This window comes from Diabrotica virgifera, chromosome 4 (assembly GCF_917563875.1).
Source record: "Diabrotica virgifera virgifera chromosome 4, PGI_DIABVI_V3a".
Taxonomy (NCBI): Eukaryota; Metazoa; Arthropoda; class Insecta; order Coleoptera; family Chrysomelidae; genus Diabrotica; species Diabrotica virgifera.
This window is the reverse complement of record NC_065446.1, coordinates 223,197,267-223,269,355: the sequence shown is the minus strand read 5'-3', so window position 1 is coordinate 223,269,355 and position 72,089 is coordinate 223,197,267. Positions and strand designations below refer to the sequence as shown.

Sequence of the window (72,089 nt, the reverse complement as noted above, 5' to 3'; positions counted from 1 at the left end):
TAAGATCTAAAAAAAATTTTTTTTTTGTTTAACATTTATTATTGTTGAAGCTTATTATTAAATGTATTTTAGGTAAGTTTTACAGAAAGAAGTTTTGTTCACCCTGTATATACATTTTTTCAGCTGGTAATTTTCCGTTTTTGTATTACATTTTTGTTATCTTTCTTAGTTTTCTCAAAAAGAAATTGTTTATTTCATTTTTAAACTAAAATAATTCAGTGATTTTTAAAGATTACATTCAAAGTTTAAAAAAATAGCAAAAAAATTGTATTAGATTTATTCAAACGTGAGTAATACCGTCTTAAAGTGGTGGGAATTCTGTAAAACTACGAAGTTTTCAAAAATTACATTTTTTGAGACATTGTATTATTTGAATTAAATTTTTGAGATTTTTTTTGAATGAAACATCGTTTAGTAAGATGATTGAGAGGTAAGCTCTGCAAATTTGAGAGTTTTATAAGTAAAATTGTATTAGTTACACATTTTTAAATCATTTTTAAACAAAATTCATGTAAGGCTCACATTCCGCCCACACCGTACTTATGTCCATATATTTTATTTCTTTATATTACAACCATAAGATAGCTTATTTCATCCTCTTTCATGTCCAATTTGTAAAATTTCTTTTGATACATTAGTTAAAGAATTACATTAAAAAAACTCAACCGTGCAATTCTTCCAAGGCTAGTTTACAGTGCGCCAATGTGTGTGAGAAGGGTGACTTCAGCGTTATAAATAAAAAATTACAGAAGCTAGAGATTTAATTTTAGAAAAATCTTTATATGACGTTTTTTTTTTGTAAAATTTTCTGAACTTTTTAATGGTCAAGTCAGTTTTTTTCTAAAAGTTATATTTTCGGAGTTATTTAAAAAAACATCTAACTTCGCTGTTCATTTGTTTAATAAAAAATGAAGCACCCACTTCTCGAGTAGAACTTTTTGATATGTTGTTTATTAAACATTTCTTAATGAAATTACAAAAAGTTTTATCTTGTTTGATTTTTTCCGAAGTGAAAATCTAAATGCACTCCCCTATAATATGTTTATCCTATTTGAAGAAAAGGGTTATTTTTAAATGGCTGCATACAGGTGCTTTATCAATACTTTTGATAAAACATTTAAGTTTTTTGTCTCATTCTCTTCGTAAGCTCTCAAATTAAAATATTTATTTATTTTAATTCGGATTTTCATGATTTTAAAAAATTATTATTCATTTTAAATGATTTTGCCAATGTAGCCCAACTTAAAGTCACTCTTTATTTACTTTTTGACATTTACTTTCCTGGTTGCCCCGCCTTAATCTTATCCTCTGGCTCAATATAATGTAAAAAACATCCGTAGAGAACAAAACAAAGCACATGGTGTTATCTTAAAAATATACACAAAAAGTAGTTTTATATACGATAATTTAGTAGTTTAGTCCAGGGCGCATCTGTTTTGAGATGGACGTTGAGAGGTGACTCATATTTTTTTGCAGAAATTGCTTAAAATTAACTCATATAACAGTAATTCAGTTATCCTTCCACTCAAAAAGGTCAGGAACATTGTTTAAATAATCAAAATCTCAAAAAATAAAGGAAAAATTCGATTTTCTTCTTCGTTTTTTTGATTATAACTTTAAAAGTATTTACTTTTGAGAAAAGTTTCACTGACATAAAAGTTTTAGAAAGACAAAAAAATTTTCAAAATTGTCGCCTTGTTGAAAAATAGCAATAATTGCGAAAAAACCATAATAAAACAAGTATTTGCATTTTACGTTTTTCAGCCATTTATGCTACACTTAGTACGTTCATATTTTACTCAGAAAACGTTATGATATAAAAAAACAATACGGTGGATTCCATTAAGTTCTGTTTAATAGATTTTGCAAAATAAATTTTGCAATCCAGCTTTCGCAAAAAAATCATTTTTTTAAAATGCAGCAGGACTGAAAATCAAGCAGATAGCAAGTTGATTTTTTTTACATATAGAAGAGTACTGCACTTTTCATTTGCAATTTTCCAAAATCGGTTAACCTTCGGATGACCAAGCGGGGGAAATTGTGACCCCAGCGTATGTTTTTCTTTAATAAATTCAAAAGTATTTTCAATTTATAACTCATTGTTTTTTTATTTGACTTTAATATCATTCTAGATATCCTCATATTTTGAAATAAAAAAAATCTCTATATTTTACGAATAAAAAATATATTCTGAAGTTGATTAAAATTTTTGACTCTTTGGTATCTTTCTTGTCGGATAGTAAAATATTATTGTAGTTAGTTATAGGTATCTGTAAAAAAATATGTTTAAAAAAAATTGAATAAAAAAATAATGAAAAAATTAAACAAAAAATATATATATAAAAAAATTAAAGAAAAAAAATCACTAAAAGGATTTAAACCTCCGAGGGGTTGAACCGGGTTGACATCTTATCGTAGTGACAAAAAAAAACAAAAAAAAAACAAAACAATAAAAATAGCAAAAAAAAAACAAAACAAAAAAAAACAAAGCAAAAAAACAAAACAAAAAAATTCATTTATTTTAAATATTAAGATTAATAATTTTATTTGTAAAATGTATACACTATGCGTTCTTGATAAACATTATATTTATAATATTTATTAACATAGTATGTACCGGATGTCCCAATAAGAATGGCTCTCGGCCATATCTCAGGAGCCGTTTATAGTAGAGCTTTGAAATAAAAAATTTAACTTAATTATAATTAATTTATATTGTTTCTCTTTATATTGTTGTTTTAATTAATTATATTTTTATACGTTGACATCTGGAAATTGTTATTTTGTTTTTTCCACAGCACACTACTTTTCATTAACTTAGGTTACCGGTGATAGTAACAGTTATGTATAAAATTTACACGTTTCTCGAGATATCTTGAGATAGAAAAAAGGTATCGACATGCGGTTTTCGCTATTCTATTGCGAATTTAATCTAATTTTATAAAGTATGATTAAAAATGCATACTTGTATTTAATATTTTCCAAAGAAGACTAGATTTCTGAAAAAAATTAAATAACGCCTCCCAGCTGGCTTATTACTTATTAGGATGGTTCAAAATTATCACGCTTACATTGAAGAAAAAGATCTGTCTTCAACAAGACCCAGTTTTCAAAATTTGATTTAGCAGAACCGGACTTATAGCCATTTTTCCATAACAAGGTTCCCACTCACCCCACCTCTTATTTGCAAAGGTAGAGATAAACTTGTTAAATTAAATATGCGCAGAATTTGATGAAGAATACAATAATCGGATTTCCAGTGTCCCTTCCTTAGGAAAATTTTGTAAAATTTAGATTTTTTCATTTTTGATATTCAATTACGCCCTCTAGCGGTGGACCCACAATTATGAAAATAATTTCCAGGCTTTTCCTGAGGCAACTTTTGTTATAAAAATTTTTATTTCAAAGCTCTACTGTAAACGTTTCCTGAGATATGGCCGAGAGCCATTCTTATTGGGACACCCGGTATGATACATTAGCTGTAATAAGTCGGTAAGATAAGACGTAAAAAATTGTAATATTATTATAATAACCATGTTTCACTAATTGGCAATATCTTTAATACATTTACTTTTGATTGAGACTGGCTGAATGACTATAGTCCAAGCCAAAAAAAAAATAAATGATGACCTGGCCCTCTTAGCAAAGACAAAGATGATATTTCTAATATTAAAAAGTAGATAAAGAGGCAAACGGAATAGAGCTACAAAATGAACCCACACAAAACAAAGTACATGAAAATACGAAAATATCAATTTGCTCAAGAATACAATCCGCAAGGCTTTGATGATTTTACAAATATGTTTGTGGTCCGATAAGTACTTAGAATCTTCGTTCGATGGCACCAGTATCGTAAGAGAAATCTACTATCGTGTAATATATTTGTGCAGACGGCCTATGTCAACAGCGGCCTCGAAGTTATACCTTTTTTTGACCGTATGTGTAAGCAGACGTATCTTGAAATTTTAGAAAAATGAAAAAGAAGAACATCGGTCGTTGATTCGACTCTTGCTTTGGAAGGGAAGTTCCGAAATGAAGTCAAAGAGCGCTTGGATGCTGTGATCGGTGACGGTTCTTCTTTGATTGCTCTCTCTCTCTCTCTCTCTCTCTCTCTATCTCTCTCTCTCTCTCTCTCTCTCTCTCTCTCTCTCTCTCTCTCTCTCTCTCTCTCTCTCTTGTCGTTTCCCCATTACTGAGGATCGTGATTTCTTCCAATATTCCTAACAATGTTTCTCCATTGGTCTCTATCTTCAGTTGCTCTAAGAGCTTCGCCGAATGAATACTTTATTTGGTCAGACTATCTAGTAAGTGATCGTCCTCTTGATCTTCTCCCGGGAACGTTTCCAGAAACAATTAATCTCTCCAAACTGTCGTCACCTCTGCGAACCACGTGACCAAAGATTTGCAGAATTCGTTACAGACAAATTGTGGACAACCTTTTTTTAATATTGAGTTGGTTTACAATGGAAACGTTTGTCCTATGAATTGTCCAAGGTAGGCGCAGCATTCTTCTCCAGCACCACATCTCAAAGGCATCAATTTTTTGGCGCTCGCATGCGCGAAGAGTCTCTGCTCCCTATAGAAATATTGAGAATACAAGGACATTCACCAGTCTCATCTTGATATTGTGAGAGATAGATCTGTCTTTCCCAACTTTAGTTAGGCGACTCATCGCATTTTTTGCCATACCAATACGTCTCCGAACTTCTGCTTCACATTTACCATCGTTAGTTATACTAGAAAAGAGGTAGATAAAGGTGTTTACTATCTGGTATTCCTGTAACGTGTTAGTCAGTTGAATAGTGTCGAATCTGTCGACCACCATTATTTTTGCCTTAGCTTTATTGATTTTCAGACCAACTTTTTTGCTTTTGTACTCAACTCTTCGCAGAAGATTAAACATTTCTTGCTCATTTGCTGCTATAAGTGTAGTGAAAAGTAGAGCTAAATAAATGTAGAGTTAAATTGGGGATTTTCCTACCAACTACTGTTACTCCACCGGCCCATTCTTCTAAAACCATCCTCATGACATGTTCACCATAAATGTTAAATAAGTCAGGTGACAACACGCATCCTTGTCTAACACCTCTCTCGGTCTTGAGTTGGTTTGAGAACTTCTGATCTAGTCGTACTGTCGCTATATTAGACTGGTACATATTTTTAATAAGTGTCACCAGGTGCATTGGTGCGCCCATTGCTATTAAAATTGACCACAGATTTATCCAGCTTACACTATCAAATGCCTTTTGGTAGTCAACGAAGCATATAATCATAGGCACTTAAAATTCTCTAGACTTTTCAATGAGTTGTCTCAGGTTCAGGATTTGTTCCCTTGTACCTTTACACTTTACAAACCCCGCTTGTTCCCAAGGTATTTGGTAATGTAGATAGGTTTTCATCTGTTTTAAAGTGTGTATATAAGTGTTTTTAGTGTGTTTAAATTCATATAAAAAAAATAAATAAAAATAAATAACGATTTTTAGTGCGACAGTGGTTCTAACTGATATCTTCAATTATATTGGTAATGTTTAATTATATAGTTATATAATATTATCGGTCAGATTTTAAGTTTCAAAATCTTTATCAATTTTCTTAACTATTTTAGTACTTACGTTTCCTTTTGTTGTTTAAAAATATAAAATTATCGTTAAAACTAACGCAAAATCTAGATAAGAGAAAACCAGATTAACGCCCTAGTGCGTACAATTTTTGAAATATTGTTTAATACACACAATACCTACAAGGATTTTGTTATATGGAATAGATGAATATGGGTAAGAAATTCCATTTCACACCACTAAATTTTGGATCCAAAAAACTCTAGGTACCCAGATTAATCTGAAATTGGTATAGCTTCTGCGTAACATAAAAAATAAGACATTTAACGAACAGTCGTTTTTTTCTTTCTCTTCTTCTTTTTCCTATTTTATTGCTTTTCTTAAGTATTTTAAATATCATTTTCAGGAATTTTACAGTAATTTGGTATTTATTTAAATAAATTTGTATATTATATCATAAAGGATAAATTGAAAAAAATAATGTTTCAATAGAAGATAGAAGTTTTTTACATGTCCCTCAATTCCTAAAATTATTTTTTTTCAATTTTGCTGAAAATTTGCCCACACATATCCAAAATACAGAATTTTAAGTATTTAAAAGAATTATTTTATTTTTACAATAAAAAAGTTACTCATGCAATAATATCAGACTAAAAATATACAGGGTGAGGCAAATAAAGGGCCTATTAGAAATATCTCGAGAACTAAAGGCAACAGAATCATGAAAATTGGAACAAAGGGGTTTTGAAGGATGATCTATTAAAAGAAAATATTTTCATCTCTTTGCAACTTCCGGTTATACCGGAAGTTGCTTATAACTTCGTTTTTTTAAATGGGACTCCCTGTATATTTTTACATTTTTGGATTCTCTTCGATATCTTCTTTCTTAAAATATGAGGTTTTGTAATATTACACAGGGTATTTTAAAAAATAATTACGTTTTTTTATTAATTTCGTAGCAAAATTAACACCCTGTACAATTGTAGTAATTTGACATCTAAAACTCTACTTACGTTCAAATTATTTTTAATATACTCTACTATTGTTAAGAATCATTAGTATAGCTAAATTTTTAATTTTAGTATACAGGGTTGGTCGAAACTCGGAATGAGTATTTTCTGAGTTTTCTTAAATGGAACACCCTGTATTTTAGTATTGTAATGAAATGATATTTTATGGTACTTTTTTATTTCTTAAGCATTCCCTATAGCTAACTGCTTTAATTTGTGCTTAATTCTTAATCGCACCAACAATCTTAACTAAGTAGGTATTTCGATAGCTAAACCATTATTGGTAATTTTAAGGACCAGTCTGGATTAATATGTATTTATTTCTGAAAAATTATTTGGGATTGAGTATTTTTACGGCCAACCTAATAAAATTTTACGTACTTTTTGTTGCAATTAATGTTTAGCTTGAATCACCAATAACTCACAAATTAAAGCAGTTAGGTATAGGGAATGCTTAAGAAATAAAAAAGTACTATAAAATATCATTTCACTACAATACAAAAATACAGGATGTTCCATTTAAGAAAACTCAGAAAACACTCATTCCGAGTTTCGACTAACCCTGTATGCTAAAATTAAAAATTTAGCTATACTAATGATTCTTAACAATAGTAGAGTATATTAAAAATCATTTGAACGTAAGTAGAGTTTTAGATGTCAAACTACTACAATTCTACAGGGTGTGAATGTTGCTACGAAATTAATAAAAAAAACGTAATTATCTTTTAAAATACCCTGTATAATATTACAAAACCTTATATTTTAAGAAAGAAGACATCGAAGAGAATCCAAATATGTAAAAATATACAGGGTGTCCCATTTAAAAAAACGAAGTTATAAGCAACTTCCGGTATAACCGGAAGTTGCAAAGAGATGAAAATATTTTCATTTAATAGATCATCCTTCAAAACCCCTTTATTCCAATTTTCATGATTCTGATGCCTTTAGTTCCCGAGATATTTCTAATAGGCCAGTTATCTGCCTCACCCTATATAGTCCAATCGAAATAGCATTTAAACTTGCATGCCGGGCTGCCCAAAATCGATAGTTTCGATATCCACGAAAAGACAGCGTCCAGTAATTTTTTGATATCTCAAATGCTTTCCCGGATTCGTTTTCAGGGGTACCTACGTATTATCATAGTTGGCCGTCCCTGTTTTTTATTTTTCTTCTTCTTCGTCTATTCATTCACGTCACATCTGAATGTAAGCCTCTTCAACTCTTCCTTTCCATTGTTTTTGTTGTACGCTACTTGTAGCCAATTTTTCCCGGCAGTCCCTTTCAGATCATCTGTCCATCTCATAGGAGGTCTGCCTCTGGGTCTTTTGTGTTGGTATGGTCTCCAGGTTAGAATTTTTCTGAGCCATATGTTTAGATCGCTCTTAGCTACATGTCCAGCGTATTCCCATTTCAATTTTAATGATTTTTGTACCACATCTATGACTTTGGTTTTCTGTCTTATCCATGTGTTTGTTTTCCTGTCTTTAAGTCGGCGCACACAGTGGAGGCGGTTTCCGCTAGCGGGCAACGCTAGCGGGCAACGCTAGCGGGACCCGCTTTTAAACGTTTTCAAAAAGAATGCACGTCTTTAAATGTACACGAACATAGTCAAAGCAGATCCGCGCGGTCCAACCGCCTCAACCCGCCTGACCGCTTTTGCTAGAATGAGAATTTAGTTTTTTCCGCGCGGTTTTAATGTTTACTGCAATGATAATTTAGTTTATTCGCTCTTTTATAATAAGAATTAATAGTTCTCCATGGATTAATTTTATAAATAATTGTACATTATAATAAACAAAAGTAATAAAGTCAATCTTATTGAAACCGTAATTTTGTGTGACTTAGGTATTTCTAAAACCATTCCAGTATTAACTATTAACTAAATCAGTACTTGAAAAATAAATTTACAACAAAACTACTTATAGAAGGATAGCCTGCTTATGTAAATTACACCAGTTTTTAATTAAACGATACTCCGTCTTCTTCTTAAAGTGCCTATCCGTTCCGGATGTTGGCGATCATCATGGCTATCTTGACTTTGTCTACCGCAGCGCGGAACAGTTCAGTGGTATACCACTTTTGTAAATTTTGAAGCCAGGAGTTGCGTCTTCTTCCCTGTCCTCTTTTACCATTTACATACCTTCCCTTGGAGAATCAGTTGGAGAAGGCCGTAACGTTCTTGATTTCTCATTACATGTCCTAGATATTCTATTTTTGTTTTGTTTTGATGGTTATGAGAAATTCACACTCTTTCCCCATTCTACGTAGGAATTCCATGTTAGTAATTCGGTCAACGCAGGATATACGTAAGATGCTCCTATAACACCACATTTCGAAAGCTTCGAGCCGATTCATAGATGTAACAGTTAGTGTCCAAGCTTCCATTCCATAGAGCAGAACTGTGAATATATAGCATTTCAACACACGGTATTTTGTTTTTAATGATATGTCTCGACTGTTGAAAATGGGTCTCATTCTAAAGTATGCTCCTTTCGCTTTTATTATTCGCTGTTTAATTTCTGAGTAGTCCCATTCGCTATTTAAATTCGTACCCAGATATGTATATTCTCAACTCTTTCGATATTCTGTTGGTTGACTGTAAGTTGAGCGTTTAATATTGTTTTTAAGTCTCTTGAGAGTCATTCTCATATACTGGAAGAATCGTTCATTATCTTTTAATTTTTGAAATAGATGATGATATTCTCCATAAATTAATCTTTCTCGATTAATAGGATGTACATCAACTCTCTTTTAAGTTTAGTCAAAACAGAATCTAAAGCAATTATATCATCATCGGAAGACGACATTTTGCTACAAGTAGTAGACGCAACTGCCAGATTTGAACGATCTCTCTCGCTTTTACCCGTCGTCACTGTGTTACCATACCCGCGCGCGAGAACCGCGCGGTTTGCCCGCTAGCGGAAACCGTTTTCACTATGTGTGCCGCCTAAGTGAAATACTAAGCTGTTTTTTTTTACTGAAGGTAAATTACTATAATTATTAGTAAATGTGAAGTTAAAGAATCTGCAAAGTTTTTCTAAGGAAAATAAGGAATGAATCATTTTACTCAAATTTTGCCAAATTTTTTTAAACCCTGGCTACACTTTGGCATACGATTTTTTGTTATTTTATTATCGATCAAGATAGCGCAGCTTCCGGTATTTTGCTGATTATTTCTTAATATTTTATTTTATTTTTGGTCAAAATTGTTAAAACTTCTGGTGTTTCCGGCAAATTACAGAAAGAATATTGTCTTATTTTTCCTCCAATTAATATAATACAGTGGAACCCGCTTATTAGAATACCAGTTAAAGGAATATCCCTGTTTAAGGAATAGAAATTTGAGGTCCCAACACGTTTTTACGAGGCTTATATGATGGGTTATTAGAATATCCTTGTTATAGGAATACTTTTTCTTGGCACGACGGCTATTCCAATAAGCGGGTTCGACTGTAGTATAGTAAACAGAGGCTGAACCTCGCAAACTGGACACAAGTCAGGTTTTATTTTTTTTGGTGTATCAAGGATGCGCTCATTATGAACCTAACTTTTTCTTAAAAAATTTCGCCCCGAAACCCTTATTTTCATCCCTATAAAGGGGTAATTTGTGTAATTTGCTTAATAGAAATATGAAGTGGACTATATTTCCTACAATTTATTTCCCGACAGCATATGTCTATCACCCACCCTTTAGCGGGGGTGGCGCCCCAAATTTGACAAGTTTTTAAAAGTAGTCTAAAGTCAAGTTTTTAAAAGTAGTCTAAAGTAGATGTTTAAAAAAAAATATTTCTCCCTACAGAGTACAGGGACCCAGGTACAGAGATATTTGGAGGCATATACTGGGGCTGGCCAGTATCTGCCTCCTCTGAGAGAGAGAGAGAGTGAGAGAGAAAATACATTGGTGAATTGAGCTTAAAGGTTTTTAGTATCGAACTTCTCACTCACATGAATGTACATTTCCTATAACAAAATCCTTGTACGCATTTTATTTTTTTGAAACAAAATGTTTTAATTTCACGCACTGAGGGGTGTACCTTGTTTCCTCTTATCTGGATTCCGTGGTAATTTTAATGATATTTTATATACCAAAAGAACTAAAATAGATAACAAAATCGATAAAGATTTTGCAACTTAGAATCTGGCCGATAGTACCTATATAATAATTATACAGTGCTAGTCAAAAGTCCGTACCCCCCCTCTAATCTTTTGAACAGTTATACCTATAATAGTGAAATTTGGAGAGAGGAAATAAACAGACGTAAGCTTCTTAACTAGTCATGACAGGTGACGTAATAGTGACAGATGACGTTACAGAGCCACTGGAACCGATAAATTTAAATGGGACCTTATAGCAAGTGATACCTCGTTTGAAAGGTACTCAAAATACCTATTCAGGCAAGCTAATTTTTTTGGGTTTAAGTTGATTTTGATTTTGGTGAATAAATTAAATAAATATAATATTGTAGTTTCGAATTTAATTAATAAAAATGCAAAGGTCCGCCTATGGTTTTTTTTTGTCAAAAAAGTTCACTTTTTCAATTTTCTAGTAGTATTTACGTCAAAGTCAACCTTTTTGACAAGTTATCATAGGCGGAATTTTGAATACTTATTAATTAAATGCGAAACTATAATTTTATATTTATTTCACTTATTCATCAAAATTAGCTTAAACTCAAACAAAATTAGTATGACTGAATAGGTACTTTCAATACCTTTCAAACAAGGTATCACTTGCCATAAGCTCCCATTTAAAATTATCTGTCACTGTGGCGCTGTAAAGTCATCTGTCACTATTACGTCACCTGTCATGACTAGTTAAGAAGCTTACGTCCGTTTATTTCCTTCCTCCAAATTTCACTATTATAGGTCTGTCCCTCCTGTCGTTTCCCCATTACTGAGGATCGTGATTTCTTCCAATATTCCTAACAATGTTTCTCCATTGGTCTCTATCTTCAGCTACTCTAAGAGCTTCGCAGAATGAGTTTCCAGCTGAATGCTTTATTTGGTCAGACCATCTAGTTGGTGATCGTCCTCTTGATCTTCTCCCCTGTACGTTTCCAGAAACAATTAATCTCTCCAAACTGTCGTCACCTCTGCGAACCACGTGACCAAAGAATTGCAGAATTCGTTGCACACATATTGTGGACAGCCTTTTTTTAATATTGAGTTGGTTTAGAATGGAAACGTTTGTCCTATGAGCTGTCCAAAGTATGCGCAGCATTCTTCTCCAGCACCACATCTCAAAGGTATCAATTTTTTGGCGCTCGCATGCGCGAAGAGTCCAAGTCTCTGCTCCGTATAGAAAGATTGAGAATACAAGGGCATTCACCAGTCTCATCTTGATATTTTGAGAGATCTGTCTTTCCAAAGTTTAGTTAGGCGACTCATCGCATTTTTTGCCATACCAATACGTCTCCGAACTTCTGCTTCACAGTTACCATCGTTAGTTATACTAGACCCGAGATAGACAAAGGTGTGTTTAATATCTGGTATTCCTGTAATATGTTAGTCAGTTGAATAGTGTCAAATCTGTCGACCACCATTATTTTTGTCTTAGCTTTATTGATTTTCAGACCAACTTTATTGATTTCGTACTCAACTCTTCGCAGAAGATCAAACATTTCTTGCTCATTTGCTGCTATAAGTGTAGTGTCATCAGCAAATCTTAAATTGGAGATTTTTCTACCAGCTACTGTTACTCCATCGGCCCATACTTCTAAAACAATCCTCATGACATGTTCACCATAAATGTTAAATAAGTCAGGTGACAACACGCATCCTTGTCTAATACCTCTCTCCGTCTTGAATTGGTTTGATAACTTCTGAGCTAGTCGTACTCTCGCTATATTAGACTGGTACAGATTTACAGAAGTGTCACCAGGTGCATTGGTGCGCCCATTGCTATTAAAATTGACCACAGATTTATCCAGCTTACACAATCAAATGCATTTGGTAGTCAACGAAGCATATATCCATAGGTACTTGAAATTGTCTAGACTTTTCAATGAGTTGTCTCAGGTTCAGGATTTGTTCCCTTGTACCTTTATCCTTTACAAATCCCGCTTGTTCCTGAGGTATTTGGTAATGAAGATATGTTTTTAATCTGTTTTTGATGATATGCAACAATATTTTACTAGCATGTGTTATTAGTGACAGTGTGCGGTGGTTTTCACATCTGGTAGTAGTTCCTTTTTTGTGTAGTGGGATATAAATTGAGGTACACCAATCAGATGGCCACTTTCCTGAATTCCAAACAGCGACACAGATAGAATGGATGATCTGTAATCCTTTGTCACCTAGTAACTGTAGTATTTCACATGGTATTGAATTAATGCCTGAGGATTTATTTCTCTTTAGTGATTTAATTGCATCTTTGAATTCAGCGAGTAAGGCAGTAGGTTCTCTAGGGTAGTCAGAAGGCCACTGATTTTCTGCTGATACCTCGTTATTTTTATATAGCTGACCACAGTAGTTTCGCCATGTTTCCAATATTTCATCAGTATCGGTATTTAAATTACCTTCCTTATCTATTACAGACCACGTTTGAGGTTTAAATTCTCTGGTAAGAAGTTTGATTTTCTGGAATAAGTCCCTCGGTTCATTTCGACAGCCATGTTCCTCTATCTCTCTGCATATTTGAGAGATGTAATCAGATTTATCTTTGCGGCACTGTTTTCTGATTTCTCTCGATAACGCTCTGTATTCATCGTTTGTTCCGTATCTAGTTTTATGTTCTTTTCTGCGTTGAATCACAGTCCACGTATTATCAGATATGCATGGCTTACGGCCAGTGGAAACCGCTGCCTCACAGCCTTTTGCAGCCTCGATTACCTTATCTTTGAGATAGATCAAGTTCTCTCAGGGTCACTATCTACTTGGTCTAAAGAAAGAGCATCTTCAAGGTTTTGTTGGAAGTCATTGATTTTTGATGGACTTAGAGACATGACTTTTTTCTGGGGTGTTCTTTTGGGGACTTTGAAACGAAGTCGAACGTTCAATACCAGGAGTTGATGATCGCTTCCACAGTCTGCGCCAGGATAAGTTTTACAGTTAATGGACGACGACTTCCATCTTGATCTTATTAGGATGTAGTTTATTTGATTCCTTGTTCGTCCATCTGGGCAGGGCCATGTGTATAATCTCCGTGGATGATGTTGATATAACGTGTTTGTAATTGTAAGATGTTGTTCTACACAGAACTCCACTAGACGGTCGCCATTCTCATTTCTCTGTCCCAGTCCATTTTTGCCCAGCACTCCTTCAATATTTTCATTAGATGACTCCACCTTGGCGTTAAAATCTCCTAAAATTATGACGAGTTCACGATTCGGAATAGCGCGAGCAGTTTCTTCTAGACGACCATAGAAACTGTTGATGTCTTCTTCTTGTGCAGCTGTTGTAGGAGCGTATACCTGGACAAGGTGTAGGGTATTGGTGGATATTCTCATTTTAAGGGATATTATCCTGTCATCAATATAATATCCAATTACGCAGTCGTTAAGTTTAGAGGGTACAATTATTGCGACTCCATTTGTACTTTTGTTATCTGGGCCTGAAAAATAGACGACGTTGCCAGCAGTTGTTTTAAAATGCCCTTTTCCTCTCCAGTGAGTTTCTGAGAGTCCCAGTACCGAAAGATTGTGGTATGCCATTTCTTTTTCAATGATGTGTAACTTTCCAGGGTTTTGGATCAGTCCCTGGACGTTCCATGTACCAATTCGCTGACATTTTCTTAAATTAAATTAAAATTTGGATTCAGTCGCACAATTTCTGCCAGATGCCTGGTCCCTCACACCTTGGCAACCAGTAGCAAATTTCACACCATCCGACCCGGAACCAAGATGGCGTCGAGCGTGAGTCGGGTCGCTACACATTCCATCTTCTCTTGGAAGAAATTCTCTTGGGAAAATAGTGCAGTGGTTTCTCTGTGCCTGCCGCACCGCTGTATAAAATATGTGCCGTTTCTGTGGCTATCATTCTCGCCGCATGGTCAGTTTTGTAACAGCCAGCTGCCACTGTCCAACCTATCACCATGTCTGGCTACTCTCACTTAGTTTAGCCTGCAGACCAATGCAGTTGCCCGGGATGTGGCGCGTGGAGCCATAAGTGAGAGTTGAGTGCCTTATGAGGACCAGTTATCAAAATCAATCTCCTGTCTATGACGTTTGATGTGGTCGTTCCAATAAAAGGTGCTACCTCTATAACACACTCGTACACCCCACCCCACACTATTATAGGTATAACCGTTCAAAAGATACGAGGGGGGGTACGGACTTTTGACTAGCACTGTATAATTAAAAATTAACAATATAATTAAGATAACCACTAAAAAACCACGTACTAAAAATTCTTAATTATTATTTTATTTTTTTTTCTTAAAGAAATTTATATGCTTACACTAGAATTTATTCGAAATAACACCACAGTATGGACAAGTTTCAGTGAAAAATCTTTTTCCACCTACCTCTACCGAAAGTATACTTTTCCGGACCTGATTGTGGGGAGCAAAGTTGTACTTTTCCTCCCTAGGGAGGAAAATATTTTTCCTCCCTAGGGAGGAAAAGTAAAAGTGACGTCATGGTATTTCATTCATGAAATATAACTTATTGACGCCCTGTACAATATCGATTTTCTATTACGTAAGTATCTATACATTTTAACGTTTATTTAAAAACACTCTGTATTTTGCAGAATGGTAAAAAACAGTAAATTGTTATTCTGATTTAACAATGTTTACATTAATAATTTGACTTATATTTGACAGTTGACAGTTATATTGTACCTACTTGCTAGTTTTAGTTCTAATAAATTTTGTTGGTTAGTTACATAAATCAATTAAGTAAAAATTATAAAATGACTTGTTATTTGAGGAAGGTGGAAAAACCATATGTATAACATGGGAGTAAAGTGCCTTTTCCTCCCTTGAATGATTACTGCCCTCCGCTACGCGTCGGGCAGTAAACTTCATTCTCGGGAGGAAAAGAAGCACTTTCCTCCCTTGTTATACAAATAGCTATTTCTACGCGCGTACAAAAATGTCTACTTTCGCGCACGCGTTTTAGTTTAGAAAGTTTTACTTTTCCCCACGCGTTTTACTTTTTCGTACGCGTTTAACTTTTCCGCGCGCGTTTTACTTTTCCGCACGCTTTTAGATATTTTAATATGGCCTTAAAGTAATTATAGTACATGCAATAAACTAATATTTAGATATTATTTACTATTTATTTCAAATGTATCTTATTGTGTTCCTGTTTTAATGAAATTAACGCGACAAATCGATGAAACAAAATTATTTTGACATAATTTTTGAAAGTTAAATCGGTAGACAATAACAGTCGTTTTGAATCATCGTCATGGAAACCAAAATCGTCGTCATGCTAACTAATTATATTGAAAATTCCACACCTGTAATTTTGAAACAATCAAAATACGTTATTTTGACAGATCACCATGGCAACGGAGGTATTTTATCGGAAATTTTTTGCTCGTGGGGTACCCAACAGCGAATTATAGTGGAAATTTTTTGACGTTTACAATAACAGAACATTTTTGACAGACTGGATTTTATTTGTTTACATAATTTAGTTTTGATTCATTTTCTATCACTTGTAGTTACTCAAAACTTATGTAAAATTGAAGAATATACTATTTTCTATCTTGAAATGGTATTCCCATGCAACTACAATGAGTAGAAATTACGAATTTGAAAGCCTAAATAATTGCTGACAAAGCTATGGCGCGCTATTAATCTGTTCATGCAGCTTTGGATTTTCAAATGCAAATTTGGTGTGGAATTTTCTTACCGAATACCACGCGAAGTCAAATTAATATCCGGAAATTTTTTTTGATCATGAATATTTTTAGAAAATTTCCCTCGTCTGCGACTCGGGAAATTTTCAAAATATTCATGATCTCAAAAAAATTTCCGGAAATAATTTGACCTCTAGTGGTATTACTAGCGAAAATTTGGTTTTAATTTGACCTTGTCAAAGAATTAATTTGTGTATGTATTTTCGTATTAATTAAATTAATTGATTAAGATTTGGTCATTTTTTAAAGACTCGTAGAAAAAATATTGTTCCTATCTCTTGCAGAAAATCTCTTTTCCGCACTCGATTGCTTGCCAAACTCCCGCTTCGTGTTGTTCGGCAAACTGCAGTCGCGTGCGGAAAAGTATGACTTTCTGCACTTGCTAGGAAATAGTATATTGTGCAACAAGTGCAGAAAGGTACTAATTTCTCACGAGTTTGAAAAGTTGTGGTACGAGCGCAAGCGAGTGCCGCAATTCAAACGAGTGAGAAATTACCTTTCTGCACGTGTTTCACACTATACTTTTTCTACAAGCACAGTTTTTCCTAAAAATAAAAATCACAATTTCCAAACGACGATTAATTATAATAGGTACCTATGTGATAAATTTTAAACTGTATTTAATTAATACTTACTAATCAATTTAAATTCCTTATACCTAAATAAATTACACAGAAATCAGTTAAAAAATTAATGCACTGCCTTAATTTGTTTAAATTTAAACAATTATTACACATTATTGACATTATATTTATACAGTCACGGATTTACACAAAACCTACTTCATTCGACGTCTCTTGCACAGGTTGCTAAATCCTTATTGGTTATTTGATAATTATAAAATGTTTAATAAGAATAAAATTGTAAAATAAAACAGTTGTAACATCCATAATTTAGTTTCTATGCTATAGTTAAATATAATAATTGTCTTATAGGTTATATATTTGTCTAAAGTTTAACCACGGATGTAAACAGAATATAACGTTACTCAGAATGCGGTAGTCCACGGATGTAAACAGAATATAACGTTACTCAGAATGAGGTAGTCAACTGTGCAGAAAAGAACTTTGCGGCACAGAAACGTCACTTTGCGGCACAGAAACGTCACTTTTCTGCACACTAATGTCAAATATCTTATACTGTGAGAAAATATCAAGTTTGCTAACATTAAACCGTGCAGAAAAGTGCACTTTGAATAGTGGTTGTAGAAAAATAACTATTACAGAAATTAATGTAAAATAATACGCGAAAAAAGGAGCACCATCTCTCGGACCCTATTTTTGAAGAATGCTATATTTTTTATAAATTAATAATTTTTGCCATAAAATGTATATTTCTTTTTTAGATTATTTGATGTACCTACTTAATATCTACGCCGAATGTATAAATTATCCCTAAATAAAAATTTGCGTTTTGTGTATAAAATAAGTTTGGATCAAATTTTTTGCACCTGAATGTATTTTAGGATTCAATTAAACGAGATGGCTCGAAAATGAAATCTGTCAAGAAGAAGACACAATGTTCTAATCTCCGAAAGTTTGAGAGTTTACAACTTTGTTCGGTCTGAGCTTTATTGTATAATGTAGCAAATACTTAGCGGAACATCAAATTAAGTAAACATGGACATGTAGGTACCGAATGTACACTAACATAATATTATACAAGTAAATGGTTAAAAATACAATAAGTAAACCTAACCCGCAGTGGCGGCTTTTGGGGGTAGGCAGGATAGGCCGGGCCTACCCAATAATTTTAAGAGCTTTAAAATTGAAAAAGATATATTCAAAAATTCTGTTAAAGCATGTAAATAACTTTTAAATGTACTAAATCACTCAATACATCAGCGTCCGTTAAGACAACTTTGTTATGATATTATCACAGAAAGCATCGAATCGTATTCAGGCACTTTAAATATCATTAATAGGCCCGCTCCCACCAGGCCGACCTAGCTCACATAAGATCTCCGTACAAAAAGCATTTGAAGTTAAGCAGCTTGCCGGACAATGATTTTATTTGTCGTGTTATGCTTGGTGTATAGGCCCGAATCGAACTGGCCTTCGCCCAGCCTCGTTGCCACTTAAAACATAATTATCGAATTCTAATATAAATTTTCTTTTAAATTTTGATAAAAAAATATGTAACATAATCTATAATTGTAACATATTTTTAGACAAACCCCACAATTGTTAACAAGTGCACGTTTGCGCAAATGAGTTCAAAAAAATTCCTAAAATGCGAAAAAAAATTTGTTCGATTTTCACTGTTATTACTAGTTGTTTGGCCGATCTCGGTTAATTGTTTAAAATTTTTCTTGGAATAGTGCGATAGTTTTATAATTGATACATAAAAATGAGTTTTTCTGAGGCTTTACTAAATCTGTTAAAGTTACCTTCTAAGTATTTTTATACATAAAAATAAATTTATATTTGCATATTATGTATTACACATACTTGCTGGCTTGGCCTACCCAAAATTTTACCCCACCAGCCGCCACTGCTAACCCGTCAGGTAATAGTCCGATCAAAGAACAATCTGACCCCAAAAAATATAAAGGAATGATGAAAATTTGAGAATAGGTAGCTGAAGTTGTCTATTATTATATAAGAAAAAGTTTACAATTCTACATCCCCCAATACACAATTCTACAATATACAAAAGAGAGGGGTATACCCCCTCTCGAAAGTAAAAAATATAAATTCAAAATTAGTCAGGAATTGGATGAAATGACTTACTATCTCTAAGCAACTTTTGTTCTATAGAGATTTTTCGCTAAGTCGATACTTTTCGAGTTATTTACAAGTGAATATGCTCATTTTTAACAGAAAAAACATGTTTTTGGACGGTTTTTCGGAGATCAAAAAGTAAGTATTTCAGCGAAAAAATATTCTTAGCAAAAATATAGCTGATAAGAAACTGAAAAAAATGATGCACGCTTGAGGTCTGTAGACCCAGTAGAAGCAGAGTTGTAGCTAATGGAAAGTAGGTTCTTCTTCATAAAATTCCAAATCGAATATTTCAATGTGAAATAACCCAAAAACAGAGCACTTTTCAGGGAAACTCATTTCATCTTTTTTAAAGTGTTTAACAAGTGTTTTATAAAATATTGAAAAAATGGTGTATACATTAGGTCTGTAGACTCAGCAGAAGCATAGTTGTAGCTAATGAAAAGTATGTTCTTCGTCAAATTCCAAATCGAATATTTCAATGTAAAATAACCCAAAAACTGAGCCCTTTTAGGGGAAAATTCATTCTAACTTTTTTAAAGTCTTTAAAAAAAGGTTTGTTTTTGCGTTTTATAAAAACTTGTAACATTAAAAGTACGTGAGTTACGCTCAAAATATTGTTGGTCCCTTTTATTTTTTGGTAAAAAAATCGCGAAAATCACCGCCTAATTAGCACCACAAATAAATTTTATCATTGCCACTTCACAAGTTACTTTGCTTATGTATTATTTATGATTTGTAAGTTTCATCGGTTAAAAGTGCTTATTTTTGAAAAAGCTGTAGTTAAAATGGCTTGAACGAGTAACTATTCACCAGTTTAGGCAAATTTTAAACATTTATAGCATAATCAATTTTAGTATAATAAGAAAATAAAAAAGGAAAAAAATTCAGAAAAGCAAAACGTACATTCTATTCCTCTTTAAGATTTTTGGTATTACTAATAATTTTTAAGTTAATTCCATGAACAATTCCATTTTTCTTCAAAATTAAAAAAATGTTTTATTTTAAACCCAATTTTTTAAAAACTGAGCACTTTGAACCAATGGAACTTATAGATAATATAAACAAAACATAAGGAAAGTAACTTCTGAAGCGGTTACGATTAATTTTATTTGGGAAGCTAATTAGGGGGTGATTTTCGCGATTTTTATACCAAAAAATTAAAGGGACCAACAATATTTTGAGAGTAACTTATTTATTTTTATTGTTAGATTTTTTTTTAAACAAAAATAAAACTTTTTTAAACACTTTAAAAAAGTTCTAATGAATATTCCCCGAAAAATTCCCCGACTAAATAATACATGTGGTATAAAACTTACAGTTTAAAATTAGTTTGATCACTTCGCGTTTACAGCTCATTAACTTTCCGGTTTAAAGATTTATTTATTGTATGTACATGTTATTTGGCAACCTATGCAACTGCCAATAAATGATATAAAAGAGACGTATAAAAACCTTCATTTTAATATTAACCATTTTTAACCTTCGGATGACCAAGCGGGGAAAATTGTGACCCCAGGCGTATGTTTTTCTTTAATAAATTCAAAAGTGTTTTGAATTTTTAACTCATTATTTTTTTATTTGACTTTAATATCATTCTAGATATCCTCATATTTTGAAATAAAAAAAATCTCTATATTTTACGAATAAAAAATATATTCTGAAGTTGATTAAAATTTTTGACTGTTTGGTATCTTTCTTGTCGGATAGTAAAATATTATTGTAGTTTTAACCTTCGGATGACCAAGCGGGGAAAATTGTGACCCCAGCGTATGTTTTTCTTTATAAATTGAAAAGTATTTTCAATTTTTAACTCATTATTTTTTTATTTGACTTTAATATCATTCTAGATATCCTCGTATTTTGAAATAAAAAAATTCCCTATATTTTACGAATAAAAGATATAGGTATTCTGAAGTTGATGTTTAGTAAATACCGTCTATTATGTGTAATTCCAAGTAGTTTTACGCTTATGACTTCGACTTTGCAAAGTAACAAGACACTTACTCAACATACCAACTACACATGACACTAATACTAATGTTGTGACTGGCTGAATGACATAAAGGCCATGTCAAAAAAAAATTTAAAAAAAAACCTTAATTTTTTTGTTAATTGTCATTTTTGACCTGGGGTCATTCCCCCCCCCCCCCCTTGGTCATCCGTGTAACAAAAAAAGGTTGGTCATCGGAAGGTTAATTCGTTTAACGGACGTACGTTTGGCTCAGTTATTTTGGTTTATTTCCTATAATACCCACGAACACGATGTACAAAGATATAATGGAAGAACTATATTATGTTTAATTTTAACAAAAGGAAACGCTAGACTAAAAATAGTAGGTAACTACTAAACAAAACTGATAAAGATTTTGCACAGTAACTTATAATAACCTTCCGATAATATATAATTAAAAGTTATCAATATATTTTAATATCTTATATTGATAACTTTTAATTATATAAATTATCGGAAGATTATAAGTTACTGTGCAAAATTTTTATCAATTTTGTTTAGTACTTACCTACTAATTTTATTTTTATTCTAGCGTTTCCTTTTGTTAAATTTAAACATATAGTGTCGGTTAGGATCACTACCGTACTAAAAATTTTTATTTTTGTTTTATTTTGTTTTATTAGGTACATAAAATTTAATATAATAACATTTATTCCCAATTTTTTTCGATTTCTTGCAACCCATTAAAAAGCTAAATAGTTGACATAAAATTACAAAATTTAATTTTTTAGAACATTGAAAAACCTTCACAATGCCGATTTTTGAGGTTTAAATAGTTAATTTGTTGCTACGCAAACCGCAAAATAAGTGATAATGGTTATTTATTAATAACTTTTACTAAAACTACCTTAGAACTTTGTTCTAAGGTAGTTTTAGTAAAAAGTTGGGTATTGTGGTACATAATAAACTCCCAGTATTTGATACCGATCCATTAATTAGTTTAAAGGTCATTCTATTTGTTTATCCGATAGACCTTTATTTTTCAATAGCATAAGACAAAAAATAATGAAGATAGGGCAATTCTGCGTATGCCAAATAAAAGTAGAAAAGTGAAACTATTAAAATGTACTTAAAAAGATAAAAAAATTATCTAATATAGTCAAAAATCCTAATGCCAAATTTTTGAAATTTTGTAGTTTATAAATATTTAGAAAAACTTTAAAAATATTTTCCGTAGAAAATTTTTTTTTACATATTCAGAAACTTGGTATTTTACACGAATTTTTAAAAATGTAGTTCAATTATTGTTGACTAGTCGTGGTAAGTAGAGGGGGAGCTGGGAGCCGACAAATGCACGAGTTCAAAAATTAAAAAAGCAACTTAAACTATCATCATTTTTTATATTTCGAAATGTACTGAATAGATTTTGATCTTTCTTTTTTTAATTTGTATGTAATTTTTCTTTACATTACAACTATGCAATTTGTCTAGAGATTTATTAATTAATAAACAGTCGAATGTGTTCAACCAATTTTTGAAAAAAATATTTTTTTCCAAAAATCGATGGTTTTAGTCATACTATCATTATTATTCATAGAAAAAGTTAAGGTACCTATCCTTTGATAAATAAATTATCTTCAATAAATAATTATCTAATAAAAATAATTTATTTATTAAAGTTGTCTTTACCTTTTCTATGATCATTAATGATAATATGATTAAAAAAATAGATTTTTGGATAAAAATTATTTTCTCAAGAGAATGGTTTAAACAAGTTAGATTGTTTATTAACACTAAAATTTATAAACAAATTGCATATTTTTAATTTACGTAGAAATTATATACAAATTAAAAAAATAAATATCAAAATCCATTGATTTTATCCGGAGATACAGAAAATTGTGTTAGCTTGAATTTGCTTTTTCGGTATTTTAACTTGGTGGATTTGTAGGTTCTACATAGTAACCGTTTGAACTAAATTTTTGAAAGTTTGTAGAGGATGCTGTGAAGGTAAAATGTTTAAGCAAATTTTTTATAAAAAAATACAAATCCCATTCTATAAAATGGCATCAATGAGATTCCTTAATTATTATAAACAAATTAGCTGCGAATTAAAAAAATACACATGGCGAGCTTTGTCCCAAATGAACCCAGACTTAATGTTTTAATTTGAAAATTTGTTTTAAAATACTAGCTTTTGGGATGTATAAAAATATTTTTTCTGCGCATAATATTTTTAAAGGTATTTTAAATATTTATAAACTATAAAATTTCAAAAATGTATCATTAGGATTTCGGACTATATTAATTAATTTTGTATCTTTTTTTAATACATTTGCATACTATCACTCTTTTACTTTCATTTGGCATACGCAGAATTGCCCTATATTCATTATTTTCTGTCTTATGTTATTTTAAAACAAAACTCTCTGGGATAAACAGATAGGAAAACTTTTAAACTAATTAATGGATCAGTCTTAAATTTTAAGGGTTTGTTAAGTATCAAAATACCCAATTTTTGGTAAAACCTTAAAATTCTATGTAAAATTTAGTAAAAGCTATTACCAATTATTTCATTTTATACTTTATACTATTTATACTATTTAACTTGATTCTAGAAACATTATAGCTATACCAATACAATACAATTCATTAGCAATACCAATACACCAAACTAGTTTAACATAAGAGTACTTGCAGATGACCTGCTCTTCTTAGCCAAGAAAAAGGTGACATTTACAATATTAAAAAGTAATCAAGTATTATTTTATATTGTATTGGCAATATGAATCGTGCAAAAAGAATTTTAGATAATATATTTTTGTTACAGTAAGCACAAGAGGAGAATAGGAATACTAGTGCGAATGCGAAATTTATATTCTGTCTCTTCTTCATTTCCTCTTGTCTGCTTGTTAATTGGGGGAGGATATCTCTATGGATAGTCACCACTCCACTTTTTGTGCGGTCTGCCGATACTTCTTCTACCGATTGGTGATTTATACGTTGCCATTCTGTCCACAAGTGTCTTCCCCATTCTGATAATTTGGTTATTAAATTCTTCTTTTTTTAATTTAGTGTTCATTCGTTTATACACTGCAGGTTATCTGTCAGGTATGATTTTAACTTTCAATCCTTCATGCCACATATGGTCCAAAGCCTGAAATGTATCGAGGGAAGCTGCTGAACAATATATTTTATTATTCAGGTCCTTATTGATTTGATCTACCGCTCTATGAACTTACTTTATTTTCCCGTGTTTGTTGCGGAATCCGAATTGGTGATCTGGAATTATCTTTTTTCTTCAATTATAGTTTTTAGTCTTTTAACATAAGTATAGATAGCTTCTCAAGAACTTTGGAAATAATTGATAGTAGACTTATCGGTCTATAGGATGACAATTATTCTGTTTTCTCGAGCGCTTATGTATTATAACAATCTGAGCCACTTTGCAGATGCTTTATTTATTATTTATCTTTAATAGTGAACTGTAATGAGGCAGATCCATTTAAAAGGATTCATTTAAATAGTCGGTAATTTTGTGTTATTCTTCAACAGGTAATTCTGAAAGAAAAAGCATAACGACTTTTTTTAGATGTTTGTCAAAAGCTTCAGATTTTTCTTTTAAATATAAGATCCGATATGTCGATCGGGACCTACCTGTTTGTGTTTAATGGATACAAATGAATGGAAATGTAATTTAGCGTGTTAACAATTACAAAAAATAAGGAGCACTCGATAAAATTGTGTTCTGACCATACTTAATTAATAATTAAAACATGACTTTTTTAAATATAAGCAAAATTTCGAGCCCGGCAAATATCATTTCAGATTTTTTGGATTACTCTAAACAAAAAGGGGCTTTCTAATTTTTCTCTTAATTCGATCGTTTTTTTTTTCGTTATATGGGATTTAAAACTAAAAAAATAACGGAAGATGACGATTTTAATGACAAAAATAAAACAAAACTAATAAATATCATTTTTGTAATTATCAAGTATGTATCTGTATTCGAGTTTAAACCTTCTTCTATCAGGTTCCGATAATAATTTTTGCCATGTTTTATTCTAAAATATATTTTTTTATTGGCAATGAGAACGGCCCTTACGGGAAAACCCACATTAACAAATAGAAAACAATATTTTAAAATGAAATAAGTTCAAATTCAAGAAATGATAGAATACATTTTGAGCTTGAATTTAGGTACATCGTTTTTTTTTATTAAATTTTGCAAATTTACACTCTGCTATTATTAGCCCAGTAAATGAACGGAAAATTCGGCGATACCGTGTAATTTTCAGGGGCAACTTCGAATTGCATGAAAATTTGGATTTAGGTTCTACTTACCCTCCACTTCAAAGTTGAAATTGTGCCGTTGGTTGCTTTTACTTGGGGGTGACAGTCACCCCTTCTCGAGGGTGAAAAAACATACGTTCAAGATAAGAAAGGAAATGGATAAATTGACTGATTCTAAGCAACTTTTGTTCTATAGAGTTTTTTACGTAAGTCAATACTTTTCGAGTTATTTGCCATTGAAAATGTTGATTTTTCGACAAAAAAACTACGTTTTCAGACGGTTTTTCGCAAATAACTCAAAAAGTAAATATTTTATCGAAAAAAATATTCTTAGCAAAAGTGTAGCTTATAAAAAGCACAAAAAATTGGTGTATCAGTAAAGTCTATCAAATAAATAAAAACAAAGTTGTAGCTCATGAAAAATACGTTCTCATTCGTCTAATTCCAAATCGAATATTTCAAGATGAAATCACCGAAAAATTAAGCACTTTTCGGGAAAAACATGTTTAAACGTTTTTAAAGTGTTTATAAAGAGCTTTGTTTTAATTGTTAACAAAAGTTTTAGCATTAAAAATAAGCGAGTTACGCTCAAAATAAAGTTGGCCCTCTTTTTTTTTTGTAAAAAATCATGAAAATCTCGCCGTGTTTAGCTCTCCTAATAAAATTAATCGCTACCGCTTTACAAACAATTTACTTACCTATCTATTTTTTATATGATCTGTCAGTCTCACCGGTTTAAAGTGTTTATTTTTGAAAGGGTTATAATTGACAAAGCTTGAATGGGTTTAATCACGAGTGCATGCAAAGTTTGAACAGCCATATCTTAACCAATGTTTGTCTTACGGAGAAACAAAATAAACTAGCATATTTATAATAGCAAAACCTATATTTTTTAAAAATGTATAAACATTCTCAATTTCTTTGCAAAACGAAAATGCAGCAGCTGCATAATACTCTGGTTAAAGCGGAGAGTGCAGGAAGAGTCTATACCGGTTTCGGAGATCTTTTTCCCCTCATCAGTAAACCCATATCCTCTTCTCTCCGCTTTAACCATTTACCATAGCTTAGGGCCTTCCCGAATTGCAAAGAAAGAAATGTCACGGATGAACTAGGGCCATCTACCGGAAAACAAACTAAGTTATCAATCGAAGCAGCGCAGAAAACGACAATAAATATCGCCTCCGTACCACCAGATTGACAACAGGTGGAATACTTTCTTTGGTTACACCTCCTGAGACTTTTACAATTTATAAGTCATACAGGTGCCGAGAAAATTAAAATGAGAGAATTTTAAATAATTCACAACTCATCTACTCAGCATGGTAAAGCTCCAACAAGAAAGATTCCTTAATACTCAAAAGAGTAAATGAATTAAAAATGTATAAACATTCTCAATTTCTTTGCAAAACGAAAATGCAGCAGCTGCATAATACTCTGGTTAAAGCGGAGAGTGCAGGAAGAGTCTATACCGGTTTCGGAGATCTTTTTCCCCTCATCAGTAAACCCATATCCTCTTCTCTCCGCTTTAACCATTTACCATAGCTTAGGGCCTTCCCGAATTTCAAAGAAAGAAATGTCACGGATGAACTAGGGCCATCTACCGGAAAACAAACTAAGTTATCAATCGAAGCAGCGCAGAAAACGACAATAAATATCGCCTCCGTACCACCAGATTGACAACAGGTGGAATACTTTCTTTGGTTACACCTCCTGAGACTTTTACAATTTATAAGTCATACAGGTGCCGAGTCATACGGTATAGACTCTTCCTGCACTCTCCGCTTTAACCAGAGTATTATGCAGCTGCTGCATTTTCGTTTTGCAAAGAAATTGAGAATGTTTATACATTTTTAATTCATTTACTCTTTTGAGTATTAAGGAATCTTTCTTGTTGGAGCTTTACCATGCTGAGTAGATGAGTTGTGAACTATTTAAAATTCTCTCATCTTAATTTTCTCGGCACCTGTATGACTTATAAATTGTAAAAGTCTCAGGAGGTGTAACCAAAGAAAGTATTCCACCTGTTGTCAATCTGGTGGTACGGAGGCGATATTTATTGTCGTTTTCTGCGCTGCTTCGATTGATAACTTAGTCTATATTTTTTACTCTTTAAGATTTTTCTTATCACTAATACTTTTTAAGTTATTTTAAAAAAATCAAATTTTTCAAAAATTTTTAGAAATTTTTTTTTACTATAAAACCAAATGTTTTTAAAAATAAGAACTTCAAACCAATCAAACTTACAGATCATATAAACAATACACATACAGTTAAAATAGATGGTAAAGCCAAACGATTAATTTCATTTAGGGTGCTAAATAGAGGGAGGTTTCCACGATTTTTTTTTACCAAAAAAAGGGGCAAACTTATTTTTCAGTGTAACTGGTTTATTATTGATGCTGTAAACTTTTGTAAAAATAAATAATAAGCTTTTTTTCGATACTTAAAAAATGTTAGTAAGTTTTTCCCGAAAAACGCTTCTTTCTTCGGTGATTTCGCGTTGAATTGTTCGATTTGGAATTAGACGAATAAGAACGTATTTTTCATGAGCTACAACTTTGCTTCTACTTAATTTGTAGACTTTACTGGTACACCATTTTTTTCGTTTTTTATAGGCTACACTTTTGCTAGAAATATTCTTTCTGATAAGATATTTACTTTTAGAGTTATTTGGGAAAACGGTCTGAAAACGTAGTTTTTTTGTAGAAAAATCAACATTTTAAATCGCGAATAACTCGAAAAGTATTAACTTACGTAAAAAACTTTATAAAACAAAAGGTGCTTAAAGTAAGTCAATTTATCCATTTCCGGCTTAATTTTAAACACGCGTTTTTCACCCCCCGAGAAGGGGTAAATGTCACCCCCCAAGTAAAAGCAACCAACGGCACAAATTCAACTTTGAAGTGGAGGGTAAGTAGAATCTAAATCCAAATTTTCATGCAATTCGGAGTTGCCCCTCGAAATTACACTCCAAACCGGTCGTTTATTGGGCTATAAAAGCTATTAGTAAATGTGAGTATTGCAAATACATGAGAGGAGAAGTTATCCACTGGTAACACTACCAATACTAACACTAACAAGTTTGATTATAATTTGAAAGTAAAATTAAAATGAAAATTAAAATTAAAGAATAAAATCTGTTGGCCAATGACTTTTCAATCTTCGTCTGACTTCTGGTTGGAGATGTAGTTGTCTTGCTTCCTCGTTGGGGTGGGCTGGCAGATGTTCTAAATAATTTCTTGTTAGCCTGCTGATTTCGTCTTCAACGAACGGTATACCAGAGTCGTCATGCAGTGTTTTGTTACTAACGTACCACGGGGCGTTGAAAATCATTATGAGTGTTTTGGATTGGATTCTCTGAATGATTTTGGTATTAGAAGGCTTGGCACAGCCCCATAATTGCACTCCATATGTCCGTATAGACTAAAACAACAAAATAATGTACAACACGATTCAGAGACAAATAAGAACTGAAATAAGAAAGGCCAAAGAAAATTGGTTAAAATCACAGTGTGAAGAGATAGAGTCGTTAGAGCAAAAACATGATACGTTTAACATGCATAAAAAGGTGAAACAAGCAGCTGGTCGTCAAAAATCCAACACAGCTAGCAAATTGCGAGACCAACAGGGGAATATCATCACAGACAGAAATAAAGAAATCTGCATATGGACAAAATACATACAGGAACTTTTTGATGATACTAGATCCGAACAACCTCCATCCTACATATGTGATGACCACTTACCAATCACATCAGGTGAAGTGGAAAGAGCAATATCACAACTAAAAATGGCAAAGCTCCTGGACCTGATAATGCATATGCTGAACTCATAAAACTATTTGACACCGACGGTACTCAACGCCTAACCAAAATATTTAACGACATATATTTAAGCGGAGTAATACCAAAAGCATGATTGAAGTCGACGTTTGTTGCTTTACCAAAGAAAACAAAGTCCGTATCCTGCAGTGATTTCCGAACCATCAGCTTAATGAGCCATATTTTAAAGCTATTTCTAAAAATTATACATCAAGGGATATATAGACTGTGCGAAGAAAAAATCAGCCGAACACAGTTTGGTTTTCGAAATGCAGTGGGTACAAGAGAGGCTCTATTTAGTATACAAGTGCTATTTCAACGATGTAGAGACGTGAATTGCGATATTTATGCATGTTTCATTGATTACCATAAAGCGTTCGATACAGTAAAGCACGGCAAGCTGAGGGAGATATTAACCAATATTGGAATAAACACCTGTGATTTAAGGATTATCAGCAATCTGTACTGGAATCAAACATCATCTATCCGGACAGAGGCAGGAGAATCCGACGATATCAAAATCAAACGTGGGGTCCGTCAGGGATGTGTACTATCCCCACTGCTGTTTAACATCTACTCTGAGGAAATCTTTCAAGAAGCATTGGATGATGTTGAAGCCGGAATTAGAATTAACGGAGAATGTATCAATAACATAAGATACGCAGACGACACTGTGGTATTCGCTAACAGTTCTGAAGCCCTACAGGAGTTAATGAGCAGAATCGCAGATGTCAGTCAGAGATACGGACTTTCACTAAACACTAAGAAAACCAAATGTATGATGATCTCTAAGAATGAACAGCAATTTGGACGAATCAGTGTGAATGGTCAACAAATAGAAAGAGTAAAAACATACACCTACCTTGGTACGAACGTCAATGAAAATCGGGACCATTCTATAGAAATCAAATGTAGGATAGAGAAAGCAAGATCTGCATTTCAAAAAATGGCAAAGTTGTTCAAATGTCATGATTTGTCGATACCCATAAAAGTCAGATTACTACGATGTTATATATTTCCTATACTGTTGTACGGAGTTGAGTCGTGGACTCTCACAGACGCCACCTGCAAGAAAATTGAGGCTTTTGAGATGTGGCTTTATCGTCGAATCCTGAAGATATCTTATACCGACCACATTACTAATGAGGGTGTTTTGCTGAGAATGAAAAAAGAAAAAGAGCTGTTAATTAAAATAAAAACAGCCAAAATCGAATACCTCGGTCACATCATGAGGAACAGTGAGAGATATGGACTGTTGCAACTGGTCTTGCAGGGAAAAGTAGAGGGAAAGCGAGGACCAGGAAGGCGAAGGATTTCCTGGCTGAGAAATCTACGAACGTGGTTCAACACAACCACTACAAATCTTTTCAGAGCAGCAGTGTGCAAAGTGCAGATTGCCATGATGGTCGCCAACATCCGAAACGGATAGGCACTACAAGAAGAAGATGCACTTATACAAGAGAAGTTTATTATCTGTAGATAACTGCGATTTTCGGCAAATTAGCCAATTCATTTGACGTGTTTTCATGTTGATTTGAATTTTTTTTGCCAAAATGTGTGCTTTTCAAGTGAGCTTTTGGTCAAATGTTATTTCCAGGTATTTGACTTCTGTTTTACTGGTAGTAATGTGTTGTTCAGTGTGATTCTCGGACATACGATGTTCCTGTTGGTGAACGTAATTTGATTAGACTTAGTATGCTTAACTTTGATTTTCCATCTACTCATCCAGTCTTGTAGTAGATTCAGGTGTATTTGAAGGTTTCCTGATGCTACTTGGGGGTCATCATCGATGGATATTATGGCGGTGTCATCTGCGAACATGGCTACTGTGGTCGTATTTGTTGTTGGAATATTAGCAGTGTATATGAGGTACAGGAGGGGACCCAGGACCAGTGGCGTAGCTAACATAGGTGACACCCGGGGCGGTAGTCGATGGTGTCACCCCAAATCCAAAAAATAAAAGTTGGTAAAATCAACGAAAATCCGATAAACGTATATTTTGAATAATGAAAAAATTAAGAATCATAGTTAAAAAGCTTACGTTATTTAGCCTTGTTTGCGCCATTACTACCCGCAAGTAATACTTGATTAATTTTAGCTTACTAAAACTTCTCTCGCATGAAGCAACCGATACACAATTGGTCATATACAATTTTAATGCGACCATTAATTTTGGGAGGGCTTCCATGAAATACCATTCCACAATGATTTTTTTTAAATCTACAGCTAACCATTTATATTTAGAGGCTGTAATATTCGCCGCTTGTAAATGTCTTCTGAGCGTTGGTATTTTTATCAGGACTGCTTCTGATACCTCTTCATGGTAAAAGTTACAAAATGTTGAAACAGCTAATTTCAACTGTTCTGTTCGTGAAAAGCAAAGTGTGTGTCTGCACAACCTCGAACAATGAAGCCACATCATGTACTTTGATCTGGTTTCAAGTTCAACATTGAATATCCTTTTGAAGTTCGGTTCGAAGTGCGAGTCCTGAATTCGTTTTTCGGTAGGAATGTCGTCGTAGCAATATCTTTCGTGGCAATATCTATTGCTTCAGCTAAAATATGACCACGTTTTTCTTCAATATAAAGTGCATCTATTTTGATCGCTGATTGATCAACGGTTATGCCTTTACTTTCCAATTTAATTTGATAAAAAGTTATATATCTTACGTATCTTAGTACATCATTTCAAAAGAAAATATAACAAAGAAATGTAGAATTACACATAGCGGGCATATGATTATGTGCAACACCTCTGGTGTCTAAATGTTCTTATTGATGATATATTATAATTCTTCAATTGGAGCAACAAAACTATCAAAATGTTCTGCCAATACTTAAACTGCAGCATAGTGAGCACTTCAACGCATTGTGGAAATTCGTGTAACATATGCTTTGCTGTGTTTAATAAGCACTTTCCAGCAGCTAGTGATAGCAGAAATAACTTGCCTCTACAGTTCCGAAAAATGTAACACAAGATGTATTTTGTGCAAAAGAGTGCTGGCCACATAAATTAATTAAATGATAAAACAATGATAAATTAATTAAATGATAAAACAATGATACATCCAACGAACATGGCCTTTTTGTTTTTTGCTTTATAATAGAGATTAACCCCCCTTGCCCCTTACGATCATCCTGGTTACACCTCTGCGCTCATAACAGCTGCATTATCGTATCCCTGTGAACGGCACTTCATAATAATCTAAATCATCAATTTCAAGCTTTTTGAGAATATCGTTACATAGATCAGCTGCTTTTTTCTTTTCAACTGAAAAAATCTAAGAAATGCTTCTTTGACCTTGACTTTTCTCGGTTTCGTGTGTTCACAAATTAATATCGAATTTTATTTTGATTGTAAAGCGAGTAAAGTACAAATTAACGATTCATTCTTTTGTGATCGCCAGTGATCGGGTCTCTCGGGTGTCACCCCCGAACTCGTGACACCCGGGGCGGACCGCCCTCTCCGCCCCACCCTAGCTACGCCACTGCCCAGGACACTTCATTGAGAGACACCGGATTTTATGGGATAGTAATGAGAGGTTTCTGTAATGAATTTGACTTGAAAGTGACGTTCTGTGAGGTATGATTTTAAGAGTAGATAGTGAGGAGTGGGAAAGGATGACTTAAGTTTATACAGGAGGCCGTCATGCCAAACACCGTCGAAGGCTTGTTCGATATCCAGGAAGGCAGCAGTGCAATTTCTTTTTTCTTCGAGGCATACATTAATGTTTTTAACAATTCTATGACATTGTTGTAGAGTTGAACGGGCTTCGCGGAAACCAAACTGGTGTGTTGGGATCACTGAATCAATTTCGATGTCTTCTGAGATTCTTTGGAGCAAAAGTCTTTCTAAAATTTTTGACATTATTGGAAAGGTACATCGTAATTCTAAAAACAATATTTTTTTACTTATGTTTTTAAGCCTTAAAAATCGTCATCTTTCGTTCTTTTTTCAGTTTTAACATTTATCTTTTTTGTTTAGAATGATCGAAGAAATCTGAAATAATATCTGACCAGGTCGAATGTTTTTTATTTATAAAAAAAGTAATTTTTTATTTAATTATTATAGTTAGAAAACCTTAGTTCGGACACCCCTTATTTCTTTGTAATTGTTAACGTACTAAATTACATATCCAATAATTCTTATCCATTAAAGAGCTCGGTCCCGATCGACCGTATATCGTATCTTAGACTATTTGTCATTGCTGGTCCAGATGTTACAGTTTCTTCTTGGTGGATTAGGCAAGTACGGCCTTTTTAAATTCCTTGTCGCTTTCCACAGCGAATAATCTGTGGAATCTGTAGGTGTAAGGCTTTCCAGGTAAGATTGGATTCTCTGGTTCTGTTCCGCTATGGACACAATTTGTTCTTTCAATTCTATGTGGCTTTGTTCAATTTCTTTCCTATTTGCTCAGCCGAGTTGAATAAATTTTATATTAAAATATTATTGAATTCACAAGTGAAAGAGATGTCGATAGAATATAACAAAATTTCATATATTTGCTTCGTAAACCTAACGAAAGCATTTGACAGAGTCAGACTAAGCGATATAATAAAGAAAATTAAGCAAAAAAAGATCCCGGCAAACATTGTTGACGTCATAAAACAAATTAACAATAACAACAAGACAAAAATTAAAATACCACTACGGCCGGCATACCAACACCAGGAGGAATCAGGCAGGGAGACAGCCTCAGTCCATTTCTATTCAATATGCTAATGGATGATAAGACAATAGAAGATGTGGAATCGCTACAACTAGGATACAGACTCAGCCACAGTAGAATCAGTATAGTGTGCTATGCGGATGACACAGCCCCGATTGCAGAGGACGAGGATGACCTAAAAATGCAGCTTTATCGATTCAAGCATGTCGACGACTCAACATGGACATAGCCACGCAGAAAACGCATTACCATTGTGAAATATCCAATTAGATGCAAGCAATTGGTAGAGCGGAAACACATAGAACAGCTAAACCAGTTCAAATATCTAGGTGTAAACTTATCAGGTTATGATGACCCAGCAAGAGACATAAGAAGACAAATTAACAAAGCCGCTGTCTTGTCCTCATGTTTTGAGAGATGTGGTCTGGAATAACCCATATTTGAGAATGGACGGCAAAGTTAGAATTTACAAAACTTGCATTATGACACCTATGGCATTGAATCAATAGGTCTGGATCCCGCGTATGAAAAAAAAAGTTGATTAGTAGCAAGCTGAAAATTTGTTAATAGCTTAAGGGTGTCTAGTCGGACAAACTTTGATATATGATATATGTAACAGGGGAAGTTTTTATTGTGGAACAGGTTAAAAATTTGGAACTGTCAGACCACAAAAACGGCACATGTATTTTGTCCGACAGAAGAGACCTAAACTCTCCGAACAGAGATTAAACTCTCATGCAACAATCAGACTGCTATTTATCACCAAATTGGCGTTTTAATGAGTGAAACATGTAGAATATGTCAAATGACAGGAATTATGACAGGTGATAAATAGCAGTCTGATTTTTGCATGAGAGTATAATCTCTGTTCGGAGAGTTTAAGTCTGTTCTGTCGGACAAAATAAATGTGATGGTTCCGTGGTCTGATCGATCCAAATTTTTAACCTGTTCCACAATTAAAACTGCCCCTGTTCCAGTGTTCCCATATATCAAAATTTATCCGACTAGACACCCTTAAGCTATTAACAAATTTTCAGCTTGCTATTAATCAACTTTTTTTTCATTCGTGGGATCTAGTCCTACAAGAGGAGACACCAATAAAACAAAAAGCATGCTACGAGCAGCCGAAATGAAGATATTAAGAGCAATAGCAGCGAAGACAAGAAGAGATAGAATACAAAACAACACCATCAGGGAACAATGTGGCTTGCAAGATGTAGTCAGATGGGGCAGGCAAAGACAAAGAGACTGTTTCAGTCATGTAAACAGAATGGAGGAGCACAGACTACCAAGAATTGCGCTAAAAGGAAAACCAGCAGGCAAGCGTCCACCGGGGAGACCACCAAAAAGATGGAGAGATAGCTGGCAGTCTACCTCTCAAGAAATATTTCAACGTCGGAATTAACAGATCGACAGATCCACAACAATTATAAGAAGAAGAAGAAAAATATTATTGAAGTCGCTTCAAATACTCAATAATTTATTAAACCGTCTACGCCACGGCCGTATCTTTTCCTTATCTTATCTTTCCTTATCTTGATAAAACGATAGAATGATTTGAACTATTAAAGAAACAACTCAATGTTGGCAGCAAAAGTTTATCATGAGTCGTTTAGTAATTCAGTCGTTACTGCTTGTTCTCTTGCTTCAATCAATTTTGGCATATCGCTATGCTAAAAGAGAAGCATTGAGAGGAAGATACGAAAGTTTACGCGAACCTCTTGTTGCTTGGGACAATAGAGATGCACGTTTAGACAAGAGAAATGCTGACAACCGGGCATGGATATATGACGATGAACGTTTGGACAAGAGAAATGCTGACAACCGGGCATGGATATATGACGATGAACGTTTGGACAAGAGAAATGCTGATTACCGTGGATTTGGATATGACGACGAGCTTTTAAGCGAGCGAGAAGCTTTTGTACCGAAGAAGCGAGTATCATGGAACATAAAAAAAAGGAGTATGGAAAAATCTAGCCTAGTTCCATCTGGATTTTGGGTAGACCACGACGAACGTGTTGCGTAAATATCTAACTTTAAAAACGTATGCCCTTAAACTAAAAATTGTAAGTACATAATTTTTTATTATTCATTCACTGAGCAGTAAAATTTCTAGGGATTATTAGTACATTCTTTCACGGTTTTTGCTGTCAATTTTAAAGAACCGCTTGGATTGACATGAAATTTGACATACATATAGCTAATATATCAAAAAAAAAAGTGATATGGTGCCGATGTGTGCTTTTGCCCTGGGTGTGAGTTTCTCCACATCTCGGGGGTTAAAAAATATTGTCCAAGGTAAGTCCCGAAATGGATAAACTGACTAATTTGAAGAAACTTTTGTTCTAGAGTTTTTTCACCAAATCAATAGTTTTCGATTTATTTGCAAGTGAATATGTTCATTTTTCAACAAAATAGCCGCGTTTTTAGACGGTTTTTCGCAAATAACTCAAAATGTAAGCATTTTGTCGAAAAAAATGTTCTTAGCAAAACTATAGCCTGTAAAAAAACCGATGTATATATTAAGTGTGTGTACCTAGCAAAAGCAGAGTTATAGCTAATGAAAAATACTGTAACGTGACTATTGTAATTACTTATAATTACAATAAAACTAGCAGTTCGTATTTATATACGACTTTATTATTTATTTATACAAGTTTACTTTACAAACTTTAGCTTAAGACTAAACTCTATTCACAAAAAATTTGCCTTATATATCCTAGTCGTTATTCTCGATCATTCCGGGCTAAGCCAGCTCTCCGACTATCGTGTGACCTTCCAACAACCGCGCATCGGTTCCACGTATAGCGTGCTTTGATCTAGACTTTTCTCGGCTTACGCCTTGCGGCTGGTGACTCATTGTTTTGCTACATTGCTCCCCTCTTAAGATCTGAGCGTCCCGATCAGCAACTCTAGATGAAGGCCCAGGATGGCGGAATCTACACGACTCTCCAGCTTTGCATACACCCTTCAAGAAGAAATAACAGTCTACTGTCTTTGAAGGATCCGACATCTTCGGGTTCATGCAACACACAGTAATTCGTACGCCAGTTTCTCTGAAGACCACTTCAAGCATGCTTCTCACAATCTTCCAATCCAGATTTTCTACTGCATGGCCTATTTTTGGTAAAGCCAAATCTTTGATGTCATAATTACACACGATTTTCTTCAAATTACTTAGAGCACGCCATATGTTCTCATAGCTTGGCGTGTCCGTATAAGACTTCCTGGTCACCATATACAGCAAAGATCGAGGACCATCTTCCAATCGCAGTACTCTTCCAATTTTAGGCTGCTGATTTCTTAACTCGTCCAGGCGGCCGAACTTTCTATTGAATACGGACGAGATTCCTTTAGTCATCTCGAGGTCTTGGGCAACACAGTGGGCTAGAGAGACGTTTTCTGGAACACCAAACAGATCTTGCTGAACTTCTGTGGTCACGCCGAATCTAGCACTCTTTCTTTCTGCGTAATTTGACATAAATTCCTTAAAACTTGGCTGTGCGGCATCTTTCATTTCCTGTTGGAGGACTCGGGCTTCTTCTGTTTCATTGGAGCCAGCATATGGTGCAAGACGATTTATGTGAATAACTTTTGGTTTACCGTTTGGCAACTTCTTAATTCTGTATATTACGTCATTTATTTTCTTCTTAACTTCATACGGACCTTCCCATTGTCTTTGCAGTTTAGGACACAGGCCTCGACGACGTTGTGGATTATAAAGCCAGACAAGATCACCTACTTCGAAGCTTTCATTCTTGCAGCGAGAATCATATTGATCTTTCATTCTGTCACTGGCTATCTGGATGTGTTGTCGGGCAAGTTCATGAATGTTGTTCATTCGTAACTTCAGGCGGTCTACGTATTCTTCGCCTGCAACATATTCCTCGGAAGGTCTACAGCCAAACTCTAGGTCGCAGGGCAAACGAACTTCACGACCCAACATCAGGCAGGTTGGTGTTTGACCTGTAGTTTCATTCACGGCCGAGCGGTAGGCCATCAGGAATAAATGAATGTGTTGGTCCCAATCTCGCTGATGTTCAGATACAACTTTGGACAAGTGTTTACCCATCGTTCGGTTCATCCTCTCGACCATTCCATCTGATTGAGGATGCAGGGGTGTTGTTCTGGTCTTATTGGCACCAATCAATTTACAAACGTTTTGGAAAAGAGCTGACTCAAAGTTTCGCCCTTGGTCGGAGTGGATCTCCAAGGGAACACCAAATCGGCTGAAGAATTCTTTAACAAGTACCTCTGCAACGGTAGCAGCTTCTTGATTCGGTAATGCATAGGCCTCGGTCCATTTCGTAAAATAGTCCATGGCTACCAGAATGTATTTATTTCCAGCATCGGTTTCTGGAAATGGACCTGCAATGTCGATTGCTACTCTTTCCATAGGACTTCCAACATTGTACTGTCTCATGGGTGCTCTCTTTTTACCAACTGGACCATTACCGGATGCACACAGTTCACATTTCTGGCACCATTTTCTTACATCATCTTTACAGTTCACCCAATAGAACCGTTCTCGAACCTTTTGCAGAGTCTTCGTAATACCAAAGTGTCCACCTGATGTACCGTCATGCAACTGACGCAATACTTCTGACACTTTACTTTTAGGTACAATCAACTGAAGCTTAGATTCTGTACCATCATCGTTCTCAAAGGTTCTGTACAAAAGATCATCTTTTAGTATCAGGCAATTCCATTGGCTCCAGTAGGCCTTGACTTCCGGACTACATGCACTAATGTTTTGCCAACTAGGTCTCTCACCTCGACGCATCCAATCCAATACTCTTTTTATACATGGATCATCTTCTTGGGCGTGTTGTAACTGTTGGGGCTGCCATTGTTCATTAACTACGGTAGTTCGTCTCACAGGGCAACGCTGTTCCTCTACTCTAAGCCGGTGATTACAACTTTCACCGCATGGCCGTATCGAGGAAGCATCTATATTTGAACGAACTCTTCCAGCCCTCTTCACGCGTCTCTTCGGCATCGTGTCACGAATCACCCTCCGTACCATTTCCACCAAACGTTCATCTTTTCTCTTATCGCCTTTTTCCATGGCTATTACTCCATTGTTTCGTGAAGCTTGGCTAGCTGCTTCGTGTTCCAAGGCAATAGCAAGTGCTTCATCTAAAACTTTCGGTCTTGCTAGTCGTAAAGCTTTCTGTATTTCACTATCTTTCAGCCCATTGACGAAGGTGTCTACCGCAATTTCTTCTAAAACGCTCTCTGGCACCTCTGGATAAGCCAACCGCACCACACGAGCCACATCTGCTTCAAATTCTTGCAGATTCTCACTTGCTCGTTGACTTCTACTTCGCAGTTGTGCTTTGTATACTTGTTGTAGATGGGCATCTCCATAGCGTTTTTCTAGACGAGTGAACAAGGTCTGGTAACAATTTTCTTGACCCTTAGGAATTGATCTTAATATATCTGCAGCATCACCTCGCAAAGCAGCAGTCAAGGAAACAGCCTTTTCCTGTTCGGTCCAATGATTGGCGGTCGCAATAGCTTCAAATTGTCTAAGATATGTGGACCAAGAGGACTTTCCATCGAATGGTGGTAATTTGAATCTCATATTATGCGACGTTTCGTCTCTCGGTAGTTCATCTTTCACTACCGGATCTAACGTTGCTGCATTAACTGATGGTTGTACTTTTGTATCGGTTATCATGCTCTCTAGTTGTTTGATCTTTTCTTCTACGGTCTCTACACTTTTCTGCATCTTATCGAATGTTCTAGAAACTTCTTCAAATTTCTCGTCATTCTGTCTACAAACGTCTTTAATTACTTGAGAAACACTTTCAAATTTCTCGTCGCTTTTTCTACTAACTTCTTCAAGTTTCTCGTTGTTCTTTATAGAAGTTTCATCGATCTTTTGAGAAATGGTTTCGAATTTCTCATTATTTATCTTAGAAATATCATCGATCGTTTGAGAAAGACTTAGACTTATCTTAGACGTTTCATCGATCTTTTGAGAAACACTTTCAAATTTCGATAAGATCGCTTGTTCTGCTGATTGGAAGTGGAACGTCTTTGGGTCATCTCCATTCTTCTTGAGGACTTCCTCGAGTCGTGATTGTAGGACTATCTTGAGCCCACTGCTGTCCACGTCCCGTTCCTCTAGCTGTTCACGGAGCTGTTTTACTGTAAGTTCTTGTAGCAACATCTTTGGTCGGCACACACGTACTTTCCAAAAGTCTTTTAAAAGTCTTTCCGAATACCGAACAATCAACGCACTTTAACTATTCCCGACGAATAGAGTTCAAAAGTCTTTTAAAGTCTCTCTGTAATTCACTTATTTATATCGCACTAAGTTAACCGAACACCGACACCAACTGTAACGTGACTATTGCAATTACTTATAATTACAATAAAACTAGCAGTTCGTATTTATATACGACTTTATTATTTATTTATACAAGTTTACTTTACAAACTTTAGCTTAAGACTAAACTCTATTCACAAAAATTATGCCTTATATATCCTAGTCGTTATTCTCGATCATTCCGGGCTAAGCCAGCTCTCCGACTATCGTGTGACCTTCCAACAACCGCGCATCGGTTCCACGTATAGCGTGCTTTGATCTAGACTTTTCTCGGCTTACGCCTTGCGGCTGGTGACTCATTGTTTTGCTACAATACGTTCATATTCGAAAAATTCCAAATAGAATAATACAATGTGAAATATCCAAATAATGGAGCATTCCTGGGGAAAAAACATTACAACTTTTTTAAAATGTTCAAAAAAGCTTTATTACTGTTTTTATAAAAAAAAATTCTAGCATTAAATGTAAGCAAGTTACGCTCAAAATAAATTTGGTCCCTTTTGTTTGGAAAAAAAATCAGGAAGATCACCCCCCAATTAGCAACTTAAATTAAATTAATCGTTTCCTATTCACAAGTTAATTTAATTATGTTGTGTTTATATGTTCTGTAAGTTTCATCGATTCAAAGTGCTTATTTTTGAAAAAATTTGGTTTTAAAATAAGATTTTTAAAAAATTTAATTTTGAAAAAATGCTTTTTTTTAAAATAACTTAAAAATTGTTAGAGATATCAAAAATCTTAAACAATAAAAAAACGTCGGCTTTACTTTTCTGAATATTTTGTATTTTTTTGTTTTTCTGTAAGACAAAAATTCGCTGATTCTAAATTTGCATACACTCGTCATAAAAGTGACTCGTTCAAGACTTTTTAACTACAGTTTTTTCAAAAATAAGGACTTTGAACCGATGAAACTTACAGATCATATGGTCAATACACACGCGAGTAAAAAACGTGTGAAGTGGTAACAATTAATTTCATTTGAAATGCTAATTAGGGGGTGATTTTCCCGATTTCTTACCAAAAAAAGGGACCAACCTTATTTTGACCGTAACTTATTTATTTTGATGCTAATTTTTTTTTAAACAAAAATAAGCATTTCTTAAACACTTCAAAAAAATTTAAAATGAGTTTTCCCCAACAAAGTTCTTCGTTTTTGATTATGGCACGTTAAAATATTCGATTTGGAATTTGACCAATATGAACCCATTTTTCATTAGCTCTAACTGCTGCTTTTAGGTATAGTGACCTAGTATATACACCGTGTTTTTCACTTTTTAACGTGCTATATGTTTGGTGAGAATTTTTTTTCGACTCAATACTTACTTTTTGAGTTATTTGCGAAAAACCGTCTGAAAACGTGGTTATTTTGTAGAAAAATTAACATATTCACTCGCAAATAATCTGAAAAGTCTTAACTTGGTGAAAAAACTTTATAGAACAAAAGTTGCTTAGAATTAGTCATTTTATCCATTTCTGGACTTATTTCAAACATACATTTTTCCCCCAAAGGGGGTGAAACTAACCCTCAGGGAAAAAGCACACATCGGCACAATCACTTTTTGTCTTTTACTTGTTAGCTATGTGTATGCCAAATTTCTTGTAATCCAGGCGGTTCTTTAAAATTTAGGGTTTTTGCAATATTTTACCTTTAAAGAACGTACTATATAGGGTGAGGCAGACAAAGGGCCTATTAGAAATATCTCGAGAACTAAAGGTAACTGAATTATGAAAATTGGAATAATGGGATTTTGAAGACTGATCTATTTAATGAAAATATTTTCATCTACTTGGTACCCCCTGTTATACCGGAAGTTCCTTATAACTTCGTTTTTTTAAATGGGACACCCTGTATATTTTGACATTTTTGGATTCCCCTCGATTTCTTCTTTCTTAAAATATAATGTTTTGTAACATTATACAGGGTAGATTAAAATATAATTACGTTTTCTTATTAATTTCGTAGCAATATTCACACCCTGTAGGATTGTAGTAGCTTGACATAGTAAACTCTGTTTATGTTCAAATGATTTTCAATATAGTCTAGTATTGTTAGCAATTATTAGTATAGCTAAATTTTTAATTTTAGTATACAGGGTCGGTCTAAACTCGGAATGAGTATTTTCTGAGTTTTCTTAAATAGAACAACCTATATTTTAGTATTGTAATGAAATGATATTTCATGGTACTTTTTTATTTCTTAAGCATTCCCTATACCTAATTGCTTTAATTTGTGCTTAATTGTTAATCGCACCAACAATCTTAACTTCGATGGTATTTTGACAGTTCAACCATTATTGGCAATTTTAAGTATCAGTCTAGATTAATATGTACTTATTTCCAAAAAATTATTTGTGATTGAATATTTTCACGGCCAACCTAATAGAACTTCACATATTTTGTGTTGCAATTAATGTTTTGCTTTAATCACCAATAACTCACAAATTAAAGCAGTTAGGTATAGGGAGTGCTTAAGAAATTAAAATGTACCATAAAACAACATTTCATTACAATACTAAAATACAGGGTGTTCCATTTAAGAAAACTCAGAAAATACTCATTCCCTGTTTCGACCAACCCTGTACACTAAAACGAAAAATTTAGCTATACTAATAATTGTTAACAATAGAAGACTATATTAAAAATCATTGGAAGATAAATAGAGTTTATTATGTCAAACTACTACAAGCTTACAGGGTGTGAATGTTGCTACGAAATTAATAAGAAAACGTAATTATCTTTTAACCTACCCTGTATAATATTACAAAACCTTATATTTAGAGAAAGAAGAAATCGAGGAGAACCCAAAAATGTAAAAACATACAGGGTGTCCCATTAAAAAAAACGAAGTTACAATCAACTTCCGGTATAACCGGAAGTAGCAAAGAGACCAAAATATTTTCATTAAATAGCTCACATCTCAAAACCCCTGTATAACAATTTTCATGATTTTCTTACCTTTAGTTCTCGAGATATTTCTAATAGGCCCTTTATCTGCCTCACCCTGTATAGCTAACACCATGGCGTTCAAAGTCCTATTCTTGGGTGAGGTGGATTATTCCTCTATCATTTATAGCTTGCTGTGTGTCTTTGGTGCAGTTGGGACTCTTTTAGATTTCTTCCTGCCTTTGCACTGAACTTTCCAGTCTTTCTCATTCATTGCTCTGACGTCTTCTTCTACATCATCCAGCCACCTTATTCTGAGCTTTCCTCTACACCTGGGCCATAATGGTGTCCAGTAAGTTATTCCTCCTAACGTATTTGATTGTGGGCGTCTCTGTATATGTCCTATCCATTCTAAGCGAAGAGACTTTAGGCATCTGACTATATTTTCTCTCTTTAATTCTTCTTTAATTTCGGAATTTGTTTTCATTGTTATTTATCCCACTTTTGTAACATTGTGGCCCAGTATTGTCCTCATTATTTTTCTTACAAATTTCAGAAGAATATCTGCTTGACTCTCGTTCATCGTCGTTGCTTCCATCCCATTTGTAACAACAGGTCTTATTAAGGTCTTATATAGGCTCATTTTTGTTCTCTTACTTAGATTCTTGCTTCTTAGATAACACAGGCTAACAAACAAAAATGTTTTAAAAAACTTTTCTTCTAAATTTATGTGAATCCAATGTATTTTTTGGCGCTAAAAATGAATTTGAGATTAGATTTTACTTGATTTATATTATACTTGATATTAGATTAAGATTTAATTGTTGGCTTATTATACATTATAATAATTTGAAAAAGACAAAATACAGAAATACATTAAGGTACTAGTACACTTTAGAATACCAAAAATTAGCATTTTTTCAAGATTTTTTTTCTCAGAAACTTCATTAAAAATGAACATAAAACTTTTTGCATATTAATATCTATTTCAAAGAGTACAAAAAATATATATTTTTTTATGCGGACTGATGGCGGACAGTTAATCTCAGGATTGGGATCTCTGAAACAAAAAAATCGTACGGCATTTGAAAAAGGAAGATTTATTACGTGACAATTTACCACCACTAATGAAAAATTCCGCACAAGAAAGATTTTACGGAAATTTGAAAAATTTTTGTGAAAAAATCGCCCGTTTTTCTTCAGTTTTTCATGGTTAAAAAATATTTATCTTTTAATTTTTGGTTAAATTGTGGTAAATTGTCACGTAAGAAACCTTCCTTTTTCAAATGCCGTACGATTTTTTTGGTTCAGGTATCTCAGTCCTTTGTGCCCTCTACAATATTAGTGAACGTGCATAAATAAAAAAAGATATATTTTTTGTACTCTCTAAGAGTTAGAGATTAATATGTAAAAAGTTTTATGTTCATTTGTAATAAAGTTTCTGAGAAAAAAATTCTTGAAAAAAATGATTATTGTTAGTCCTGTAAAGTGTACTAGTACCTTAAAATGATATATTATTAGAATAAATCCTTATATCTAATTCTTATTTTGTAATATTATAGGTCTCTGCAATCATTTCAGGTGTCAATGCGCTTGTATTTTCTTTCTCTTTTTTATGTAAAACTTCTGAAGTAGCTTTTTCTCCTATGCGAGGCGCTCTTTTGTTCCTGATGAAGTGACCAACAGTAATCACTAGAGAGCGGAATATATGCAAAGTGCATATAGATGCATATGTTGCATATTTTCAGACAACAAACACAACATTGCATGTTTAAGCTAAACACGATTTATTTTGCATATTTTAAAAATAAATTATATAAAAGTTTAAAATTTTCCTCTCTTAGTTGGAATTTTATAACTTCGATATGAACGAGCTCGTTATTTATCTATCTATCGCTCATCTGGACTTTCCCATTACTACCTGAACTTAACAATTATGGGTGTTCCCAGAAAAATATTATTCTATTAGCGTAGCAAGTCACAGGTACCTGCCTGCTTTTAAGGGTCTAATAATTATTTTGTCAGTTTCCGGCCAACATTTGTTTAAAGTAAACGTTGTATCGTATTTAGTGTTTTTGAAGTGATTGGTATATATTAAATTTAAATATGTCTACCATTCAAAACAATGCTTGGATAAAGTGTTTTCCCGAGTTAAAGCTAAGTGGAGACAAAGTATTTTGCAAGGCCTGTTCCAAAATCGTAAGTTACATTCATTTTCACATTTCATTTTTTAAACGAGGAACTGACAAACAAAAGCATCATGTCCCACAAAGAAATTTTTCTGGAGAAAGAGTGTTTTTATTCGACAAATTCGCTTTTACTTCTATAAAGACGGACATAGAAAGAAGCATCAAAATACAAAAATCCATCATCAAATTGTAGGCAATTCCGCTTTTGTTCTTCAGCTTAAGGAACGTACTTTGTTCTTTAAGTAACGTACAAATTGCTAAAGAACTTATGGACATAAAAGTTAATTTTAGTTTTTTACCAGATCTAATAAAGTCATTAGAACAAAGGAATTTACAATTAAGTGATTCGGTTAATCTTGTTAACACTTTTTCTGCTCATTGTCAACAAATTCCCGGATATACAGGGATTACCATTAGAAATAAATTAAAAAATGTTTTAGAAAAAAATGAGGGCTTCGATTGTTTGAGGAAAGTTGTACGTATTTTTGAAGGCAACTGTTCTGAAGATCTTACGACTTAATATATTGTTTTATTTTTGAGTATTTTTAATATGCATTTGAATATTTAGACAAATTTAGAAAAAATACCTGCATATTTGTAGTAAAAGTAATGCATATATATGCGCATATTTTGGTAATGTTGTGTTGCATATATTCCGCTCTCTAGTAATCACCCATCACATTGGTATTCCAACGTCCCTGGTATCGTTTCTCCATCACCTTAATATATCCTAGTGGAATCGTTTGCCTTGTTCTTCACTGACATTACCCAGATTTTCAGGGAAAAAGTCAAGATGGTTATGCAAAAGGCGAATTTTGAGGCTCATTTGACACGCCAAATCTTAAATCTTATCTAATATCTTAAAAAAATTATCTAATAAATTAGTTAATATAAGGTCGTAGTTAGGGTCTTTCACATTACCTTAAAACTTGGTTAAAACTTTTTTGAATGCAATACAAGCTTCTTTTTCCTTAGTAGTCATCTTGATTTCAAAGGTAATTATGCAATTTTAAATGTTTAATTTTGAAAAATGGTGAGTGATACAGCATTTTTAATATGCTTTTCGGAGTCAACACACTAAAATATATAAGATAAAGGTAATCTTATCAAACAAAAAATTTTTTCATCGTGGGCCTGTGTAATCAATCATTCCGTAATTTATTATTTTCCCTTTTAGAATAATACTTTCCTCTCTGTTCTCCGGTTTCCCTATTGCTGGTCTTAAGTAGCTAAGGTAGATACAGTTTCAAATTTACGGTTCTGTGGTATTAGTCCGTTCTTTAACGGTAAAATATTGCAAATCCTCTAAATTTTAAAGAACCGCTTGGATTGACATGAAATTTGGCATACACATAGCTAACAAGTCAAGGAAAAAAAGTGATATTGTGCCGATATGTGCTTTTGCCCTGGGGGTGGTTTTCACCCCCTTTTGGGGGTGAAAAAATATTCGTCCAAAGAAAGTCAGGAAATGGATAAATTGGCTAATTTTAAGTAACTTTTGTTCTATAGAGTTTTTTCACTAAGTCAATACTTTTCGAGTTATTTGGCAGTGAATATGTTCATTTTTTCAACAAAATAACCACGCTTTTAGACGGTTTTTCGCAAATAACTCAAATAGTAAGAATTTTGTCGAAAAAACATTCTTAACAAAAATATAGCCTGTAAAATATTTAAAAAAATGGTGTATATATCACGTCTCTACACCTAGTGGAAGCAGAGTTATAGCTAATGAAAAATAGGTTTATGTTCGTCAAATTCCAAATGGAATATTTTAACGTGAAATAACCAAAAATGAAGCACATTTCGGGGAAAACTCATTACAACTTATTTAAAGTGTTAAAAAAAAACTTCATTTTTTTTTATAAAAAAAATTTCTAGCATCAGAATTAAACAAGTTACGCTCAAAATAAAGTTAGTCCCTTTTGGTTTTGGTAAAAGAATCGAGAAAATCACCCCCTAATTTGTATCTTAAATGAACTTAATCGTTACGACTTCACAAGTTTCTTTACTCATGTATATATTGTTTATATGATCTGTAAGTTTCATCGGTTCAAAGTCCTTATTATTGAATGGGTTGTAGTTAAAAAGGGTTGAACGAGTCACTGATCACGAATTTATGCAAATTTAGAAACACCAAATCTTAATCAATTTTTGTCTAACAGAAAAACAAAAAAATACATGATATTCAGAAAAGCAAATCTGACTTTTTTTCTTTTTCGAGATTTTTGGTATTTATAACAATTTTTAAGTTATTTTGAAAAAAGCATATTTTTCAAAATTTATATTTTTAAAAATTGTATTTTGAAACCAAATTTTTTCAAAAATAATCACTTTGAATCGATGAGACTTACAGATCATATAAACACAACATAAGCAAAATAATTTGTGGAGCGGTAACGATTAATTTCATTTAAGTTGCTAATTAGGGGGTGGTCTTCCCGATTTTTTTTTTGCAAAAACAAAAGGGACCAATTTTATTTTGAGCGTAACTTGCTTAAATTTAATGCTAGAAACTTTTTGTAAAAACAGAAATAAAGATTTTTTTAAACAATTTAAAAAAGTTTTAATGGGTTTTCCCCAAAAAGTGCTTAATTTTTTGGATATTTCACGTCGAAATATTCTACTTGAAATTTGGTGAATATGAATCTATTTTTCATTGGCTATAACTCTGGTTCTACGAGATCCAGAGACCAAATACGTACACCATTTTTTTTCTTTTTTATAGGCTATATTTTTGCTAAGAACGTTTTTTTCTACCAAATACTTACTTTTTGAGTTATTTGCAAAAATCGTCTAAAAATGTGGTTATTTTGTTGAAAAATGAACATATTCACTCGCAAATAACTCGAAAAGTGTTGACTTAGCGAAAAAGCTCTATAGAACAAAAGTTACTTAAAATTAGTCAGTTTACCCATTTCCGGACTTATTTTGGACATATAATTTTTCACCCTCAAGAGGGGGTGAAAGTCACCCCAGGGCAAAAGCACACATCGGCAAAATATCACTTTTTTTCTTTGATATGTAAGCTATACGTATGCCAAATTTCATGTCAATCCAAGCCGTTCTTTAAAATTTAGAGCAAAAACCGTGAAAGAATGGACTAGATGATTCTGAGTAGTTGTTGTGTCGTCCTTTCCTATCGTCATGTATTTTGTTTTGTGCCGGTTTAGCTCTAGGCCTATTTTCTTAGCTTCCTTATCTAATTTTTCAACTGCTTTACAAATGTCATCTTTTAATTCGATATAATAACTAGATTATCTGCATATGCTACTAGTTGAAGTTGACCTGTAATAATGTTTTTCTACGAGCGTGCAAAAATGTCTACTTTCGCGCACGTGTTTTAGTTTAGAAAGTTTCACTTTTCCGCACACGTTTTACTTTTCCCCACGCGTTTTATTTTTCCGCACGCGTTTTACTTTTCCGCACGCGTTTTACTTTTCCGCACGCGTGTAGATATTTTAATATGGCCTTAAAATAATTACAATACATGCAATATACTAATATTTAGATATTATTTACTATTTATTTCAAACGTATCTTATTGTGTTCCTGTTTTAATCAAATTAAAGCGACAATTCGATGAAATAAAATTATTTTGACATAATATTCGAAAGTCAAATCGGTAGACAATAACAGTCGTTTTAAATCATCGTCATGGAAACCAAGATCGTCGTCATGCTAACTAATTATATTGAAAATTTGGTTTTGACAACCTTGTCAAATAATTAATTTGTGTATGTATTTTCATATTAATTAAATTAAATGATTAAGATTTGGTCATTTTTTAAAGGCTCATAGAAAAAATATTGTTCCTAACTCTTGCAGAAAGTCTCTTTTCCGCACTCGACTGCTTGCCGAACTCCCGCTTCGCGTCGTTCGGCAAACTGCAGTCGCGTGCGGAAAAGTATGACTTTCTGCACTTGTTAGGAAAATAACTATATTGTTTGAAAAATTTGTCCTCCTTATACCCCAGGCTGTGGGTGAAAAAACGTGATATAATTCAGGAATTTTTGAAACCTATCAGGTGTTGTAAAGGACGATCCCAGGAATAACTTATACTAAAATGTAACCAAAAATATTGTGCGCTTTTTTTTTAATTGCGATTTTCATTTGTTAAATTTGCTATTTCTATTGATTTTTAATTTTGTATCTTAGGATATTGATTTTAGAGAAAAACTTTTTAATAGAAAGTTATAGTAAATTAAAAAACCTACAATTTGAGCTATGGTAAGTTTAATTTCGTTAATTGGTTATTGCAAAACAGTATGCGAAATATCAAAAATGGCCGTTTTTTACAATTGCATTATTTATTGTACAAATAATTTTTTTTTATTTTTTAAAGCTTTAAAATGAAGATCTTCCAATTCCAAATATAAAAAAAAATTGTAAAGCCAGATTAACGAATTTGTTGCTTAGATATTATAAATTGTTTATCCCAAGAGGTCAAATGTCGAAGGCTATAACTTTTTGAAAAAAAATCGTAGAAAGTTGGTGAAACATCCAATCTCCTTCTAAAAAGTTATATTTTCATATTCTGATGCAAATAAATGCTTAAATCATTTTTAAATCTCTAATTTTTGGATTTGAAAATAAGGGGGCAAATTTCGTTAAAAACGTTTAGAGCTGAAGCGGCCCTGTACGTTCTATGAGTTTTTAACTTACATATTATTGTTGCTGAAGATGAAACGAAGATTTATATAAAAATTAAAAAAACTTCTACGACCAACTGAAGCCAAGATAATTTTTGGGTTTGAAAATAAGGGGGCAAATTTCGTTATAAACATTTAGAGCTGAAGCGGCCCTGTATATCCTATGAGTTTCTAACTTACAGATTATTTTTGCTCAAGACGAAACGAAGATTTATAAAAAATATAAAATTGTCACAACCAACTGGAGCCGAGATAATTGTTTTTTTTTTGTTCTTAAATCATTGTGCGTTTATTTATAACAATTAAGAAATTATTTTACAGTCATTGACTAAAGAAAGACTTATATTATTTTAAAATGAAAATTATTATAAAATATAATTACATTTAATTATTAAAAATTATTTTTTAAATCGGTGCTTTTGCAAGCGGCCGAATTTTGAAAATCGCCCGGCTCGCTTCAAATCCGCGCGCTCGGAAAATTTTTACGTAACTTGTATTAAATTTTGACAGAAAACAATTTAATAATATTACCATTATAATATACAGTCTATTTACCACTGTATTTGTTTTTCTTGTTAAACTTTTATATCTGAAATCCAAAAAGAATAGTCACTACAAGAAGAAAAAGTTTTATATTGTATATTATAGTAAGAAGTAACATTATTATTATTATATTTATATAAAAATGAAAAAATTAAAAATATAGTTATACATTTCATATATATGTATCATTTTTGTATTATATTATTTCTTCAGAAATGAAATTTCACATATAAAAGTTTATCAAGAAAAACAAATACAGTGGTAAATAGACTGTATATTATAATGGTAATATTATTAAATTGTTTTCTGTCAAAATTTAATACAAGTTACGTAAAAATTTTCCGACCGCGCGGATTTGAAGCGAGTCGGGCGATTTGCAAAATTCGGCCGCTCGCAAAAGCACCGAATTTAAAAATAATTTTTAATAATTAAGTGTAATTATATTTTATAATAATTTTTATTTTAAGTTAATATAAGTCTTTCTTTAGTCAATGACTCTAAAATAATTTCTTAATTGTTATAAATAAAGGCACTACGACTTAAGAAAAAAAAAATAATTATCTCGGCTTCAGTTAGTTGCAGAAAATTTTTATTTTTTATAAATCTTCGTTTTGTCCCCAGCAACAATAAACTGTAAGTTAGAAACTCATAGGATGTAGAGGGCCGCTTCAGCTCTAAATGTTTATAACGAAATTTGCCCCCTTATTTTCAAACCCAAAAATTATCTCGGCTTCAGTTGGTCGTAGAATTTTTTTATTTTTTTATAAATCTTTGTTCTATCTTCAGCAACAATAATCTGTAAGTTAAAAACTCATAGGATGTACAGGGCCGCTTCAGCTCTAAATGTTTATAACGAAATTTGCCCCCTTATTTTCAAACCCAAAAATTAAAGATTTAAAAATGTTTTACGCATTTATTTACATCAGAATATGAAAATATAACTCTTTAGAAGAGATTAGATGTTTCACTAACTCTCTACGATTTTTTTTCAAAAAGTTATAGCCTTCGACATTTGACCTCTTGGGATAAACAGTTTATAATATCTAAGCAACAAATTCGTTAATCTGGCTTTATAATTTTTTTTATGTTTGGAATTGAAAGATCTTCATTTGAAAGCTTTAAAAAGTAAAAAAAAATATTTGTACAATAAATAATGCAATTGAAAAAACGGCCATTTTGGACCTTTCGCAGGCTGTTTTGCAATAACCAATGAACCAAATTAAACTTACCGTAAAATCATTAAAAATTGCAAATTTAACAAATGAAAATCGCAATAAAAAAAAGGGCACAATATTTTTGGTTACATTTTAGTAGAACTTATTCCTGGCATCGTCCTTTACAACACCTGATAGGTTTAAAAAATTCCTGAATTATATCCTGAAATCGACCTATTTTTCACCCACAGCCTGGGGTATTATTATTACTTAAAGGATCAGGTGAAATAGTATCTGTGACAGATAGTCACCTTTTTAAACGCCTTTATTTACATTGATCTGCTCAGAAGTGGTTCCGTTAAAACTGATCTTTGCTGTGGTGTTCCTGAGTCTCACTGTTAGCATATATCTTTTTTTTTGCTGTAATTCCAAGATTCTGTTGTTCTTCTATTATTTTCGTCCGATTGATTGTGTCAAAACTCTTTTAAAACCTATGAAAATTAGATGCATTTCTCTGTTGTATTCTCTCGATTTTTGGATTATTTGTTTCGCTGTATGTATGGAATTAAATTGTCGATCTTCCTGGTCTGAACCCGTTCTGGTATTCTTCGAATATTATACACAAACGTATTTTATTTATTATTTTCACAATCTATTTTATATAATATTTTATATAAAGACTAAGTTTTCAATCTAGTGGCATATAAAACAACATAATGTTACTCTACATCCCACCAGATTGAAAACAAGTGCTAGGGGTGCTTGCATCACTATATGATTGGATTAGAATACGATGCGGCTGTATTTTCGTTTTGCAACGAAATTGAAAATGGTTATTCATTTTTGATTTTTTTATTTACATGTTTACTCTCATTGGAGCAGTGGCGGCTTTTCTTTATGTGCTGCTGAGCTGCAGAACTACCAAACAACCATAGCAAATCTTAATTATTAAAGAATAATTATTATAGTTTTATTTCAAATCTGCCATATTATCATATTAAACATCAACTGTTAATAATAATTCACCAACAACGATGATTAATATTATTTTTTTTACGTATTTACTCCTCTAGTGAAACCGTATAATTTTTTTACGTATTTGGTGCTCCAGTGAAGCAATCTTTTTACGTATTTGCTGCTCCAGTGAAGCCGCGTCGATAACAACCGAAACACTGGCAGCGGTAAAATGCATTTATTAGGCAAACGGCGATCTTAGCCGATGTGCTTCGGCAATCGGCTGATTAACGGCCTCGGAAATGTGTTTGCGAGCTGCAATTCACGACAGTTATTCGTGACCGTTGCATCTGTGCCGTGTTTAGAAATTCTTAGGTTACAATTTTGTTTAATTTGTTTTGTTCGAGCGTGTTTAAAACAATGGAGTTTCAATTTAAATTAGGTGTAAATAAATTTCAAAAACTTCACTATCAACAACAGTTGATTATAAAAGAACGTGGCCGTCCTATGCCTGATCTTAATATTGAAGTGTCCGGTAAAAGCCGTGGAAAAACATATACGCGTAAATTTAATAAAGACATGTATCTACGAAATCAGTGGATTTGTGGATGTTCCGAAAAAAATGCTTTTTTCTGTTTTCCGTGTGCATTATTCGGCGCAGATAAAGAGGAAAAATTGTGGCGCGAGACAGGAGTGCGGGATCTAGTGCATTTAAGTGAAAAAATAAAGAAGCATGAAAACACGCAAACTCATATGAACAATGAAATGCGATTTGCATTATTTGGGAAACTTAATATACAGGCCCAACTTGACTCTGCTTATTGGATAAATATACAAAAACACAATGAAGAGGTGACGAAAAACAGGTATGTTTTGTCAAAAATAATTGACTGTATAAAATTCTGTGGGGCTTTTGAGCTCGCCTTACGAGGACACGATGAATCTGAAACATCAGATAACCCTGGAATTTTTCGTGGTTTAGTGAATTTTTCTGCTGAACTTGATAAAACACTTGAACACCTTACAAATGCGACAATTTTCAAAGGTACCTCAAAAACAATACAAAATGATATTTTGGATTGCATGCTAGAAGTATACGCTGAGGAGATTTTAAACGAAATCAATGAAGCCCCATTTTTAGCAGTGATAGCTGATGAGACAACGGATGTTTCTATGAAATTTCAAATGGTCATTGTTTTTCGTTATGTAAAAAACGGTGCTCCAGTTGAAAGGTTTTGGACTTTTTTGCTTCCAGAAAAACATGATGCTGAAACCTTAGCTAACACAATTTTGAATGTTTTAGACCCAATATTAAAGAATAACAAAAATAAGCTCATTGCACAAAGTTATGACGGAGCAGCTGTTATGAGTGGGGTACATGGCGGAGTGCAAACAATAATTAAGAGAAAATATGAAACTGCTCATTTTGTGCACTGTTACGCCCATCAATTGAATCTAATAATGTCAAGAGCATGTTCTATTAATTCCCAAGTACGCGTATTTTTTGGAGATTTACATGATATACCTGGATTTTTTAGTCATTCACCTCAAAGAATAGCTGTCTTAAATCAAATAGTTGGAAAAAATATTCCTCGTTCAATCCCTACACGCTGGAATTTCAATATTCGTACAGTAAATGTCGTTTACGAATATAGAGACTTTATTATTGAGTGTATGGAGCAACTAGAAGAAGAGTCAAATGCTATTACTTCCAAGGAAGCAAGAGGACTTAGACGTATTCTGGAAGATCAAAATTTTACTTTCTGGCTGACTGTTTTTCATTATATTATGCCACATGTTGACGTTTTGTACAATAATCTTCAAAAAAAGAACATGGACCCAACCGAAGCACAGAAAGCTATACATGTTTTTGAGCAAAGTATTAACAATGTCCGAAATAAAATAGACCCTATCATACATCAAGCTTCAAATTTAAATGCGGCGCCTAGTGTCCAAAAAAGGAAACGCCCAAATAACAGCCAACAGGATCACCGTATTGCCTGTCTAGAAGTTTGTGATGTTATTATAAACAATGCAAAAGAACGGTTTGCATATACAAATCATCTAGTTGCCGCAACACTTTTATCTTCAGAACATTTCGAAAAATATAATAATAAGTTTCCTGAAAATGAATTGGATTTAACTTGTACAGCTTATAACTTCTTTGATAAAAACCGTTTGCGAACAGAACTGTCAGTTTTGTATTCCAATATCGAGTGTAGAACATTAAAAGGTGCAGTGCCTTTACTAAAATTTATAATTTCTAATAATTTAGAGGACACATTAACAGAAACCAAAAAGTTGATACAAATTCTGGTGACTACGCCAATGACCACAGCAGAAGCTGAACGTAGTTTTTCAACTTTAAAACGGATCAAAACATTTTTGAGAAATTCAATGCGCGAAGACAGATTAACAGCCCTTTCCACACTCTCGATAGAAAAAAAGTTCATCGCTTCAATACCGAACTTTAACGATAAAGTAATCGAAAAGTTTGCGACAAAAAAGGACCGGCGTATTAATTTCCAATTTAGAAAAATGCAATAAATGTAAGTTAATCAGATTTTTATAGCATGTCGTTATTAGTTACTATTAATTAGTATTAAAGCTAATTTTATTGTTTTTGTTTTCGTATGTTATTCTATTTCTATTATTTTATATTGGCCGTGGTTCATGCAGCACACCCTATAGCAGATGTCACGAGCCGCCACTGCATTGGAGTACGAAGGGAAACATTCTTGTTGGAACTTTACCGCGCTGAACAGATGGGATGTGAATTATAATTTGTAAAATTCCCTCATCTTCCTTAGTCTCAGCATCCGTTATGGCTTGTAAATTGTAGAAGCCTCGGAGGCGTAACCAGAAAAGTTTCCCATTGTTTTCAGTCTCGTGGGATGTAGAGTAATATTATGCTGTTTTATATGCCATTAGATTGAAAACTTAGTCTTTTGCTAGCAGTTGCCGCTAGGGCATCTATGCTATCTCGTTCGTTGCAATCCGTGACTGCACGCCGGGGTTTGTTTTGGTTGGATCAGAGAGAGCAGCATATGCGTCTCCTGATGAGAGACTAATAAGTTTCGAAACCGGTAGGGGTGCTTGCAGCACTCTCTGATTGGACTAGTATATGATGCGGCTGTATTTTCGTTTTGCAACGAAATTGAAAATGGTTATTCATTTTTGATTTTAGTTTAATATTTTATATGTTTCTTTTTCATATTTTATTTTTATTGCTTCCTTTATTTCTCTAGATTTACTATGCATATATTTTTGTTGGTATTTTCTTCTCCTTAGTTGTTACCATGATGCAGGTATTCTGATACTATGAAACTATTAGCTGAGTTTTCCAATATTCCTTCCGTTCTCTCTATGTTCTGCTATTCTAGAGCATTCTGAAAATAGAGAATAGTAGCAACGACATGGTCCGTGTATATGGTGTGGGAGATCTGTGACCTATTTTGCCTTCTACGTTTCCCTGGATCGTAAGTTTTTTAGGCCATTTTTTCGAAGCAAGTGTCCAAAAGTGCCTACTCTTTATTCTGATATTTGTGACTGAAATATTTTCTTCATATTGATCTCTTATAGGATAGATTTATTTCTTCAAGTCACCCATACTACTCGCAGCAGTAGATCTTAAATACATCTATAATATTTTTATCTTTCTCTATACTTCTTACCACTCTCATTTTTATATCGATTTTATTTCATGGCTTTTCCAGAATTTCTGTCAATTTGTTAATTTTTCCATAGAGCTTTTTGTAATTGAATTAAATTAAGAAAATTGCTCTATAGTACGCCTAGAATATACATGTTTTTAACGTAAACCGATTTTAAACTTTTAAATTCAATTTTCTTCAATCCAGTTTTTCATTGAGATTTTGCTATTTTTGGTATTTTTTACACAAATGCCGATCGTTTTTATTATTATGATTAATGTTATGATTATCTTGAAGATATCATATTTTGTATCTAGAAAGAGGACTGATATTAAAAGCAATAGTTTGAAGATTGTCAACCTATTGTTTATAACTTCGTTGCAAATGCCTATATCTACTCCTCGCAATTCAACTTATTTTTATTTTTAAACAAGCTTTCTGTCACGACATTTCGAATTCCGTTTTCCTAATTTAATTTAATCTAGAAGTTGTCATACGTTACATAGGTATGTTCCATTCTTATACGAAATTCTGGTGTATTATAATTATTCTGGTTCTTATTGCAACTGCAATTTTTTAATGAACAATTTCATTTTTGCTAAACTATTTGACAATTTGTCACCGGCTTCCAAAAAATCTAATCTACTCTAAAAGAGCTTTTACGTCATCAACCTATTTAATTATTAGTGGATAACTACTTATCTAAAAATTTCAGTTGAAAATTAAAGATTTTGTTGGGAAAATCCAGATCTTCCCAGAAAAATTTTCGTCAAAGGAAATTGAAAAAAAATACAGAATGTGCAGAATTAAATTACGTTGAATTTTTATTTAGCTGTCTTTGGTTTAAAGTTGAAATCTTCGGAGTTACAGAGAAATAATTGAAAAAAAAACTTGATTTCGTAGCGCTAATTTGTTTATAAACAAAATAGCGCAACACTTTCTGCGGACTTTTTCATAACTATATTTCTAATACATGCACTAAGACTCGATTCCAGCAATAAAATAGCTGGTAAATAACTTTTCCCAAAAATGGCCTTTTTTCGATTATCTATCCAGACTACCTGAAGTCAACATTATAGGCAACTAAATTTATTATGTATTTTTATTATGTGTTATACATTTTAATTATAAATTTTCTTTTTTTTTTCAGGTTTCTGGAAATTTCCGAAAATTTAGACGAAAATATTAGGCAGTAAACGTACTTTTGTTGTGTATCTAAAAATATAAAAATACTTGGCTTATTTTCGAATATTGTTTTTTGTTTTCCCTACAAAACTTATTATAAATTTTGATATCTAAGAACGTAGGCGTAAAATTTGACTCAAGTGCTTTTTAGATGCATTCATTTTTTTTTCGAATTCTGAGAAAACTAATAAATATTTTTGAAAAATTTAAACGAAGAAAGGAAAGGCTAGGTACATCATTACTGTGGGCCGAAAGTCCCTTAGAATAAACAAAAAGTCTCTTTTGACTGAGATATTTGAAATTAAAAATCACACGTAATTTTCCCTTTTTTTTTCTTCCCTGTAACATATTACAATAAAAATTATAGAAGCTTCCAAGGATTTTCAGCCTTCGGTAATAACGTAATATTTCATTCTGAATTTAACTTTTTCAAAAATACTTAACAGTTTGATCAGGATTCGAAAAAAATATATGTATTTAAAAAAAAATTGCAGCCAAATTTTGCGCCTACCCACTTAAATATAAAAAATGAGTAACATTTTTTAGTATTTACTGATTGTACACTCAAAACTCTACGAGAGTCAAACATTTAGACCAACACAACTCTAGACTACCAAATAAGAACATTAACTCCTCACTAAAGCAGGAACCCACACCTACATATATTATGTAGAGTCCCAAAAATGCACAGATAATGTGCTGTAGGCAATAGCGATCAACAAACTAAACCATATTCAACGGATAGCTTGCTTAAGTATAACAGGTTTTATGAAAACAACATAACTCCTGCAATTGAGAATGAAGTTGCTCATTGGCAACACCCCCTTAGACATAATATGTCAAAGAGGTAACGCTGATGACGATGATGAGATTGCGCTCAGCGGGTGCAAACCTTGATGTAGGAATGGGACAATTGAGATGTCGTTTCTGGCGAGGTGAGCTGGAGGTACTGCCCATGGATGCGATTCAATTAAACCTACTTTTGTCTTCGACAAACCCTACAGAATCGAAACCAGACAACATAGGGAGTTAAACGTGGCAAATGCATATTGTATCTACACCGATGGCTCCAAAATGAAAGAACGATCAGGATGCGGGATATACTCCAGATCACTGAACCTTAGTATAAAAGGGGGTATGGGCAAAAATGCCAGAGTAGATCAGATTGCACTGACTGGTATCTCCATAGCCACAAAAGAGATAACCCGGAAAGGTATAGCCGGTAAAACCATAATAATCTACACAGAGAGCAGGCAAGCCCTACTAACCTTGAACAGACTACGTGTTATATCAGGGCTAGTAATGGAGTGTCATGAGTCACTAGCCCAAGCACTGGATGGTAACAAAATTATCCTGAGGTGGTTTAAAGGACACAACAGAAATAAAAGCAACCGCATTGCTGACCAGCTAGCTAGGAAGGCAGCAGCCCTAAGACTCTTAGAACATGGTGATCTTTTTGGCTGGTCAACTTCAACAATCGCGGAAATTGCCAAATGTCACTCCCACACGCAAACCTTGAAAAGATTAGAAGAAGGGTCAGGATGTAGATTTGCCAAGGTAACACTAAGGAACCTTGGAACCATCAGAAAAGAATTTGAGCATGACCAGGAAAAACCTACGCTTAACAGTTGGTTTTTTATCTGGCCATTGTCAACTAACAAAACACCTCCACACACTGGAGCTAGTAGACACACCTCTGTTCAGGAGGTGTTAATGAGACGACGAATGTTTCGAGCATGTCCTATGTGAATGCCCGGAGTTATCGTCAATAAGAGAGTATGCATTCGGCGAGCCTTGGCCTACACCTGTCGACATAGGGAGATATCCCCTGGTGATTTGTCCGCCTTCTTGGAAATGGCAGAATGGATAATGAACTAAGGACGAAAACCCCCTGGGAGGATGCATAATGGGTCTAAGTGCTGTGGGAGTTGACTCATCTTCAATAGATACATATATGTGTACCCATCAGAACAAATTGCAGCAGCATTTGTTCTTAGGTCTGGATCCCGCGTATGAAAAAAAAGTTGATTAATAGCAAGCTGAAAATTTGTTAATAGCTTAAGGGTGTCTAGTCGGATAAACTTTGATATATGGGAACACTGGAACAGGGGCAGTTTTAATTGTGGAACAGGTTAAAAATTTGGAACGGTCACACCACGAAAACGCCACATTTATTTTGTCCGACAGAACAGACTTAAACTCTCCGAACAGAGATTAAACTCTCATGCAAAAATCAGATTGCTATTTATCACCTGTCATAATTCCTGTCATTTGACATATTCTACATGTTCCACTCATTAAAGAGTCCATTTGGTGATAAATAGCAGTCTGATTTTTGCATGAGAGTTTAATCTCTGTTCGAATAGTTTAAGTCTGTTCTGACGGACAAAATAAATGTGCCGTTTTCGTGGTGTGACCGTTCCAAATTTTTAACCTGTTCCACAATTAAAACTGCCCCTGTTTCAGTGTTCCCATATATTAAAGTTTGTCCGACTAGACACCCTTAAGCTATTAACAAATTTTCAGCTTGCTATTAATCAACTTTTTTTTCATACGCGGGATCCAGACCTATCTCCTTTAAGCGGATATTTATACTTATAGTAGGAGAGGAAACTATGCTAAATTTGCAGTTACTCGAGCGCTATGGGGACCTTTTCGGGTTTTGAAAAGTAGGTCCTAAAACCAAAAAAAAAAGTTAAGTACAGTTTTTCATTTAAGTGGTGACATTCCATTTTTTAATTTAATGTTCCATTTCCACCAATCCTTTTTTCCGATTATAGCGCCATCTAGCCATAATTCGAAAAAATCCAGTCATAAGGACTCCAAACATACAATAAAAAATGGGGGGTCCTATTTAAAATTTAAAAGTAACCCCCCACTCCACCTCCGTGAAGGGGTCGCGAATGGTGTCATTCTATGGATTTTTCAAAATATTGAACAAATATTTTCTAAAAAAACTTATACAGTAGTAAAAACTTCAAGTTGTATACTGGTATAAAATGGTTTATTAAAAACTTCATAAAATGTCGTGCAAAACGTTTTCGTTCTAATTCAGAACATCTTCAGTGCCTAGAATAAATTAAATCCACGTTATATTAAGGCAAAAAGTTTAAAATTGTGACTGTTAATAAGAAAAAACATATTATAGAGAATACTTACATTCTGTAAGTAATTGTAACTAGCACACTATTTAAAGTGATCATTTCATAATATATGGTTTACATGTTAAATGTTATGAAACTATGGTGACTACTAGTCGATGTTATAAGATTAAATTAAGTACATGCTTAAAGGGCACCATGCCCCCTGCTCGATAAAAACTAGGTACTTGCCAGTTCAATGGGCACAGACCAACTGATAAAATAGGAAATGTACTTTCAATATGACAAAGAGTGACATGACAAGAAAAGATAAAGTCAATTTTTTGGTTTAAGGACTTCACAAAGTGTATTTTTAATTTTGGATTTTAATTAAAATGTAATGGTTCTTAATAACTGTTTGAAAATTTAATAAAAATTATTGTTTAAAAAATTAGAATCTATTATAAAGTCCAAATTAGCAACCCTCTATTCCAGAAAAAACTTTTGGGTTGTTGGATTGAAGCAAGGTGTATGTAATTGTAAAATGATAAGATCAAAGTTTAATTTAGTTTAATTAAATGAGATATATACTACATAGTAAACAATTAATGACATGACGTTGGAGAATTGGAAGCTAAATAACGCAGAAATTCTAATTTTAAATGTTTGAAAGAAATGTATTGTTGGTTGCCTATCATGACGAGAAATGTATTGATTTAGCTGAATACTACTGTAATGATTAATTCTGTCTGTTAAAGATGGGAGAGGAATTGTGGAAAAAAATACGGTACTAAAAGAAAACAGATCAGGAAGTGAATGTTAATGTTAAAGAAATATGTACTTAAATAATAAAATGACTAAAATTATGTAATGAATTTAGTAACAGAAAAGGGGGAAATAAAATATGTGACAGCATAATCTTTCGTAAACACACACAAACTGATCGCGTAATTAATTTCTCTTCTAATCATCCTCTATAACACAAACTAGCAGCTTTTAGAAGTTTCATACACTGACTTTTTTCTAAACCTATATCAATAGACTCATTCAGTAAAGAACTCAACATCATAAAACAAATAGCTGTCAACATTTATAATAGACAAACTCGTCCGTAAAAGAGAATCTAGATTGCTACAAAATTCTACTTTCCGTCAGTTTTCTTCCTCTTCCCCTATTTACAGGTCATTACCATAATATCTCAACCCCACTCTATCTGAAAATATTAAACGTATTATATCTAATTCTTCTGAAAACATACATATTTCTTTCAAATTTGGAAATACCCTTGGCCACTTTTTGACAAATACTAAAGATACAATACACTATATGAACCGTAGTGGAGTTTACAGACTGACTTGTTCTGATTGTGACGCCTCTTTTATCGGCAGGACTTACCGATCACTATCAACCAGATCTGCTGAACATTCCGAGAGAGATAATAAGTACATCAGCCTTTTCCCATCACCTCAAAGTTAATAATCATCATCTCAGCATCCCTGATGGTGTTAAATTAATCCACAGCATCCAAGACAAGAACACTCTACGGTTGGATTTGTACGAGGACCTTGAGATTTCTAGAGATATGAGGACTAGCCCTAATTGTGTTAATCGTCAAACTACCCTAAAACGACCTTTTACTCCTATCCATCGACAACTATTCCCTTAACCCAACTTTGTTTTATCTTAGTATTTCCCCATATTCCTTGTCCGTTACTTCTATTCATTACCTTGATCCCTCTTTTCTACCACCCCATTAGGTTCTAACATTCTTCTATTTCCTTACTAATCACCCATTAACACACATCTCAACTTGCACCGTCTCTTTTCCTTCACTCTTTTCTCCTTCACTGTCCCATCCCTAACACAGTTGCGATTCTTCTTTTCTTTTCTTCTCTTCTTTTCTTCTCTTATTTTCTTCTTTCTTTTCTTCTTCTTCTTTTTTTCCTTTTTTTTTTCATTTCTTCTCCTTCTTCTCTTTTTTCTTTTCTTCTTCTTCCATTTCCAATGCTCTTTCACACTTGTTTTTAATCCTTTAGTTATTTTGTCTTGCCTTATGTTTCTGTTGTCTCAGGTCCTCCAGATTTTAGCTCACCAATTCTATCATAATTTATTTAGACTCTCCGTTTCTTATTGACAATAACCCTCAAATCGTGATCTGGTTTACTTGTCTCTTTTTGAATGTACTTCAACACACAATCACTTTGTCTTGTTGCCTGTTATGTCATCAATATTTAACTCTATGCATCCCATTTAATAACAACATACAGTTAATTACTTTTGTCTGCCACATATTTCACTCTCCCTTTCTTATTAACTTACATGTTACCATCTCCCCTTTTAGATTATTTTAGACTATACTCAACAATAGGGTATTGCACACCTAAATTCATTAACTTACATTCATTCACAGTTTTTTCAGATCCTAATATTTAAGTTATAATTTTATATATACCATTCTTTTTCATTTTCCCACCTTCATATCAGGCTACTCAGCTATCTTAATTTCATATCATATTAATAGCTCCCCTTTTTTTACATCTGGCTTAATTCATTTGGTCATCTCTGTCATGTAAGTTTATAAATTTTGCACTATAAAGATATCACACTTGGTTCAGTTTGTTCACTCCACTACCACCTACAGAATCCAAACTCATAGTTCGTTATCTCAGATACTAAGTCAACTTAGATTCTCCGTCGCATATTGACATTAACACACAAATGGTCCTATATTAGTTAGCTCTCAGTCGATTATTCATTCACACACTAATCACTTCGTCTGGTAGCCTATCATGATATATCTCCTTGAATTATTTTAGTCCATCGAAAACAACTTAAAGTTCCATTAGATTATGCTGTCACATATTTTATTTCCCCCTTTTCCGTTATTAATTTCATTACATAATTTTAGTCATTTTATTATTTAAATATTTTTTTAACATTAACATTCACTTCCTGATTTGTTTTCTTTCAGTACTTTAATTTTTGCCACAATTCCTCTCCCATCTTTCATAGACAGAATTAATCATTACAATAGTATGCAGCTAAATCTATACATTTCCCATCATGTTAAGCAACCAACAATACATTTCTTTAAAACATTTAAAATTATAATTTTTGCTTTATTTAGCTTCCAATTTAGCATTCGGCCGTTAGTGGCCGTCATAAAGATCGCTCTTTCATGCAAAAACAAGCCTGAAACTCAACAACAGATCGCATTGGATAAACTGAAAGATCCAATGATACAAGCAGAAATAAGTAATGAAATAAACACACAAATTCAAATATTGACGACAAACATTACCGAAGATCTAACACCAACATGGAATACGATTACAAGTGCTGTAACAGACATCATGAAAAGCAACTTGGGGTACAAACCAAAGAACAAGAAGCAAAAATGGATGACAGAAGAAATACTATTACTAATGGATGAACGACGACGACACAAGGATGACCCAGATGGCAGCGATATGTATAAAAACATTAACAGGCAAATAAAAGCAAAGATAAGAATAGCAAAAAATGAATGGCTTAAGCAACAATGTATCGATCTAGAACATTTACAACGACAGCACGACGATCGGAATTTACATAAAAAGCTTAAGGAGACTGCTGGAATATACAGAAAACGAAGACCAACTATTATAGTTAATCAGGATAACCAGGTAGTGCTAGGTGAAAAAGAGAAAATTCATATATGGGAAAACTATATTCAGGAGCTCTTTCTTGACGAAAGACCCATGAGTGAAGTTTATACAGACGACCAGCTGACTGGCCCTTCAATCACTAAAGAGGAAATAGAAAAGGCAATATTATATTCAAAAAACAAAAGGCACCTGGACCTGATGATATCCCTTCAGAAATACTCAAACTACTAGATGAAAGGGGAATTTCAGCACTACATAAAATATTTAATTTTATTTATGAAACTGGTTGCTATCCTCAGCAGTGGTTGCTCTCTACATTTATTCCCATACCCAAAAAAGCCAATGCAAAAAGATGTGAGGATCACAGACTCATTAGCCTGATGAGTCACACTTTAAAAATATTCTTAAAAATACTACATATCAAAGATTATACAAAAAATGTGAATGGGACATCAGTGATTCTCAGTTTGGGTTTAGGCAAGGTTTGGGAACAAGAGAAGCAATAGTAGCAACACAGGTGTTGGTCCAAAATTGTTACGATCAGAGGAAGGACGTATTTCTGTGCTTTCTAGACTACGAGAAAGCGTTTGATCGTGTCCAACATCACAAGTTAATGCAGATCCTCAAGAAGCTTGATATAGACCAAAAAGACATAAGATGCATTGAAAACTTGTACTGGTATCAGGCAGCACAATTAAAAATAGACAATTCTATATCCAAATCCATACATATAAGAAGGGGTGTTCGGCAGGGATGTGTGCTTTCCCCTCTTTTATTTAACATTTATTCGGAAGCCATATTTCAAGAGTCTTTGGAAGATGCAGAGATGGGAATCAAAGTGAATGGAGTATTAATCAACAACATACGATATGCTGATGATGCTGTCTTAATTTGCGACAACATAGCGGATCTTCAACAACTTGTCACTATAATCGGAGAATACAGTAAGCGAATGGGATTAGAGATTAATACCAAAAAGACCAAATTCATGATCATCTCCAGAAACTTGGATGCATTTGAAAACTCCACCATAACACTGAATACTAAGTCCATTGAGAGAGTGAGCAAATTCAAATACCTAGGAACGTGGCTTTTTGAAGACTGGGCATCGGACAGGGAAGTAAAATGTCGCATTGAGCAAGCTCGACAAGCTTTCGTAAAATTCAGGAAGGTATTGAGCTGCTCAGAGTTCGACCTTACACTGAGACTAAGGTTTACTAAATGCTACGTGTGGTCGGTGCTGCTATATGGCATAGAGGGCTGGACACTCAAAACGAGGGATATAAACAGATTAGAAGCCTTCGAAATGTGGCTTTATCGCCGTATCCTAAAGATACCATGGACGGCGAAAGTCACAAATGTGGATGTCCTTAAAAGAGTCAACCAAGAACGTCAGCTTTTCGAAAACATCAAGAAAAGAAAAACGGCGTATTTGGGTCACATCATGCGAAACGAAAAATACCAGTTCCTTCAACTTATAATCCAGGGTAAAATTGAAGGCAAGAGAGGAATAGGACGTAAGAAAATGTCCTGGCTCCGAAACATAAGGCAATGGACAGGGATTACCGACATACAATCACTGATCCACATTGCAAGAAACAGAGAGTTAATGGAAAATGTGATCGCCAACATCCATTAGTGGATTTGCATTTGAAGAAGAAGAAGAAGTTAGCTTCCAATTCTCCCACGTCAGATCATTCATTGTTTACTATGGAGTATATATCTCAATTTATTAAACTAAATTAAACTTTCATCTTATCATTTTACAATCAATGACGTCACACTTTTAACAATGACATACACCCTGCTTAAATCCAACAATCCAAAAGTTTTTTCTGGAATAGAGGGTTGCTAATTTAGACTTTATAATAGATTCTAATTTTTTAAACCATAATTTTAATTACATTTTTAAACAGTTATTAACAACCATTACATTTTAATTAAAATCCAAAATTAAAACTACACTTTCTGAAGTTCTTAACCAAAAAAATTGATTTATCTTTTCTTGTCATGTCACTCTTTGTCATATTCAAATACCATTCCCTATTTTATCAGTTGGTCTGTGCCCACTGAACTGACAAGTACTTAGTTTTTATAGAGTAGGGAGACATGGTGCCCTTTAAGCATGTACTTAATTTAATCTTATAACATCGACTGGTAGTCACAATATTTTCATAACATTTAACATGTAAATCATATATTATGAAGTGACCACTTTAAATAGTGTGCTAGTTACAATTACTTAGCAGAATGTAAGTATTCTCCACATGTTTTTTCTTATTAACAGTCACAATTTTAAACTTTTTGCCTTAATCTAACGTGGAAATACTTCATTCTAGGCACTGAAGATGTTCTGAATTAGAACGCAAACGTTTTGCACGACATTTTATGAAGTTTTTAATAAAACATTTTATACCAGTATACAGATTGAAGTTTTTACTTTTGTATAAGTTTTTTTAAACTATGGTATACAGTCAACTATTAGAATTTTCCCATTGATTTTAAATATTTTCTAGTTTTTAGATCTGACTTTTATTTCTCCAAATATTCGCTTTTTTCTTGTGAATCTTTGTGACTCACCCGTCTCCTTAAGACCCGCTCAAACCAACAGATTTTTTATATATACACTGTTCTGCATGCACTTAACGTCATAATCATCATCATCATCACTGGCTCGACAGCTCTTTCTGGGTTTTGGCCTGTTCCAGGATTCTTCTCCACTCTGATCGGTTTCGTGCTTTTTTTCTCCAGTTTTTTATTTTTAAAGTTATTATATCATTTTCTATTTGTTCTAAATATCTCAGGTTCGCTCTTCCTCTTGTTCTTTTTCCTACTGGCATCTGTTTGAATATTTTGTTTGGTATTTCGCCTTCTTCCATTCTTTCTACATGTCCCATCCAACGTAGCCATCCTATTTTAATCAATGTTATGATATCCGGATCCTGGTATATTTCGTATAGTTCAAAGTTGTACCTTCTTCGCCAAATTCAGTTTTCTTTTGTGCCCTTATATATGTGTTGCAAGATTTTTCTTTCAAAGGTGGCTAGCAATGTTTCCTCTCTTTTAGTGAGTGTCCAGGTTTCTGAGCCGTATGTGAGTACCAGTCTTATTAAGGTTTTGCCCTAAGGATCTTAGTTGCCGAATTAAGCGATGGTAACTTTTATTGGCAATAAATATTCGCCTCTTCCCTTCCTCTGCTACGTTATTATCAGACGTGACTAGGGATCCCAAGTATGTAAAGTTTTTTACCCCCTCAATGTTCTCCTATTGTTATATTTTGAGGCTGCATTATTTCTGTGTTTTTACTTACCTGCATATATTTTGTTTTGTTCTGGTTGATTTTAAGGCCACTATTTTGTGCAGCTCGTTCTATTTGATTGAATGCCTCTACCATTTCTCTTCTTTATCTTGCGATTATGTCAACATCATCTGCAAATGCTAGTATTTGCACGCTTTTATTAATGATTGTTCCTCGAGTATTGACTGTTGTGTCCCTCATTATTTTCTCGAGTACGATGTTGAACAAGATGCATGATCTGGCGTAGTCCCTTTTTCACATCTATTGTTTCCGTTAGTTCGTTTTTTATCCGGATTTTACTTTCTACTTTTAGAGATTCTTTTATCAGTTCTATTAGTTGTGTTGGTATATTAAATTCTTTCATTGCTTTTATTAAGAATTCTCGGTTTATATTGTCATATGCGCTTTCGAAGTCTATAAAGAGATGATGTGTGTCGATGTTATGTTCACTTGTTTTTTAGAGGATCTGTCGCAGAACAAATATCTGGTCTATTGTTGACTTCTGTCTACAGAAGCCACTTTGGTACCTGCCAACTATTTTTTCAGCATGTGGTCTAAGTCTTTCATAAATGACATTGGACATTATTTTGTATGCTGCATTCAGCAGAGTGATTCCACCGTAGTTTCCACATTCTAACTGATTTCCTTTTTTATGTAATGGTACAATAATAGCACTATTCCACTCCACTGGTAGCTGTTTATTTGACAATATCTTTGTTATCAATTCATGTATTGTTTTCTGTAGTGCGTCTCCTCCTTTCTTCAGTAATTCCGATGCTACTTGATCCGATCCCTGTGATTTATTGTTCTTTAATTTGTCTACTGCTATTCTAGTCTCGGCTATTTTTGGTGGACTCTTTTCTCTGTTGTCTGCTTGGTCTAATGGTATATCAGGGTTCGTCTCACTCCCATCTCCTTCAAGCTTTCCCGTAAAATGTTGTGTCCATCTTCTTCGAATATCTTGTTGTTCTGTCAATATATTACCTTCCTTATCTCTATACATCGTTATTCCCGGTTTGAAGTCTTTTCTGCTTTTGTTCAGTTTCTGATAAAATTTTCTTGTCTCTGTCGATCTACTTAGTTCTTGCAGTTCTTGAAGTTCTTTGTTCATATATTCTCTCTTTTTTCTTCGGTGGGTTTTCTTTTGTTTTTTGCGTAGTTGTTTATATTCTTCCTCTGCTTGTCGGGTTCTGTGTCCCTGTTGCATCAGTAAATATGCTTTGCTTTTTCTGTCTGTTATAATCTGTTGTTCTTCGTCAAACCAGTCATTCGTTCTTGTTCTTCTTTCTTTACCTTCTATGCCTAATACTTCTTTAGCTGTCTCTTTTATGATTTCTCTGCACTCTTCCCACTCCTTATTTGGGTTTTGATGTTTTAGTCTGTTTTCTAGTTTGATGCTTATCTTTTCTTTATGGTCTTTATTTTTGTTTGTTTATTTGAGTCCTTCTACCTTGTATCGTTCATGTTTAGAGCCTCTTTCCTTTTTGATGTTTGAAATTCTAGTCCTTACTCTACTTTCGACCATGTAGTGATCAGAATCCGCATTTGCCCCTCTTCTGGTGCGGACGTTTATTATATTCGATTGGTGTCTCGAGTCTACAATAACATGATCTATCATATTTACTGTCAGTCCGTCTGGGGATTTCCTGGTACCTTTGTGTATATGTTTGCGAGCGAAGTATGTGCTAGCAATCACCATGTTAAGTGATCTTGCTAGGTTTATTAACCTATTGCCATTGTCATTTGATGGCTCATGGAGACTGTGCCTACCTATTGTGGGTTGGAATTGCTGTTCTCTTCCAACTTTGGCGTTTAGGTCTCCATAGATTATTTTTATATCATTTTTTGGGCATGACTGATATGCGGACTCTAGTTCATCATAAAACTCTTCTTTAATTTCATCTTCTTTTTCTTCTGCACTTAACTTACCTTATCTTTATCTGACGATTTCGACTTTTTCTAAGGATAGATTTTTTTTCGGACCCCCCTTAACGAAGTACCCTGTAATAAGACCTAATATACAGTAGAGGTACATTTACAGGGTACAAGGTTTCTCTCCATGTGATAATCTGACGCGCTCGAGTAAGGAAGTGGAGTAGGGGGTCGTGTTTGGTGCCATTCGATAGGTTTGTATAAAATATTAAAAACGTGTTTTTTATTTGGAAGTGTCTCGATATATGAGCTGAGTTCGCGGGTACAGTGGACAAATTGTCGCCGACAATTTCTAACCTCACTTAATATAAATAATACTCTTAATAGATAAATATACAAGGTATATTTACTTTTAATTAATATTAATAACTAATTATTAAATTATACTAGGTAAGTATACGTTGTATATTTATTTATTTAACTGTCAATGATGTTATTTATATCATTTTAAAGTGCGCATGCGTTTTGCTGCTAATTTGTTGCCTACTAGTCGCCGACAGGCACCCGCGAACGCACTTATTAGATCGTTTCTATAATTTACCTGCGGTATCATGATAAATCGTTTTTGTTTCGATTAGAGCGCCATCTACCCACAATTTGAAAAATGTTTTGAATAAAAGTTGCTTAGCTTTTACGTAAGGAATCCAAATCTGCAATAAAAAATGTAGATTTATCCTTTTTAAGATTTTAAAGTTACTCCCTACCCCGTTTCCCGGGATGGGGTGAAGGGTCGTGATTATGGTAACCTACACAGAGGAGAGGAATCGAGATAGGACGACCTTGAAATTTGTGTACACGATTTTGCCTGTTTGCTTGGTTTGTCACTAGGGCGGCGTTGGCGTAGAGATAGGTGCTAGTTTTGCATTGGAGTAAATGTGAAAATTTCGAAAATAATTAATTATTCGTAGTTAATATAAGATTACTTGTTTTGGTGGATAATATTATTTAAATATGATTGCCAAGAAAACGTACACTAAAAGAACTTGCTTCGTACCTGGATTTATATCGAGTTATCGTTCCGATAAAAAATTCAAAAGGGAACTTAACAAAGTTAATATACAAGACTTTTTATAAAGATTTGTCGTTATGTTATTTAAAACGTTCATAGATTACATTCGTTTGTATGTTATTTCCTTCGGTGTAAATAAAATTTGTGTTAATAAAATTATTGGTTTTGATTTTAACCTGAAAATTATAATGATATTGGTAAGAGGATCTTGAAGGTTTTTCTGTCGAAACAATGCGTTTTTGAGACAAAATATTTCACAAAAATTAACATTAATTTTAAAAAAGTTAGACTGTCGTCTGTGGTTAATTTAGGTACATATATTTTATTAACTAAATTTAAAGATCTGTATATAAGCTTTTAGAATATAAATGAAGTGTTCCAAAGAAAAATCATTTTAAATCTTGATAACAAGAATAATAAAAAAAAAGTTGCTCAATAAATTTCAAATAATTTAAATAACTTTTTAAAAACAATTAGGTAGAGTTAAGTTCAATTACTTCAACTAACACACTTTTTGATATCAATTAAATTTGCAGTTGAAATACCATTGGTATATAAATGTGGCAGTTAGATAATAATGTGACAAAATATTTCCGCTTCAAAATGAGCTGTCCCACATTAAAGTAATGACAAATTTAAATTTGATGTCACATCTCCATCTACAATGGTAAAGGAAGAATACACGTTTTACCACACGTCGCTATGTTAGAAAGTTAAAATAATTTATTTTTTTGCACAAAACATATTCAGCACTAATCAACCAATAAATTAATGTCTAATTACGCTGAAAAAATGAATAAAATGAGGTAAATAATAAATAAGTCCATAAGAACTAATGTATTTTTAGCACCTATTCGAACATTTGCGCCTCTAGCGGCGATTGCTGGAAGCTGAATTAGATGTTGAAAAGTTAGCCCACAAACGATGCATTGCGTTTCAACTCCTTCTTACAGGTCTCCATAGTCGTGATTACTGTCATTCGATAGAATTTTGAAAAATAATAAATACGTATTTTTCAGTTTTTGCTCCCATGTTCGTTTCGAGAAATATTCGACCGTCCCGCTACTTTTGGGACACCCTATATGTGTAAATTCAATATGTCTATGCTACAAAAGTTTTTGCCCATTCAATATGTCTATGCCCATTGCTATCAGATATACAGAGAGGGTCTGTAATTTGGAATAAATTCAATATCTCAAATACTAATAAAATTGTTTTTTTGAAAAATGCGACCCGTCGATTAGTATTTCAAATTGTCCTTTTTGCCGTACAATAATAATGTATTGTTATGATCTGCTATCTATTACTTTTATATTAATTATTATTTATTTGATCAATTATTTAATTAACGCAAATCATACATACGAATTAAGAAAGAAACTCAGGGTGCCTTTTTATAATAAAAAAAAATCTAAATTATCTTATGTTATACTTATCTTCTCTCGTGGTTTCAGTATCTCTTAGTTGATCCTTATCGGGATAAAAGAGGAAAAGGAAATAAATAGAAAAGTCATAAATAAACACATACAAATACTTTATTATCAAAAGCAATGCTCTGTAAATTTATTAATTAAATCCTGTGGGCATAACTGTCCAAAAGAAACTTTTACCATATAAATTAATCTAATTCAAACAAATATTTATCGCTTTGTTCTTGATACTATTAATAAAACATGCTAAACAAACAAATTTGGAATTCACAAATTACTTGAATTTTTGAAATGTTGGAATCTT

General features: G+C 33.3%; 1 protein-coding gene across 1 annotated transcript; it reads left to right on the top strand.

Annotated features, from left to right (window-relative positions):
• Window positions 1-35,407: 35,407 nt before the first annotated feature.
• Window positions 35,408-57,453, top strand: LOC114331687 (uncharacterized). The gene is made up of 2 exons (XM_028281305.2): window positions 35,408-35,908; window positions 57,355-57,453. Exon 1 carries the CDS (start codon window positions 35,443-35,445, stop codon window positions 35,866-35,868), a length of 426 nt encoding a protein of 141 aa, XP_028137106.2. The 5' UTR covers window positions 35,408-35,442; the 3' UTR covers window positions 35,869-35,908; window positions 57,355-57,453.
• The last annotated feature ends 14,636 nt before the right edge of the window (window positions 57,454-72,089 follow it).

Excerpts from the sequence above, each read along its gene's own strand:
- LOC114331687 (XM_028281305.2), top strand. The coding sequence starts at position 35,443 with ATGAGTCGTTTAGTAATTCAGTCGTTACTGCTTGTTCTCTTGCTTCAA.